Source organism: Glycine max, chromosome 10 (assembly GCF_000004515.6).
Source record: "Glycine max cultivar Williams 82 chromosome 10, Glycine_max_v4.0, whole genome shotgun sequence".
Lineage (NCBI taxonomy): Eukaryota > Viridiplantae > Streptophyta > Magnoliopsida > Fabales > Fabaceae > Glycine > Glycine max.
The window spans coordinates 5945165-6008928 of NC_038246.2; the positions used below are offsets into that span (position 1 = coordinate 5945165).

Genomic DNA, 63764 nt, shown 5'->3' on the forward strand with positions numbered 1-63764 from the left:
AAACATTTAATGTATTAATTTTTTTGAAGTTAGTAATTTTAGTTCTCATTCAAATTTTAAAATTGACAGTCAACCTTTAATATTTGAATGAAAGAGTAAAATACTAACTTCAAAAAAGTAAAGGAATAGATATCTTAATTTTAAAACTAAAAAATTTAAATTATAAATTATAAAAAATTAAGGAACTAAAATTATATTTTAATAAAAAAATATTTCTACTTTAATTTGTTTAACAGTGTCTTGAGATACTAGTTATTATTTAATTGGCCTTTTTATAGTGCCAGTTTGGAACAAATTTACTTTCCTAATCACATCAAAAGCAGATATTTTTTAGGTTCGTGTGGGGATTAAAGAAATGTTACAAAAATATTTTTTTATAACTTTGTATAAATAATTGGCATAGTTAAAATTTAAGTATGATATTATTTAACTATCCACGTTTTGTGTATTTGTCTGCTAGTAAACTATTCTTTCGAGGTTGTGATGTAAAAATTATTAAATAATTATTTTAAAAGTGTGATATATAAGATTCATAGATTTATGGAAAGGGGAGAAGAGGACAAATTGGTGTATTATTACAACTTTACTAGTGGCCTTTGAAAGAAAAGGTCCTTTGGGCTTTGGCATTCGGCATGGCCTATTTGCATGGTCTTTATTTTGACGTCGTAAACATAATACACTATCGTCATCCCATAATTTCATGCTAGTTGGGGTGCATATAGAACAGAACTCTCCTCCTGGTATATAGTTTAATTCAGATTAAGTAAAATAAATTAAGTTGATAAAAATTAACTTTTTATTTAATTAAAATTTAGATTTAAGTTTGTCGATATCCGAACTCTTTAAGTCGGCATTGCTTTCTTCAAGCAATACCAATTTGAAGGCAATTGTCCTAGAGATAACCTCAACCTCTAAGATCTTAAGCTGACATTACTAGTAATTCATTTAAAAGTTGAATGTGTGAGAAACTGAATCACGAGGACGGATTAAAAAAAAAAAGGAATCATTAGGGCCAACCCACGTATTCCCTCTTCAAATGGTAGATTCAGCCTTACTTGCATGAATGGTAAATAAGAAAGAAAGGAGAATTAATGGGGCAAAACAAAAAGTAGAGTATAATAATATGCGACTAAAAGAATAAAGCAAAAGATGCACACCAAAAAGTTTCGATCGAGTCAATTGAGGGAGAAAAAGACTTAAATTAGGGACTAGCTCATAGACAAATATAAAGACCAAGAACAATTAATAGCATGCATTTTCCCCTTGAAAAGTATATCAATATAGAAGAGAAGTATCGTTGATTATGTGAAAGGAATGCTAATTATGCGGTAAAGATATGAAGCCAATTAAGCTTGGAATCCAAATAAAGAGTTAACAAAGAAAAGTAGCTTCTATATCATATTAAGTAGTAACAATCCAATTCAATGGCCTTGCTGACAAGACATGCTTTACTTGCTATTCTTACTTTCATGTTTACCCTTCCTTACCCCTTTAGAGAGCAAAACAAAAGGTTACCTTGAATGCAGTTAAGTATCGCACATTTTGCATTCATAGTGTGGCAAATCTGTTATAACTGGATTGGAGTACAACAAGTGCAACATTGTGAACTGTTCCAACACTATTTTATGCATAATTGTTTTTGGCTAGGGAAAAGGAAAACTATTCTATGGAGGGCAGTGTGGTGTTCTACAACTTGGTCACTTTGGTGCCATAGAAATAGGATAATTTTTTATGGTGAAAAGCTGGACTTCTATAGTAGGGTGGAGCAGATTCGATTCAAAGCGTGGTCTTGGTTGTCTGCAAAGGTTAAGAATTTTAATCACTCTTTTTACGATTGGTATGTAAGCCCCATGTTTTTGTATTAAGGCTCTTGAGTAATAAGCTAATCTTGCTATATTAGGATATCGCTTACCTCAAAAAACAGTAATATGAGGTTAAAAGCTTGGCTTAGAATTGATTATAGCATGTGCAGAGATTTATTAAGGGGGTACTGGATTTATATGTAATATGGAACTTTATGTATGTTTTAAAGGTACCACTGGTACCATTTGTTAATGAAGCGTAAATCTTTTGGTGGATAAAAAAAAAAAGTATCGCACATTTTGCGTTAATGGAGAAGCGGAGGAAAAAAGGAACATAAATGATTCACTAAAGGGCAATAGAAAGAGAGAACGTCATAATTTATTTCTCGATAAATTATAGTATATTTTCTCACAAAAATTATCCTTCGAAAACAAACTTTCGGACACATTATCGCATATTTACTCGAAAGGTTTTATTATAAATATGTTATAATGTGTTACAAGTATTTTTATTAGAGAGATTTAAAAGAGATAAAATATGCTATAATGTGTTACAAGTATTTACTTGTGAAGGGACTTAAAAGACAGATTTTTAAAAAATTTAGAGAATAAATGCAATGAATTTTTTTAGAGGTTGATCAATATTTGGAGCACCAAAATCATAAAGCCAAAGATTTATTTTTTTTCCTTCTGAAAATTACTCAAGCCTCGAGTCTTAATGACTAACTTTATTGAAATTTTCACTTTATGCGTTATGTGTTTATATATACATGTGAATGATGTGATCTTTATAATATTATTATTTTTCTAATACTTAGTAAAATTAACCATTGAATGACACTTTCAATGCACCAATTTCAGCTCTTGACTTTTAATAGAATCGAACATAATGTCCTTAGTTATGTATGTAATTTGTTAGTGTAAATTAACCTTCAACGAGAAAGTAGTCACTTAGTGAGTAAAAAACAACAAAAATACATATATGAAGTACATTTACTATGGATTTGAAATCAATGGTTAATATGTTTGAAAGTGTGTTTTTTTCCTTTCAATTTTGTAATTACTTTCTGTTCGATGTCAAATATAAGAAAATAATACTTTTTTTCTTGATTTAAAATATATTTTTTTTAACTAATTTTACTTAATTTAATGTTATTATTATCTCTAATGAACTCTTCATTTGATTGAATTTTAATGATTCTTTTTTATTCTTGTTATCAAGTTCTAATAAAGAGTAAGTTGAAACAAATATTTTTTAATTAAGATTAATACAATTAAATATGATTAGCTAATTTTCTTAATTAGCATAAATTAATTATTTTTTAAACTTATATTTGAGATCCAAGAAGTAATTTTTTGCTAGAAGGATGTTAATCTATAATGAATAGGGTACTTAATGATCAAGTTTTTTTTATTACTTAATGATCAAGTTAATTTAAACTTATTACTTATTGGGTCATTATGTACTAATGTCTTCAACTCTTTATCCTTTCACTTATTTTTTAAGATGTCAATTTTGTCATGATAGCTATTTTTTCCGACTTGTCTCTTACAACATGAAGGTAGAGTTAGCATTGTCAAGAAAGACGTTTTATTTTATTTTGCATTTCTCTTTTTTTGTTTCTTTTTCCTTAGAAATAATGGTGAATTGGTGATTTTGGGTCATATTCATAACTTGTAGGCATCTCTGAGTTAAAAATGAGTAAGTCTCAAATACAAAAATCCTTATTTTTAAGAACTTTAATTTACACTACCAAAAATTGAGTCTTTTACGTTGGTTATTTTGAACATACGACGTCAGTTACGAAACGTCGTTGTAGCGAATGTTGTAAAAAGTTTTGGGATCTACGACGACAGTTTCATAGGATGACATTCTAATACAGTTCCAAGATTAAGACTGTCTTTGAATGTACTACATTCTAAGACGGTTCTCGATAGAATCGTCTTAGAATGTGTGGGTTTTTTTTAAAAAAAATCTTATTTGTTTTGATTGCCCCTATATACAATAATGATTCAGGTAAATACGTTTTAATTAAATTTGCACCTATAAAGCTCAATAATGATGCATCATGCAATAGATCCACATCATATGATTACATTTTAATTAAATTTGCACCTATAAAGGTCAATACGTTTTAATTAAATTTGCATGTTCTGAGTAGTCATAGGAAGTTTCAAATAATTACTGAGATGATCCTTTGTTGCATTCCAATACTCCATACTCTCTCGAGACCAAAGTTCAACGTGGTTTGAAGCCTGCAAGTTAATGGCAAATGGCATCAGTTAAAAATGTTAAAAAGCATAAACTTTTTTTAACTCGCTAATTAAATGTAGTTTTCAATGAGAACATGTAGGGTGTAAATTTTCATTTATAGGATTGATGCCAAAATAAAAAGAGGAAAACAAATGAACACATTAATCAAAATGAGAAATATTAAAAGAGAAATATAAAGCCTAGAATATTTTTCTTCTTCTTAAAACACAAGTGTAAAAAATAAGTACTATAGTACTTTAGTTAAATCTTACTATATGCTATTTTTAATAAACATGTTAGAGCAAAATTTAACATGTACATTTCACTATAATAATTAGTTTAAAATAAATTTAACAATTGATAAGTTAGATGGGCTTATATAATCTAGCTTATTTTATGATTTTATTCAACATGCACACCTTGCCCCCTAACTGTTTCCATCTACCATAGGCCTATCATACTTAGGCACTAAAAGGTAGGTTCCAAATTTGAAACTAAAAACACAAAATAGAACAAAAAAAAGGACTTGCTTAATTTAGATTTTTAGGATCAACAGAGGAAGCATTGTGATATAGTTACTCATATTCATTGGCAACCTCAAGAAGGAAGAGGAAAAATAGATGTAGAGAGTAGAGATCGAAAAACCTTCACGAGGCAAAGAAAGGCTTGGAGTTGTGAGGGAAGAGCCGAGGAGAGATTGAGACATGTAACAATTGAAAAATCAAAGAGAGGATAGAAAATAGAAAACCTTAATCATTTGAATTGATGGAAAGGGATAGATTGAAGCAGAAGAAAATGGAATTTTAACAAGCTTCATTGTTTGGATGATCATTTGAATTGCAATAGAATGAATTGGGTGATGATGGAATGAATTCCAATCTATTCCATCCAAACTCTTTATTTTTCTTCCCCCAATTATGGGTACAGTATGTTTTCCATTGTTATAAATTATCAAATTGCTTTTTCCATTGTTATAAATTATCAAATTGCTTTTTTATTCTTTTTTAAACCTATCCCTCACATTAATGCAGTTGCAAGTGTTTTCTTCCTTTTGTAGCTCAGTGCACCTTCCTCTGTGACCCATTTGAAGGTCGGGATAGGTACCTTATAAAATCTAGTAGTCAAACACCCATGTTTCTCAAGGCAATACCGATGCGAATAATAACATTTTAAGAGCTAAGGAAAAACAAAGATAAAGAATTTAAAAAAGCAAGAATGTCCACTCTCAGATGAATTCTAACTTACAAATAATTTCACCTTTTAGATGATAGTCTCTCAATCATGTGGATCATTACATAAAATATGTACATACTTATTGCAAATCTTTCAAACATTATGTCAAACAACTTGTTGGTTTCTTCAACCACATTGTTCTTAAGATACCCAACAAGATTTCTTTGGACCAATGTATGAAGCAACAATTCTTAAGCATCACTTATTTTGCCCTATCATTAATCACATATATCATGGAATTGTTTGTGACGATTTTTAATTTTTTTGGATTATGTCAGAGAAAACTATAGTGTTCTCTTCAACTTTATTTTTCCTAAATGAAAAATATTTACATTTTGGTTGAACAAGACATGTTTTTTCTTGTTCACAAACTAGTCTACAATTATGCTTCCTCCATAAATTGTGCACAGAAAATTATTTCTAAAGGAAAAAAATTTATATAATTTTATAGCTAAATAATAACATCCTATAATATTCAGTATAATATTATATGCTGAAAGAAGTGCAATTAGAAGCAAGAAAACAAAAATTAAACTTAAAGATAAGAAATTTTCAAACACGAGTGTTCTCGCCTAATTGCCCAGAAACTTGTGCCTCGTGTTTGTAGTAAAAGAAGTAAACCACTGAGTAGAGAGAGAAAAAGTAGAACCAACTCGTCCTATATTGCAAAGCATATTATACTGAATAAATAAATTAACATACATCAATTAAAAGGGTTTGCTCATTAGGGTGACAAACATGGTAAAACATAAAGACTGTATATATGAATAGGAAGCTAGCATGATACATTTTAATCACAAACCCCAACACTCCTCCACCATGGCCTAGACCACAACCCCAAACCCCAATGCTCCTTCCGTCACACCTCAAACCCAATGTCATCAACACCCACACTCACTTTGACCCCAACAGAATTCAACAAAGAAGAGATCAAAATGCAAGAGAAGGGTTCATACCTTCTAATGATGAGAGTAATGTGGTGGAGGAGTTCAGACTTTGACGTCGATGGGGGCACGATGGTCTTGAGAAGACGACGACGATGGAAGCTTCAATACGACGAGGTTTAAAGGTAAGGCACGAGAGAGTATTTCGGAGACTTAATTAGGTGAGAACTAGCACTAACCATACAAAGACGGTTTTTCGGGACTAGACCATCTTTGTATTATAATAAAAAATTTACAAGTTTGCCATCGAATGCAGTTCAAAGACGGATTTGCGGAAACGTCGTCATTGTGTTCCTGTTAATTATGAAAATGTCACCACTGCACTTTCTAAGACGGTCCTTTACAACCGTCTGAGAATCACCGATGTAAAAAACTCAAATTTTGGTAGTGTTAAGTTAATTTTACTATTCCTTTAAGTTTATCATTCAAAACAATTGGCATCCATACTAAAGTTTTAAATTACCTTCATCTTGAGAAAAACATAATATATGAGTGAGTATTATAAATCTCTTAATATTATTTTCAATTCTAGAACAAAGAATAAAATCTTAAGAAAAAAAATAGTATATGTCAAACATGATATCATTATGAGTTCTTACTTTTTTTTTTTTGTTTGTTTGAGGGAGAGAGATTCTAAGTTTTTTTAGGGAGCTATAATGGACAACGTAGATGGAGATAGGATCTCATCTAGATCCAGTGCTCTCGATTTTTAGGTTTGGTTCATATGCAATTAGGTTTTTAAGTTGAGTTTTTCATTTTTTTTTTCTTTCCAAGTTTTCATATGTTTCTAATTTTCCAGTTTCTGATTCTTCAATTCTGATCTTCCTCTTTCTGGTTTGTTTCTTTTATTTTCTCTTTTGACTAATTTGTTGATTGTAGATAACATTTGAGTCAGAAAATTATTTGATATGTTAAAGAATCATTCCCTGTACAAGGGCAGTCGTTATATCTGGCTACACCACAAGTACTTCCTCCAATGATAAAATTTCATATATAGAAGTCAATTCTTTTTTTGATCATATAGAAGGCAATTCTTAACTTTAAAAACTTATGTTAATTTCACTATAAAAAAAACTTATGTTAATTAAACAACTCCAATTAGAAAAGCTAATCAACAAATAAAGTATTTACTAATTCATTTTAAAAATAAAAAATGACCAATGAATGATAATCTAGCAATAATAGATTCTAAATTGTTGTTTTCCTAGTAAACTATCTAAACCATTCATCATTATTTCGTTATGCATGAATGACTTAGTTTTATACCAAATTATTTACTAAATCATGAAAAGAAATCAGGAACCTTTAAGTATATAGCGAGCAAGCTAGCTGGCATGGCAGGTTGGCAACCCTTATGCTGTTGGTTCTGATCATGATCTGCATGTAATTTCCTTATTATTCAAGATTTGATTAGCTTAATTAATAGTGATTTAAATTATATATGGATAGATACATGCAATTGCAGGCGCATCATTTGCTGCCACAAATCACACTTTTGAAGCCTAAGATCAAGAACACCCTGGCATATTAATTATCATTAACATATTTATTAATTAGCGGCAAAGAAACCGATGACCAAAACTCATTGTCGTTGCCTTAAAATAGCATCTTTCGTAATCGCTCGATACGCTGCTAGAGTAGCAATGGCAATGTTTGGCTATTTAACATAGGCAAATATACTAACCAATGTTTAGGAATTTAAATAGCACCGAAAAGCACGAACTCTATAATGGATTGCTATCATTTTTTAAGTAATTATTAATTAGCAATTAAAAAATCTATAATTTTTTTTTTTTAATAAAATACAAGTTCGTGTAGTTTGCACGAGAACTGTCATCGTGTAAATTAGCATTTTCAGAAAAATTATGTTTTCCATGATACTTTTTTCACTCTCTCATGATTTATACAATAAATATTTTTTTATTTTACTTTCTTAAACAATACCTTAAAATGATTATTTTATTTTTATCTTAATAGCTACTACTATTTCAAATAATATGAATTTTGACATACGAGTAGCGTAAGAAAACTATCCAAGATCGAATAAGCCCCCCCTCCCAATTTATATACTAAACAACTATTTTAAATATTTTGTCAACATTTTATGCAGAAATGGAGATTTGAGCTTAGTTTTGAAGACTCTAGAAGTGCCTCGAGCTGAACAAGAATTTACTTAAGATCCTGTTTGACTAAGTTTCTCTGCAAATACTCTCAGCGAAGACAATAAGAAAAAAATTATGAGATAAACTTTTCATGAGCTAAAATAAGTTCTTCATTAATTAATTATTAGTTAATTTGTAAATATTATTTCATCTTTTAGATAAATTATGAGATAACTCATTTTAGCTTATGAAAAAGTTTATTTTATTATTTTTTTTCTTATCCATTTCTGTTAGAAGTAATTCTAAAAAAAATTATCCAAACAGACACTATGACAATAGAAGGCTATATAACCATTTGGTGAAAAGCAAGGACTATGGAAGTTTTGGCTAGGTAGGGGCAGGAGTCTATAAAAAAAAAAAACAAATAAAACAAAAACTAGAAAAATAAATTAAAATTGTATTTGGAAGCTCGATTTCTTCATATGTTGAAATTGTTTTTTAAAAGATGATTTATTCAATTCCATATTTTTTTAAATCTACCCATTTTGATAATTTATTGAAAAAATTACACCATTTTATAATAGCACTTGACCAAGAGTCATTTGTCAGTTGTCACGAATAGGGCAAGAAACTAAGGACAGGGAAATGTGCGAAAATCTCAAAAACTTTGGATTGCTTAGCATCTGGTCTTTTTTTTCTTTTTTTCTTTTTGAACGGCAGGAAATAATATTATATTGCTTAGCATCTGGTCTTTTATTACTCCATGAAGCTTTCAATTGACGCAGTTGTCCAAATCCGTTAAACATGAGATTAAGGGTAAGGGAGTTCTATTGGATTGAGATTTTAAAAAAATATTTTAATATAAAAAATTAATGAGTTTTAAAAGATTATATAAGAATTTTATTACTTAGTAACAAAATTTTTTTAGAAGACTTTTATGGCCTATTTAGATTTTCGTAGTTTGAATTTCAATGAATTTATATGATAAAAATTTAAAAGATTTTTAAAATATATATAAATTTGAAAGAATTTTATTATCCTTTTAAAAATATTTAAAATTATAAGAGTTAATAAAACTAAATAGTAAAAATATGATAATTTAGATAAAGGAAAATAAAATCAACACAATTTGTTCAATATTCAAATAGTTGAACAATTTTAGCTCCATGTTCTCTTATTGTAGCCCTCTATGTAATACCATCTTCTGATTCTTGTTCTTAGGTTTAAATAATATATTTAAAATTATGATCTCCATTATATGGTAAAAGATGAAGACAAATCTATTGGTTTACTTGAAAATTCATTATAAAGACAATCTTTACAAAGAAAGTCATAAAGTGTTACACATGATATGATTGTTTAGATTACTTTCAATCAAAAGAGAATAAATGATGTGTGATGAGAGGAAAAAAATATGACAAAATCTAAGAGTTTAATTGATATTGTTTAAAGAATGTAGTATTTATATGTCACTAAAAAGTCATATGAAACTTATTAAAATTTCTTAGAAAATAACATATCAAAATTTGTATTTTTTTTTAATATTAGAAAGTTTTTATTTTTATTTTTGAAAAGAGAATATTTTTTTATAAATTATTGCATCGGTCAATCTCTGCATAAGATATAGTTGATTTTTTTTAATTTAAAAATAATAATAAAATTCAAATGATATGTCATATGTAACTTAACTGACACAATAGATAATAAGGATTTTAGATCATATAATAACTTCTTCTGGTTAAAGTCGTACATCGATCATTTTCCAAATGAGTAAAAGAATGAGAATTTTTTATAACAGTAAATAATCACTGAAAGTGTGTAACATTCATAAATTTATTCTTAAAAAATGAAAAAAAAAATAGTTTTGGAAAGTATAAAAAATAACTCAATGCAACGAATACATTTTTATAGAGAAAAGGATTTTCACCCAAATTTTAAAAAATATTTTAGTATAAGAGAAGAACTTTCTCCAAAAAAGAGATTTCTTTGTCCCGCGTCAGTGAAAAAGAGAAAACGCGACGCGTAGCGGAAGCGTTAGTTACTGCTTAATTATTTCTTAGGATCACAAGAAAACAGAGACGAGAATATTTCAGAATTCCCAACCAAACACATTGCAAAACCTCGTTAGTTCTTAAGTTTTCAAACGGAACCATGTCCACTAAATTTCGGTAACCTTCTTAATTTGTTTTCAGATATGATTCCTTCTTTCCATCGTTTATTTGATTGATTCATGTCATGTTTTATGCAGTATTCATTCCCATGCCACATGTTCTCTTCCTTTTAAAAGTTTAGAGAAAAAAATAATGTGAATTGAAAATTACAAAAGCTTATAATTATAGGTTTGTTTACGTACAGGGGATCACAAGAACATCAACATGGTTCTTCTTCTTCCAGCAGCAACACTTCACACGTCCCCCCTGCCCAAGCTGCTGGACTTGTTGCTATTTTGAAGGATAAAAGGTCTTCAACGCCATCATATGGTTTCTTCTGTTTTTTGAAATTTTATTTTTTGGTTATGTAACAGTGCATTGACTTTATATTGCAATCTCACTATGATGTTATGAATTATTTTATCTTTTCAAACAAGAGTTTAATAAGGATTCACTTTAGTATAAAAGTTTTTACACTGATCAAAAAAATTATCATTAGTAAGATTTTCAAGTAATTATTATAAGGAGGAAGTCACATGGACATCCAAAAGTCCTATTCAACACCTAGTGAGAGAAAAAAAACTATAGATATAATATAATTTAAGATGTGATAAGAAGAGAGATAAAAAAAATAAGAGATGTTGACGGAGTATTAAAAATAATGGTATGTTTGTGCATTAGTTTTATTATAAAAGTCAATAAACTTATCATACAAACTACTTTCTTTGCTTGCACTGTTTATTCTTTAAATAATAGTAGTGATATCTTTTTCCTCTTTTTTGAACTTGGCAGTGTTGATGAGTTGCGGAAGCTTTTATCTAACAAAGATGTGTATCAGCAGTTTTTAAGTTCACATGATGAGGTCAAGATTCAGAATAATGTAAGATGTTAAGGAGTTATGGCGTTGCCATTCTAGAGAAAGTTCTATTAGATGGCTTCATTTTTTGTCTGTTTTTTTTCCCTTAGGATTATTGAGCTCAACATCCCATTCCCAACACATGGTGCTTATCATGGATCAGCCACTTGGTGTTCAATGTGGCTCCAAGAAATAATAAGCACAAAATTTTCACTGTTAGCATAAGGTTTTTGTGTAGTGGCAGGTGATTGATCCTACAAAGGCTTATGAAAGCAAGGTTGAGTTTATATCCCTCTTGTTACAGTGGGGGAGATTGTTTGTTTGCCTGATTAGGCTAACCTCATTTTTAAGATTGTTGGGTTTAATGTCCCAACTCGTAGTGTTTATATTGGGTGCAACAACTAGACACTTGATTCAACTAAGGAATCAAAATGAGGAAAAAACTGCATCCTTAATAGCTACTTAAGCTAGCATAGAAAGGTTCCTCTGCTAGCTGTCATCTACTAGTATTTTAATTTGCTAGTTGCAGTAGTGGAAGTTTTAATGTCTGCATTCTGCATTGATTCTGCAATCCATGTATTCATATTTCATACAACTGGCATGGTTCTTAAGTTTCATATAGTCATACCTATGCAAAGCTGCACAAGTAGTTCCATCAGCAAGTTGGTGTGACCTGAAATTCAGATATGTAAAGATTTTTTAAGTGTGTTTGGTTTCATGTTGCATAATTGATTTCAAGTTCAGAATTGATTTTAAATAGTTTTTCACATGTTTGGTTTCATATTTGAGAAAAGTTTAGAATTGATTCTAAGCTGAAGCAACTTTAAGTAGTTTTTGTGTTGGATCAAAAAATTTATATTGAATTTTACTTCCAAATCAATTCTATCCAAAACCATCCAAACAGAAATTCCATCACTTCAAAACCAAAATCAATTTTAATTAGAATCAATTCTATCAGCGTCCATCCAAACACACACCAAATGTTATTGTCGTCTTGTTTACATAGACATTATACTCTCAATCCGCCCCCCCTCCCCCTCCAAAGTAAATACCGAAAACTCTGTTGCGCTATTTGTTTGTATTTTAACAATTTTTATACCTAAGGATGTGATCAGGTGAATGATGATCTTTGCAAGGAGAATCTGCAGCTTGCCGGTAAGTTATGGAATTCTTTTTATTGTCACGCTGCCATTAGATGGTTAGCAGCCACCTGAATATTTCAGATCTTCTCTAACAATTTATTTCAAATTCAGATGAAAATCTACGAAAGGAACCTCGTGTTGTGGAACTCAGGAACCAGGTGTGATCATAATCCTATGATTTGGGTGGTTCTTTTTTATATTTTGTACATAAGTATGGATTTTCTCCATCCTCCTATGGAAACAGTATAAAATAATTTGTACAACTGAGTTGGCTGTGGCTCAAGAGAAACTGAATGAGCTTGAGAAGCAGAAAGAGGAAATGTTGAAGTTGAATTCCCCACTATACCTTCTCCAATGGATTCAAGGTATGGCTTCACATGATGATTTACAGTCATAGACACTTAATTATTATAATCACAAAATTTTTTCATTGTTATGACTTGCTTGTTTTCGTAATGTCTTATGAAATGATTTTGCAGAGGCTATGAATAATACAGAAGAGGAATCTGAAAATCTGCATCAGCAAGTCCTTGACAGAGAGATTGACCTTGGAGCTTTTCTGCAGAAATACAAAAAGCTACGTACTGCTTACCACAGGAAAAGTCTCATACATCTTGCAGCTAGAACATCAAATATATAGCTACATAAAGAATAGGAAAATTAAGAATGTTACTCTTTGTTTGTGGAGCATGTAACTGATTTTTTTTCTTCATTCTTGTCAATATAGTAGTCATCAGTCAATACATATGTTTTCATTTTTAAGTAGTTTCAGACCATCTGGGAAAGAGTTACTGACAAACGCATCATTATTCAGCTTCTGCGTTACTTTTATCAATAAGATATTTCTGAGTCTACGAGCTGTAATTTGTAATAATACTACTATCATCGCTATTATAGGATTCCACTCTTGTGTTGGGACACGTGAAAAGTGCATTGACTTCTCGTATTTCCCTCCCCTTTTCTTTGATCGAAGTTGATCAAAGTATACCTTTACAGGGGACAGTATAAAAGAAAAACAACCCATCAGCAAAATAGGTTATTTCCCTATTAAATAATGCGCTATATTATCATCAAAATAGGGTACATTTCGTCTGTTTGAAAAACTGGTCCAGATAATATCCTCAAATTTCAATTTTTTTTTTTACTTTAACCGCAGTAATCTGATGTAGGTGTCTATAATGTTAACAATCATCTCCCTCTAAAAGACAAAGGATTTGGAAAACGTTTAGTTTTATGATCAAGGCCGGGAGATAAATGGCAAATGCAGTGCAGACTATCGCACTGCAGTTGAAAAAACCCTCACTCATATCATTCCAGTCATCTAGTACATGTTTAAAAATCCGGTGCAAAATGACTTTTGAGGCAAAAGTCATTCTGCCAAAGGATCAAGACCCTTGTTTTTGCTTTCATTTTGCTTTTATATGTTGGATTTGCATTCAAACCAAACATGCACCTAGTAGTTACAACATAATCCTGTTTACTGAAAGAGAAAACTGAAGTCTACAATTTGTCTCAAAGCAAAAACTGATAATACAATCGTCAGGACAACTAATATTGTTGAGTCACATACATTTTCACTATCTTTACTTGTATTGTATCCTTGGGATGTACATGATCGGAGGTTATGAACCATATAAATATAGCCATACTAATAAGCCTGAAAGAGGAATCATAACCAGTAACATAATGCTAAGAAATTAAAAGTAATCAACAATAGTTGAACTGAATAACTTAAGCTAGTTCCTAGTTGATTAGTCGCCTGGCATGACTTTTCTCAGGAAAATAACAAATTTTAATCTTCTACTATAGTGAACCAACTGGCTCAAATTTAACAACAATGATTCTCATTTTTCTTCTAAGTAACCTAGCTCTTTCTCCCACTTAAGGCCAAACATTTGCCGACCAAAAGGCACAATAAGGTTATAACGGAAAACCTGCCAAAAAATATAGATTCATTACATGTGCATTACAATCATGAAAAGTAATTAAAGATTTAAAAGGACCAGGAAACATTAACACAGCTAATGACCTAGCTCACCTTATCATTGATTTCTCGTAACTGAGATTTCAAAGCCTCTGAACTTTCAACCCACTCAGAGTGATCTCCACTGCACTTAGTAGCCCAAGCTTTCTTCAAGGACTTCCTCCATTCAGATATTTTAGATCTAATCTCTTTGTTAAGTTCAACCCACTCCGGTGCATATCCGTTTTTTGACAGGATACGGTACAGGGTGTCTTCAGCTGGATCTGCATGAGGATTTGTGTCGAGCTTAAGCGGCTTGCCTTTGCCTGGCAAATTCTCAAACTTCCCTTCTTCCATGGTATGCCATATTCTTTGCTCAACAACGTTGATAATGTCAGTTTCTGACCTGTCCAACACAGCCAATTTGCGTTAAACGCCATATGAGGAGAAAGCCAACACAAAGTCACCAAATGTATTGGATTCAAAGTCAATTCCACTAGCACAGCAGTGCCTTGCCCTGAAGGCAACCTAGCTAGCCATTGGGAGATGTTAAAACAATGATACATATTTGTCTGTGTGAAATGTTAGTAACACTCTCTGACACTCTTTCCAATACTCTTTTTTTATTGGTTGAAATTCACGTGTGTTCTACAAGTTTTGGAGATGTGACTCGTATGTTTAGTGAGACATACATGAATTGCACTCGATAGGAGAAAATGTGTTGGAAAAAAATTGTTAGAAAGTGGTGCTAGAGTTCACCTGGTTTCAAATCCATTTGTTACACATGAAAAATATGAAACTTTTGCATCTTATTTTTTTATTTCTTGTCTATCATTTCAGATTTAGCTCATCTAAAATAAGAAATTCACCTTGATAGAGGTAAGTGAAGAATTAGAGCCCCTTTGATTTCCTCCTCAATTTCTGGTTTTAAAAACTGTTTTGGAAAATAATTTTACACTACTCACCAATCAATTTCTCATCAAAAATCTATTAAGTTTAAACAACTCAACAATTTATTATAGTGCACGCATTTTTATCGTAATTTTAACCATATAAAAGAGCCTAATCTATTAAATTTCATATTCACTGTCATTTTAAACCTACGTAAGCGCAGAGAGAGAGAGAGAGATATCCGATAAAGATAAACACCTATGTAATTGAAAAAAAAAATCTCTCTAACAAATGCACACGCATACACGCGCACAATTGTGACGAATTTCGAAGACTTGATAGAAATTTGATTCCACTAACAGAGGAAAGTTTATTTGTGCCTTTGTGTGTGTTATTATTACCTGACATTGCTGCGCTGGCCACGTAGCTCAGGAGGTAGTTTGCGATCATTGACGGCGTCGATAACGGTGGAAAGACGATCCATCAGCTTCTTCCCCGTCTTGGACTTACCGGAAGATGACGACGAGGACGACGACGAAGATGATGAAGAAAAGGAGAATCTAGCGGTGGAAACGAAGAGAGAGAGCGAATCAATAGTCGTAAATCTCCCAAGGCGAAGACACGTCGCCATGCTTGTCTCTCACACCACCCCCGATTTCTGCTTCCTTCCCAAACCTTTCTGTTCCTGTTTCTTCTCCAATTCCTCCTATCGGTGTTGTTAAAAACTGAAAATTTTTAGTCTCAATTTTTGTTTGATTATAATTTTTGGGATGTTTTTATTTATTAAAAATTCATCAAATACATAATTAAATTCATTATAATATAAGCCACAGGGTTGGAATTGTGTGTGTTAGGTTTCTTTCAGCATGTGACAATATAAAGGTTAGAGAAAATTGTTATTTTCAATTCCTGAGAAAAAAATCCATTACAATATGATGTGTTGTTAGTCTTAATACGTATTTTTAATTTCCATTGGTTGTGGACTTGCCACATAATCAATACGAATTATGTGACAAACTTTTGCGTACAACACATGTCTTTCCTTGTGTGTAAATAATCCCATTATTCACCCAAAAAAAAAAGTAATCCCCCTATAATTCCTAGTTTATATTTTTGAAAGCTTAATCAACATTTTTGACTCTACATATATATACTTTTTTCACTTTCAATTCTTATAAAAAAAAATTGTTCAAATTAGTTTATGTAATATTAGAAGGATTTCATTCACAATAACAATATGCTAGAAGTACAAAAATCAGAGAACTTTCAAAGTTGATAGGACAAAGGTTATGATATATTTATATCAACAAGAGATGTATGTTAAGTAACCCAAAGTCTTCCAACAAGACAACATAAACTTGATCATGGAGCTGCACAAACTAATCTGTAAACAAAGGATTTGGTTTCTCTATTATCCTTTATCATGTTAAAAGGAGACAAATTAATGAGATACGATTACAATAACATGTTAGCAATAATACATACACAATTAATTTTCATTTGTGTAAATTTCATTAATTTATCAATGAATCACGCACATACCAATATTCTCATTCTCTATCCCTCATGGCCTCATTATTTAAGCTTTTCATATACAACGCCAAAGCTTTATAGGTATATTGGAAATTTTTTTTTTTTTTTTAATCTCGTTCTTGTTTAAGTTGTGGATCGATCGGTCAGATAATTGGTTTATTTACTTTTGTGGATCTTAAGTCATATATTAGATTTCCTTTTTAAAAAAAGGTCATATATTACTATATTAGATGTCCTTTAAAAAAGTCATATTAGATATAACAATATCAGAATTTGACAACCTAGAAATGATTTTTTTTTCATTTATTGATTTTGAGAGTTATTAAATAATGATATTGCAGTAAAAAAATAATGATAAATATTTTAATAATTAATTGTAACATCGTATTCTATTCCTTTCATTTCAAGTTAATAAGTTATTGGGTAACTGTACAGCTAGTGGCCAGTCTTGCATGTGGGACAGTGTCACAATGGGACATTTTTTTTATGTAATTTTTTAGTACATTTTTTAAAACGATGCTTGACATAAAATAACCTTGCATGAAAATTGAAATAAAAGGTTGCTGTTATTATAGTTTAACAAAATTAATAGAATATGAGCCCCTTTTTTCATGCGTGCTTGCTAATCTTATCTATGATTGGAAATAAAATAACACATGTGAATTGAAATTACTCAAATTAGTGTCTCTGAATTTCTTCTTGTCCCTTCAACTCCATATTATTGAAGCAAGCCATTGTATCTGTTCCCACATGTCTCTTTTCCATCTTTTTCGATCTTATATGCTCACTAGACACGTTGTTGCAATTTTCAATCTGAGTTCGTCTAAGGTCCCATAATCTCTTCGCAAAAAATATACTGTGTGTTTGATTTGTATTTTTATTTTCTGAAAATTATTTTTATTTTTAAAATATTAGAATTCTGAAAATATGTTTAGTTTGATTTTTTATTTTTGGTTTTCAAGATATAAAAATAATGAAAATGTGTTTTTAAAAAAATAATATTTTTAAATTTACTTAAAATTACAATCCTTGTCACTGTGTTTTCATTCTATCCAAAGTGAAGTTCTGGTTTCAACTGACTGAGATTTTATTATTTCTAATTTTTGGTTTGTTTAAAAAAATATTTTTACTAGAAATATTTTCAAAATCTAATCAAACGTATTTTTATCACTATTTTCTTTTTTCCAGTAAAATTAAAAATAGAAAATTCTCAAACTAAACATTCCTAATTAATCCGATAAGTACACTGTTATATTTTCCCTGTGATCCACCATATGATAAGATATTTGATCCATATCAATTTTTTGGTACATATAAGAAACTACACTATAATAATAAAATACAACCTAGCGATAAAGGGTCTGTTTTCATACAGATGTGGGGATCTCAGCAATATCTTTCTACCTTTTTTTTTATTCACTCCCATCATTTTCTAAATCTATAACGAAGTTTCACGAAAAAATAAAAGACAATGAGGTTCTATATTATGAGAAATGATCAATGTAACCCTATTTTTAGGTTCTATGAGTAGAACCTATGTAATGAGAAATGAAAAAATAGAAAAAAACAGAGAATTGTAAAAAGAAAAAAGATAGATATATGTAATGAGAAATGAAAAAATAGAAAAAAAACATGAGTGTACAATAATACTTAACTCTTGCATTATTTTTTCCTCTATTAACAGCCCCTGCCCTCTAGATCCACTGCAGGCAAAAGGGGGCTGTAAATGAGTAGAATAAATTAATTGTACTTGATTTAAATGCTACTTAGAAACAAAAAAAAAAAACTTCAATAATTATAAGGAATCTTCATTCACTTTCATTTGAAAAAGTTTGAGAGGCTAAAGCATCGTGTCAGTGTACTTACTACCTCGCCACTAATTCAAATTCAGCTTTATTCCACTCTTAGTCGTCCTATTATTATTGGTAATTTGCCATTTTGGTTCAATATTTTTTCATGGATTATTGTTTTAATCATACAACTTTAGTTTAACTTTGATATTTAATAATATTTAATAAAAATATTAAGGTGCCATTTTATTATATTGTTTTATCAACAATACATACATATGTTCATGTAATATTTTGAGTATGTTTGATAAAATATTTTAATTAATTTTTATGTTTTTTATTAACTAAAAAATTTATTTAATTGTATGAAAAATTAGTTTTTTTAATAATTTTTAATATTTTTGAAAACGTTACATGAAATAATGTTTTTCAAAATGTTAATTTCTAAAAAATTTATATTTAGTTTTTTGTTGTTAAATATTTGTTATTATTTTTATCTTTTATGTAATTTTAATTTTTCAACTAATTGAAAATATAATTTTACCAGACAATTATAAGATTCAATAAAATTATTTCAGAGTTTTCAACTAACTTTCTTTTTGCTACTGGTTAGTTTGTGAGTTAATTTTATCCAACATAGTAAAAAAATAAAAACAGAAATTATAAACAAAATCAATTTGGATGGTGTGTTATATGTGTATATAAGCATTAGCAGCAGCACCTCACAAAGTGTTGTTTCCTTATGAGTCATGATTAACACTAGTATCTGACATGAATCCTGGTCATTAAACATTTCCATAATCAGTAACCATCGTGTCCTAAAGAAACTGTCACAGTCTCTTCTCTCTCTCTCTCTCTCTCTTCTATGTTTCAACTTTCAATGCTCCGAGTCACTCGCTATTCCCACTAGTAGCACCCAAACAAAACCCAATACCACACGCAATAACAGAAAAACATGCGGTGTTGCATTCCGACGTTGTTGGCCGTAATCACCGTACTGTTGTCGGCGGTGCACGGCGTTTTCCTTCCTCTGGAGCGGAGCATTCCTCCGACGAGCCACCGCGTGGAGGTGGCGGCGCTGAGGGCCCGCGATAGAGCCCGCCATGCCCGCATGTTGCGCGGCGTCGTCGACTTCTCCGTCCAAGGCACCTCCGATCCAAACTCCGTTGGGTATGTACGGGTAATTCATTAAATTTTTTTTGTTTTCTAAAATGCATTACTTGTATGTGTGAAACAAAACTACATTTTTATACTTTAGTGCTAAGTTTTACTATTGAATTTAGTTTTTGATTGACAAAGTGAGAGTGTTGTTTTAATATTTACAGAATATGTTATTAATATGGTGTTGATGATGTTGGTTTTCAATTTTTCATGTTCAGGTTGTATTATACGAAAGTGAAGATGGGAACTCCTCCTAAAGAGTTTAACGTTCAGATTGATACGGGGAGTGATATATTGTGGGTGAATTGCAATACTTGCAGTAATTGTCCTCAGTCTAGTCAACTAGGGGTGAGGTTTTTTCAATTTAAATTTGATTTTGGTGCTTACTGTGTTGAGCTTCTTGTTATCATGCATACTTGTGGTGCCACAATGGGGAGTGAGCATTTTTTTATTCGAATTTGATTTTGGTGCTTAATGTGTTCAGCTTCTTGTTATCGTGCATACTTGTGGTGCCTTAATGGGGAGTGGGTTTTTTGATTTGGAGATTGATGTGTTGAGTTTTTTGTTGGATGTGTTTCGTGATGTTCAGATTGAGCTTAATTTCTTTGACACGGTTGGCTCATCCACGGCAGCGTTGATTCCCTGCTCGGACCTGATATGCACTTCTGGAGTCCAGGGTGCTGCTGCTGAGTGCTCCCCGAGGGTTAATCAGTGCAGCTACACCTTTCAGTATGGAGATGGGAGTGGGACATCGGGTTATTATGTTTCGGATGCAATGTATTTTAACTTGATCATGGGACAGCCTCCGGCAGTTAACTCTACGGCTACCATTGTTTTTGGGTGAGTTCTTATGCTTATTTGTTATTGTCAATAAAGGTGTGTGCAATCAATGTAAGGTTGGGAACACATGAAGAGTAGAGGGAAATGTGGGATATGCTTGGTAGGAGTGAAAATTAGAGGGAATAGGAGGGGGGAGGTGTTAAATTGACAATGCAAGATTTGTCAATACTCAATAGGTTGATGAATGATTTGTTAATAAAAAAAAGGTTAATAGACAGGGATTGCTTATTTTGATGTTGTTTACTCTTTTGTGCATGCTCTCTCATCTGGTAGTTTTCTGCATATACCCTCATGTTTATGTTAATAGTTAGTATGAATTTTTCCATTTTGGTTTTAAATGAGACTGTTTTGGATGACTGTATTGGAAACAGGTGTAGCATTAGTCAGTCTGGAGATTTGACTAAGACAGATAAGGCAGTTGATGGAATTTTTGGGTTTGGCCCTGGACCTCTATCTGTTGTATCACAATTGTCATCTCAAGGAATAACACCCAAAGTTTTCTCTCATTGCTTAAAGGGAGACGGCAATGGAGGAGGCATTCTAGTTCTTGGTGAGATTTTGGAGCCAAGTATTGTTTATAGTCCACTTGTCCCATCACAGTATGTTCTCTTCTTCACTTCTTTTCTCATTTTCTTTCCCCAGTTAGTTGATAATTTCCCCCTAATATTTTTTAACATTGTTGTAAAAGGAATGTACAAGGCATTTCTGAAAGAAATTGATTTAGGTATTTGCATTATTGTCAATTGCCAAAATTTATTACTCGTGTAGTAATTATGAAAATTTACTAGTATGGATGAGAGGAAATGAAAAATCTCTTAGCTTACACAAATCTTATGATCTTTGTTTGGTGCAATTGCCAATGTTTGGTGGATTGAAATTATGTCATTTTTTAACCTCAATTGGTAATTTCTGCTGGGTGAGTGTTATTTTGTTGTATTTAGCCTACATCTTGATTTAGGTAAGTATTCTTATTCTTATGATAAAAGTAGTGATCCTGGAAGATCTTAACGTTTCTCAAGATGATATTGTCTTGAAGGGATCTATCACACCCTCTCATCAAAACCCCTTTGGCTTCTATTGCATTTTGGCATACACAAACCCAAAATTATGTCACATGCCACACTCTTGATGAGTATTTTTGAATCAACCTACTGGTGGAAACCATTTCAAAATTTCTTTTCAAGAGGCATTAAAATGAATATAATTGAAAATATAAAATGCATTGTTTAATTTAATAGAACTAGTTTTAATATAATTTAAGGGCATTTTTTTCAAATGGAAAGGAAAAATAGGCAAGAAAAAGTCATGCAAATAGGTCGGAAAATAGGTGAGAGAATGAGCGGTGAGATGAATTGTCAATTGTAATGTATATAGATATAGATAATAATACAATATTTCTTATTATTTTTTTCAAAATTCTTATTTCATAGATTGTAAATAATATATTGTTTATTTTTTTGTTATAATATATATATATATATATATATATATATATATATATATATATATATATATATATATATTTATGATTACACACACACATATATATAGTATGATTTGGTAGTTTGGGGAGGGAAATTAAGGTGAGAAAGTGGGTGGAGGGAGAATCCTAATATATAATATTAATATAAGTTTTTGAGTTAGGTAATATTGCTCTCAAAGAATCATGTTTTTAAAATGCTATGCTTGTTATGCTGTTTTTTTTCCTGTCAAATAATTTGCAATTCTATGAGATATTCAGTGTATTTGACTGGTTGATCAAATCTCAGGCCTCATTACAACTTGAATCTTCAGAGTATTGCTGTCAATGGGCAACCTCTCCCAATTAATCCAGCTGTATTTTCAATATCTAACAACCGAGGAGGGACTATAGTTGACTGTGGTACAACATTGGCATATCTTATTCAAGAAGCTTATGATCCTCTTGTCACTGCTGTAAGTTCTCTTGTACCTCACCCAAAATCTTGAAACATTGTACTTTGTTGAGCACATTATTCTTCTTTTTCCTTTTCCATGATGAGAATTTGTAAATAGCGAGTAAATAATGAGGATATTTTTCATACTTTGTTGCTTGCATGTCTTTTGTTTTATCCGTGTAGTAATTATGAAAATTTACTAGTATGGATGAGAGGAAATGAAAAATCTCTTAGCTTACACAAATCTTATGATCTTTGTTTGGTGCAATTGCCAATGTTTGGTGGATTGAAATTATGTCATTTTTTAACCTCAATTGGTAATTTCTGCTGGGTGAGTGTTATTTTGTTGTATTTAGCCTACATCTTGATTTAGGTAAGTATTCTTATTCTTATGATAAAAGTAGTGATCCTGGAAGATCTTAACGTTTCTCAAGATGATATTGTCTTGAAGGGATCTATCACACCCTCTCATCAAAACCCCTTTGGCTTCTATTGCATTTTGGCATACACAAACCCAAAATTATGTCACATGCCACACTCTTGATGAGTATTTTTGAATCAACCTACTGGTGGAAACCATTTCAAAATTTCTTTCAAGAGGCATTAAAATGAATATAATTGAAAATATAAAATGCATTGTTTAATTTAATAGAACTAGTTTTAATATAATTTAAGGGCATTTTTTTCAAATGGAAAGGAAAAATAGGCAAGAAAAAGTCATGCAAATAGGTCGGAAAAATAGGTGAGAGAATGAGCGGTGAGATGAATTGTCAATTGTAATGTATATAGATATAGATAATAATACAATATTTCTTATTATTTTTTCAAAATTCTTATTTCATAGATTGTAAATAATATATTGTTTATTTTTTTGTTATAATATATATATATATATATATATATATATATATATATATATATATATATATATATATTTATGATTACACACACACATATATATAGTATGATTTGGTAGTTTGGGGAGGGAAATTAAGGTGAGAAAGTGGGTGGAGGGAGAATCCTAATATATAATATTAATATAAGTTTTTGAGTTAGGTAATATTGCTCTCAAAGAATCATGTTTTTAAAATGCTTGTTATGCTGTTTTTTTTCCTGTCAAATAATTTGCAATTCTATGAGATATTCAGTGTATTTGACTGGTTGATCAAATCTCAGGCCTCATTACAACTTGAATCTTCAGAGTATTGCTGTCAATGGGCAACCTCTCCCAATTAATCCAGCTGTATTTTCAATATCTAACACCGAGGAGGGACTATAGTTGACTGTGGTACAACATTGGCATATCTTATTCAAGAAGCTTATGATCCTCTTGTCACTGCTGTAAGTTCTCTTGTACCTCACCCAAAATCTTGAAACATTGTACTTTGTTGAGCACATTATTCTTCTTTTTCCTTTTCCATGATGAGAATTTGTAAATAGCGAGTAAATAATGAGGATATTTTTCATACTTTGTTGCTTGCATGTCTTTTGTTTTATCTGTTTCATGAAATCAGTGATTGCATGTTTGTCCATTGAGTTAATTTGGATTCTACCTTTGTTTTATTTTGCTGCTATCAAGTTTTATTGTGTCAGTTATAGATTTATTTTGAACAATTCATTGATCTAATTGATAATTGCTTTGTATTGAAAATCTAGAAGTGATTTAATGGGAGGCTTGCATGCTTTAAGATACTCCAGCCATTGGACACCTTATTGAGGTTTACATCCTTTTTTATATTGTTGGTATCATTATTATTAAGAGGGGGTTGGGAAAGGAGGCAAATAAATTCTTCCTCTTGTGTTTTAAGAAATGGTTTTGGCTTTAGCTATAGCATATACTGATGTTGAAATTTTAAATGAGTGTGTAGATAAATACTGCCGTGTCACAATCTGCTAGGCAAACAAATTCCAAAGGAAACCAGTGTTATCTGGTCTCAACCAGGTTATTACATATACAATAATTGTTGAGAAGATTTTTGAATGGCTTTTCCTCATAAAGTTTTCCTGTTAGGATTTCTCGATAACTCATCAGACTTTATGTTTTACAGTATAGGTGACATTTTTCCTTTGGTAAGTTTAAACTTTGAGGGTGGAGCATCAATGGTTTTAAAACCAGAGCAGTACCTTATGCATAATGGTTACCTTGTAAGTATTTTTATTATGTCATATTCTTGCATAAGGAAGTTATTGTTTGAAATTATATGTTGCTGATATGCTGAGGTGCCATTTGCTTAAACAGGATGGTGCAGAAATGTGGTGCGTTGGTTTCCAGAAATTGCAGGAGGGAGCCTCAATTTTAGGAGGTTAGATGCTGGACATTTTTTAACATACCAAAATCTGCAGACTGCAAGGAATTGAAAGAAATTATAACACTCTTGTGATTATGAAATGGGGCACTTCAATCAAGAGTAAAAAAAAATGTCTTAATTATGTCTTCTGTATCTGTGGTAAACAGATAATGTGCCATCATTCCATTGAGAATTTATGGTTTGTTGCTTCTACACAATTTCACATAACCCATTGTTGTTACATGGTAGAACTGCAAATGGAAATACAACACCTGGTTGAGTGTTACAAAAAAATCTTGAAAATAGTAGTTGATAGTTGATTTTCAGATTTCAGCAAACATTCTGATGGAACTCTAAAATATGATCCTAAAAAGGGTAGATTGTCTCATTTTCATCATTCAAATAGTAAATGAAGCTGTGTTATGGTAAAAATTTGATGTGATTTTTTACTTGAAAAGATCATGAATAAGTATGCTAATCATAAGTTGTCCTATCCGTGCTTGTTTTCTGTAAATTGTGCATCAAATATATCACATCAACTAGTGATCTACTATGATGTTTTGAGATTAATGAAAATTGATTTAACTTGCAGATCTTGTCCTAAAGGATAAGATAGTTGTGTATGACATAGCTCAACAACGAATTGGATGGGCTAACTATGACTGTAAGTTCACCAGAGACTTTTCATTCCTGCAAAGAATATATGACTTTACTGTGTCTTAAATTTTCAATTGCTGCTAGGTTCTTTGTCTGTAAATGTTTCGGTGACTATGAGCAAGGACGAGTACATCAATGCAGGGCAGCTTCATGTTAGCAGCTCCAAAATACACATTCTTTCTAAGTTACTACCTGTAAGCTTTGTGGCTCTCTCTATGTACATAATGTTGGTATGAAAATTTTTATGTGAAGTGTTGGGAATCAAAATCATCACTCAAGATAATGTAAAAATAAGCTTTCAACATTAACCATGGGAAGAAAGATCAAGTGAGAAGACAAAGATTTATGATTCAAGTAGCTTGGAAGAAATGCAGATTTGGATAGAAGCTAGACAATTGGAGATTTCGATGAAAGGTTGAGAAGGGAAAATTTTGACAAAAGTTTGATAAGTGGAGATTTCCATGGAAGTTCAAAGAATGATTGGTTGAAATATCATGATTGAAAGTACCCAATTTTGACCGGGTAAAAGGGGTGGGGTGTGGTAAACAAAAGTTGATTAAAAAAAAACTAATTATTATTAAAATTTCTGAAGTTTGAATAATTTGTTTATAACCTTTATTCTTGTTTGATAACTTAAATTGAAATTGAACCTGAAGTGTATTTCTTCGGACTTGGTTCAATTTGTCTTCTTCTATTTTTATCTCTAATATATTAAATAAAACTTCTAAAATATATATTTTTAGTGTTTTCTTTTCCGTTTCTACTTGTCTCATTTCTTGCTCTTCAACATGCCACATGTACATGGCTTCTTGTTCTTGTCAGCCTCGCCAATTTTGTGCAACAAGTTTGTGTATCATTAAAAGAAAAGAAAAAAAAAAATCAAAGCAACAGTATTTTCCCTTTGTTCCCCTCAAAGGCTCACTGTTGTAAAACACAAACAAGATACTTGGTATGTATGTGTCTTTGATTCCTAAATATTAAAAAAAATGATAAAGATGAAAAAAAAGAGTATAATAATAAAGGCTATGTGTATATTGCTTAAGTTTTTTATTTAATTTAAAATAAAGTAAATAGAGCCTCCATGAAAACTCTACCACCTTAAGAAACATATCTCCATGAAGGAAATTCCATTAGAAGGAAATTTTTTTAATCCTATTGCCATTCCAAAATTTTTGAAGGAGGATGATATGCAGTTCAGGATCAAATTAACAACGTCAAAAGGCATGGATAGCTCTTGTAAGTAGTATTTCTGATAAAACTCCAGTAAAGGTAGTCATAAACTATGTAGAGGTTTATTTTAATACCCTTTGTTTAAGCTTTTTTACTCATCATAGGCACTATGATTATATTAACATAAATGTTTATCCCAGAGGAAAACTAGCTCGGTAAAGGAAAATGCACTCTGAATAAAGGATCAATGCAATTAGTAATGACCATAATGGTACACTTTAAAATAACATTGCATAGGGAGATTAGGCAAAATTTGGAGATGAACTTCGGATGATTTAGCTTCGAGAAGAAAATAATCGGTTTCATAAGCTTGCCATTAAGGGTGAGTCTTGCTGATCTAAAATAAATTAAGGATGAGTCTTTGTACAATGGTAAAGTTGTTGCTTGGTGATTGATTATACACCTTCGCATAGCGAGAAGCCTCCAGAGACTAAGGTACGTTAGTTTTATAAGCTCGCTATTTCTCTAAGCATGTTAGATGAATCTACATTAGCTATCTCTAGTACGGTTCCAACTATTTTGGAAGAAAAAAAGCAAAGGTAACCCATAGTGGGTTTTTTTTTTATGATTATTTAATCTATTTCATTGTGACAGATCTATCCAAGGCTCATCTTCCATTGCAATTCACATAAGGGTAACTAGCATTAGTGTTCAAATGGTCTGAGGAGTACTTCTTCATTTGTAAAATGGTTTTGATAAGAGCTCATGGCATGAGAATTCTATTTTACTTTCCGCCAGTCCTCTGCCACAACCAAACCAAAGAAATTATTCATACAAAGGAGATCAAAAGCAGAAGATTTCATCACAAAGTAAGATTGCATCAAATTCCTTTCTTAGCTTAGCCACAAGATCATCAAACAGGTTATTGGCATATGAGGGAGAAAATTCTATGCCTTATGCCTTGCAATCTGGGCAAGACGAGACTCTCTTCTGTTGGAAGTGTTGCCTAGATAAACTTATCACAATTTTTATAACACAAAATCGAACTGTAATATTTTGTGAAATTTAGTCCGTACAACGATGCATTTATCTAAACTTCACATTATGTTTGATCAGAGATAAAGATGAAGAAAGAGAGAGAAAATTGGTTAAAAGATAAAAAGAAAAAGAAAAATTAACGTTAACAAATACTTTTTTTTTCATTTTAAATTTGATTTTTTTATCTTATTGAAATATACATAAGCTTAAGCTTGGCAAAATTAGCTGAAAGACTAGATAATAACTAAAGGCTAAAAAATTAACTTATTAAATTGAAAGTGTTTAATAAAATTAATCATTAAAACAATTAAAAAATATAAAATAAAAAAAATAATAAATAATAATTTATTTAGAAATTAATGTTTTAAAAAACACTACTTAAAATGACATTTGGCTACAAATTATTAAAAAAACTGACTTATCAAACAAACTTTTTAACCCGTAAAAAGTTATAAATAAGCTATAAAACGTGTTCCCCAACATAGCTTCAATTTATTAATAGCTAGAATAGCGTCGTTGATAGGGGAAAATAGAGATGGGACCAACATGATTTGACACAAAAGCACAATTGCCAAATATTCATGTTTCTAACACACCTTAGAAATTTTATCTTCAAGTCCATGTATATAAATGAATATTATTAATTAAGAGTTAGGAAAAATCAATTCTTTAAATTAGTATTTTGAGATATTACCAACCCACCAATTTGCCACCCACTTTCATTCTTTTTCGAAGTCAATTTGCTATATGTTTTTCAACTAGTTTTCCTTGGCAAAATGGATTGACTTGTCACTCCTAATCAAACGATGGATGTCATGCTTCCCAAATTTATTTATTTATTTTAACTCATTTTAATCTTTTAAATGTATAAATATCATTATTTTAATCATTAGAAATTTATCATCAACTTAATATTTTATAAAATTAAAATCAATTTTTATGAAAATTATAATATTTGAGAATAAATTTTTTTATAGTTAAAGAATTAAATTAATATGTATGTTATACAATTAATAAATTAACAATATATACTATTTTTCTATGAATAACCAATTTCATAAAAATGTAAAGCTGATTCAAGTTATGTTGTATTTACATAAATTAATAATAATTTTTGTTCATATAAAAGAATTAAATAAAAATGTATTTATCATTTTATTAATATAAAAATATTATTTTCATTTAATAATTAAAAATTTATTCATAAACATCATAAAAAAATTTATATTTATTTATCAGTTTTGTTAAGGGCATATTTTAATTAAGTAAAAAAAAGTCGATAATAAAAATATTTATTATGATTTTATATTTTTATGTAATAAATGTATTTTATTTTAATAGAAACTATTTTTATTATTTAAAATTAATGCTAAAATTTAAATATTAATATAGCCGTTTGTTTATCTATTTATTTTATATCCTATAATTAAATTCTCTCTTGTCCATATATGTATTTAACTCTAAAAAAAAATAACGCATAGACGTTTCTATTGACAAAATTATTTATCTTTAAATATTAATATCACCGTTTATTTATCTATTGATTTTATATCGTATCATTAAATGCTTACTTACCCATACATGTATCTAATAATCTAATTATAAAAGTTAACGCATAAATGTTTTTTATTGACAAAATTGTTTATCAACATAAATTTCAGTATTTAATAATTACTGGTATTTAAAAATAACTAAATTCAAGTCTCTCAAAAGTAAATGTAAAAAATGAGAGAAAAGTTTATTACTTAGTAAGAGAAGTCACAGTAGCACTCTCTAACCCACTATCCAGAGTACTACTATAAGTTAAAAAAAAATCTATAAAATTATAAGTAAAATTCATCAAATAAAAAATAAAACCTACACAATTTTGTAATTCAACAAATAATATATTAAAAAAGTGTGTTAAAAAATATTTAAACATTTCTCTTCATATAATTTCTTTACAATATTTTTATAAAAACATTTATTTTAAATTAGTTTTTTCATATAATTATCATATTCCATACTTTATATTTTTCTTCAATTATGAAATTTATTAAAATACAATGTTATTGTCAATATTGTTAACATTTTACAATATTTTATAAAATTATATTTATCTTTTCCTATAATGATCTTATTTTATACTTTTAAATTTTTCTTCAGTTATGAAATTAATTAAAATACATTGGTAGTGCAAATATTTTTACATTATTATTATTATTATATCATAAATTATCATAGAATTGAACATTATCTACTTTCATAATGATTATTACTCTAAAAAATCATATTTAAGATAATTTCTAATTGGTTAGTAGTATAAAAATATTTACACTAGCAATGCATCACAATTACATTTTTTATTACATAAATAATCAAAAAAATTTAAAAATGTAATTTCTCAAAATAAAAAACCACATTAATTTCTCAAAACATGTTATGTGTGTTTACTCTTTAACACATCCATTTATTTAACAGCACTTGTGCTTCTCATAAAGTTCAACTTGTATATGTGCTTTGTTGTCTTATAGTTGAGATCATTTTGTAAAACCAACAAATTTCCAATTAGAAAAGAAAACTCTTCTTCCAACAATATTTTTAACCTTGGGATGAGACTACATTTGATGGAAACATGTATCTTGATAGACTTCTATTTAAAAACTAGAAAAAAAAATCAATGTTGATAACATGGAACCAAATTTTCTAGCACTTTGAAAATATAAGTTTGATTATCTAATCATTTAGGCATATCATTTAAACACAATTAGTTTTCATAGCATCCTTGAAGTCAAGAACATTCCAAAATAGACTACTCTAACTCTTATCCTCCACTCAATACTTCCATCAATAATGTCATCCACCAATGTAGTTTTTGGTGTCACCATACAAATTAAAAAAAAAAACTTTATGTGTGATCATTACCTAACATGTACTACACAATTGAAGAATAAATAAATGATGATATAATTTTTTTTACCTTTAATACTTAGGACTTAGGAGATAAGTTGAGCTTTTTAAATGGAGACGGATAGATCCATTATTAAAAAGAACAAATAAAAAGTGTGTGTGTGTGTTTTTAAATGGAGACGGATAGATCCACTATTAAAAAGAACAAGTAAAAAGTGTGTGTGTGTGTGAACCTTAAAAATAGTATAGTAGATGAATTATATGACATTAGAAATATTTATTAGTTTTATATAAAAAAAAATTGTAGTATAATATGTTAGTTGAATAGTAATTGTTTCTTGTGTAAAATTCAAGAAATCATGATCATTGAATACAAAAGTTTAAACTAATTGAAAGTAAATAGATTATTGAATATTGTACTACTTAGGATTCGAAAGTACTTGTGGTCGATCAAGTAGTCTATTCAGATTCCAAATATTTAGCAGAATTATAGGTAAGAAAGAAACTTTATCTTCTAGCCCAAAGATAAAGATAACATCCCAAAACAAGAAAGTATCAATTATTATGGGAAAGATAAGCAATTACATTATCTTGAAGAGGAAAATTAAGATTAGATAGCTCTATCTGCTTTCTAGAAAGGGATTACCAGGATTCAATTAGATCATTTTGATTCCAAGTCATATATTAATGCTTGCATACTTTTGTGCCTCTAACTTGAGCATTGTAGTGTCTTTGCAAGTTGATTGATAATTTATAGTTTAGTATTTTTCTATTCTTTTTAGCTTATTTGACCTCTCTTGGTCTCTTATTTTTTTCACCTTAACTCAATTTTGGTCTTAGGCAAATGATTGAGCTCAATTGATAATTGTGGCTTATTTTCATATTTTTGTGCTTAATCGATATATCTACCTTGTGCAGGACCTATGGGACACTACAGAACTCTAAATGGAATGTTAAGTAGTCCCTAGAAATTTAAGAAAAATATCCTCAATTTTGTCACAAGTAAGCCTGCGCCAATTTTACCATTTCGATGGTCAAAATCGACTTGGAAGTCAGAACCTCTGTACTTAAATAATTGGGCTAGGAATTTGGGCTTTGTTTTATGTAATTAGTTTAATTAGGTAGATTAGATGGACCTAATCAAGGCCCATCCATTCCTTCTGGGTAGTAACTATATATATTAGTGGAATTTAGTTAGTTAGTTAGTTCATTTTGTACAAAAACATATTTAGTTGCTTGTTGTGCAAGCTTTAGGATCAAAATCTTTTCTCTCTTTTTCTCTCAACTATTCTTCATTCTTCTTCCTCTTTTCACTTTTTTTCTTTTTTTTTTCTTGCACAAATTTCATGGTTTTTCCACTGGTGATGATCATGAAAGGCTAAACACTTAATCAATCCAAGGATCTACTCCAAGCAAGGTTGAATTTGAGTTCTAGTTAATATTTCTAATTCTATGTGAATGTTTAGGGTGTGTTTGGTTTGCATTTTCATTTTCTGTTTTCATTTCCTATTTTTATTTTCTGAAAATTGTTTTCATTTTTAAAAGATTTGAATTCTGAAAACATGCTTGATTTGACTTCTTGTTTTCTATTTTCATGAAATAAAAATATTGAAAATTTATGATATATTGACTTCTTGTCTTTTTGTATTTTTAGATTTGCTTAAAATTACATTCATTGTCACCGCAATTTCATTTTAATCGAAATGAAGTTTCTGTTCTCAACTGAAAACACTGAAAACGAAAATTTTTATTATTTTCATTTTCTGGTTGTTTCCTGTTTTCATTTTCACTGAAAATGTTTTCAGAAATCCAACCAAATACATTTTCATCACCGTTTTCTGTTTTCAGTGAAAATGAAAACAGAAAACAACCAAACCAAACACCCCCTTATTTTTTTTCAATCCTATTTTCAATTTTCATGATTATGAATATGCTTAGGATTGAAAACAAATTAGGTTAGGGATTTCTTTCCTAATTTTGAACTTAATAACAGATTGTTTGGATGATATTCCAACCTAATTTATGATCTCAATAAATTTAGGGATTAATTCGATTGAACTAACTCTAATAACATTGATTGAACCTTCACAACTTGATCATTCTCTGCAGAACTGTAATAATCCATTTACATTGGTTTGGTGATTTGGATTGAAGACTTCGAATCTTTCTTACAACTTATTTGTGTAATTCTATTTGTGTTATGCAACTAAACTCTGATTCAGTTTAGATTTCTTGTTTTTGTTTTGTGTTATCGCATTTCTTTCCGGTGCCTACCAACTATTCTTTGAAATTCCCCTTGTTTATAAGTGAATTAAAGTAGAAACCATATTGAATCATATCTCTGAGTTAACCTAAGTTAATCATGTACGACAAAATTTCCTAATTTTATTTGAAGCGATTCGACGGCCATCATCACAAGTACTCTTATCACTATTCGTGGAGAGACTCACAAAGGAGAACCATCATGGGTAGAACTTGTCAAATCCAGTAAGAACAAATACCAAAAACATAACTTTTATAACCAAATTTTATGTTCCTGCTTATTAAAGTACCTAATATGCTTGAACCGTCATGCACATAATATAATCATTCCTTGAAATTCTTCACATTCTTCTAACTAGTCTGTGCTAGGTTGTCACACTTTCATTGGAATTTGTGACACCAATGAAGAAAAGTCTCCCTTTCTTTGAACCTTGATATTTTTCTCATAAGTAAAATAAAAAATATAAGAGATGCCCTTAAAAGACAAAATGAAGTGAGATTATAAAAAAGATTATCTATTATAGATATGCTATCATGAGAGTGACTTTTTATTGTGTAACTTTGAATTAAGTCTTGAGTTAATCAACCAATTAATATAGCACAATTATCCATTTTTGTAGAGAAGCTAAGAGTTTGAAGCAAAATGCCTACTTTGAGTTAATTACATTTCATTATCGAGTCCCCCACTTCATTAATATTTCTTAAATTACAAAAACAAATAAATTTTTTATTTCTAAAACACTTGATTTAGGCAAGAATATTGTTTTCCCATATTTCCTTAGTTATATATGCTAATTTCTTAAAGAGACAACACCACCTATTATCCAAATGTGTCTATTGTAAGGTAGATGACAACACATAACAATAGCGTTGAATTGTTGTTGTCATGTCATATGGCTTGACAAGCTCAAACCTAAGTGGATGCATTGCAAGTAAATCTATCAACACAAATTTTCTAGACATACCTTTATAAATGAGTAAAGTTGTTACTCATTAATGCAAGCTAAGTACTATAAAAATGAAATGTGAACATTGTGACAACAACACAAACAATAGTGAATATATCAAAGAAAGAGTTTTTGATATTTTAATTCAGGAAACAATCTAAGAGCTTGTGTTTTTCCTTGTACTAGAGTAACAATAGCCAACCTACAACAAATATTATTGAAAAAAAAAGATAGTAATATATAATTATATTTAAGGAGTCTACCAATTTCAATACACTAAAAAGAAAATTATATTTTAGTCATGAGTCAATGCTTTTGAACTTCCTCAATTTGACAAGAAATATATAAAAATATATATAGTTTACTGTTACTACTAGCATATATACGCCAATACAATATCAATAGAAGCAGAATGAAAAGCAAGGTAAAAAATAAATATAAACTCCTAACACCAATGAATTCAAAAACATTATTGTGAAAATTTTAAATGCATTTCACCTTCTCTTTTTTTTCAAGAGAGCAAATCCCTATTGTTCAATTGCATAAAATCAAATAATACACTAATGTTGAAGAAAATAAAGTGATACTAACTACTAAGCACAACTTTTCTTAAGTGATACAAAGTAGAAATTAAAGGAAGTGCCCGATAAAAGGTGTCTAAGTAGAACTTTAGATAAGAATACAAATAAAAAAATATAGATTTTTTTTAAAATAAAAAAGCTGAAGTTTTGTTAACTATCCTTTTTATTGGAGCCAAAAAACAAAAGACAAAAAAATGAATGGAGTTTACCTCTAAGGTCATCCATAGCGAAAGGCATAAAGATAATTATAACTTAGAAGGAACACACTAAAACTTTTCACTTTCGTTCAACTTGTCCATGCTGAGTTTCCTTGATATTGGAATTTATGACACCAAAGATGAAGAAGGCCTGCCTTTTTTCTTTGAGACTTGATATTTTTCCATAAAAATTAAAGAAATGACAATTATGAGTACTACCCACAAAAAGACTAGATGAAGTGAAGTTATATAAAGGATTAGCAAGTTGCACAAATGTTGACTTAATAGTGACTTTTCATTGTACAACATTAAAAACATGTATTCACTTAATCATCGAATTAATATGGTACAACTATCCATTCTTGTAGAGAAACAAATTTAAAGCAAAATGTATGCATTAGTAATAGTTTTATAACATTAATACTTCATACTTACAACATAAATAATCTCTTGTTTAGACAAGAAAGTTGTTACCCTAGATTTTCTCACTTTTGTAAGGTCAAGATAAAGTAAACCACCAACTAATTCCTTAAATGTGGCAAGTGTTACCACTTTAGTCCCGAAATTTAACTAAATGAAAAAAATAACCCCCTCATTGTGTAAATTGCATTTCATGTTAATCTTGTAGTTGCCCCTATTAAATTTAGCTATTGTGACACATGGAACGTTATGTGTCAATGTGACATTAATCATAGCCCAAAAAGTAATACATGTGGAGAGGGACTAAAGGGACATAAACCGAGGCCAAATTGAAGTGTAAAAATGCATATTGGTTTACCCAAAATGATGATGCCATCCTCACCATATTTTCCCATTAGTTCTCTATTCAATCCATTTTGTCCATATCCTCCCACTTAATCAAAATCTACAACTTTGATCCAATTTTGTACAATAGGAGAATTCTCCCTCCACCACAATGGTCTAACTCCTTCTATTTCACTATGTTTTCCTCTCTCACAACCTTATCCTCTTATGCACCACATACACATCTTTCCCTTTCATACCCTTTGGTCTTCACCCCTCACTTAAACTTGGTCCTTTCGCTCCACCTTTTCCATAGGCACCTCCAATCGTTAGTCTATGTTGGTAACAATGATCGTGCCATCCACATAATAAATGATTCTTCTTTCACCACCAAACATAAAAACTCCAATAACAAATTTCTCTAACCACACAACCCAGCATTCTCTCTCTCTCTCTCTCTCTCTCTCTCACACACACACACACACACACCTATCATCTCTTCCACGACCACATTGCCCAACGATGCAAGTAGGGATCATATAAATATTGGAGGAACAAATATAGGGGCATATCCATGTTTTAATTGCTAGGGTATGAGAAATAGATAATAAGCAAATATTCTTACAACCTTTGCTTCATTTTAAGGTATTTTGCTAGAGTTATCTTTTCTTGGTAATTGAAGCTTGTTGAAACTAAGGACCTATGATTGGTGACAAACTATGGAAGGGGAGAGAAGGGATATGACTCATTATTCTTCTCCTTCAAAAAAATAGGAAAGTCGAGAAAATGGAAAAAAAGAAGTGAGCTAAGTACATTGTTTTACACTTTCAATTTGGTCATTGGTTATTTTACTCTGGTTGCTATCCACATGTACACATATGCTAGTCCAACTAAGGTCAATGACATGTTGTTACATAACTTGCCACATGGGCACACCATTAAGTTTAACAAATACTCCATTTGGAATTAAATATAAAACAACTAATTCATACACATTAAGAAAATTAGTTAGTATCATTTAATTTTGATAGTCTCAATAAAAAGTAACTCGTATTCTAAAGTACCCATTACATTTAATTGCATAAGAAAAAAATTGTTGAAAATAAAACTCTAATTAAATGATGGGTATTTTGGTGATGATATCATTAAAAATAAATTACACAAACCTCTGAGGTATGAAAAAATTACACATGCACCCCCCCTCCATTTTTAATCTCTACAAAACGCCCAAAATGTTCAACAATTGTTACACAAGGCTCCCCTCATTGATTAACACCGTTTAAATTTTTAACCGAAAGCAATCACGTGAAACTCATGCAACATTTAATGATTTCTTTTTCCTAAAATGCCTTTTCCTTGAACCTTAAAACATTAACCCTTTGAAAAAAAAAATTATAGTTTGCACAATTGCAGGCCAAATTCTTTTCCAGCTTTAAGAAAGACGATGCATTCTCATGAGTGACCTTAAAATCCCTGATTAGCCTCTTCCTAACAATTACAAGGAAGTCTTAGCACAATATGACTGAGGACCCCATCTATGTCAATTTATAAACTTCTATTAAGTATGCGTGTCAGACTATCAATAAAATAGATGCTTCATATCTTTTACTTTTTTATAAAACAATTCCAATTCCACTGCCATAGAATCCATCATCATTCATTCAATAAGTATGTATAATTAAATTAACAAATGACCCGATTTACAAAATCAAATAGAATAAGCATTAAGAGACCTAAACAACACGGAGGAAACAAGGATTTTTATAGAAAAATCGCAAGCTAAAATGTCTCATGAATCTTAGAATTCACCAGGAAAATCCGCACCCCCAAATTGCATGAAACTCGCAAATTGCAACAACATAAAATCTTTTGAAGAAACAACAATCAAAGAAACATAGAGCTTCAATGCAACTGCTCATTCCATATCTTTGATTAATGCGGTTCAAAACACCTGACATAAAGATACTACCTCCTTAGATGGTGCCTCTTAGTCAATCTCCCCAACCCCTTTTCCATTTGCAATTTTGATCTGACAAGTAGTTGTTCCTCAACACCGCTAGCATTGATAGGGGCCCCACTTAGTCGTTACTGGGCACTGAGGAGAGGTATTGTCTGTTAGAGATGAGAGTTTCTCAGGCAAAAGAAAATGGTGTTTTAGTCTTTTAAACTAAGAGTTTTGTGAGTTATTGAAGCAGAGAGGTCAAAGTAATGTATTAAAATGGAGGAGAAACTTGTATAATTTTTTCAAACCTCAGAGAAAATTTGTGTAATTTACTCTATCACTAAATAGGAAGAAATTAATTAAAATTTGTTTATATTTTAGTCCATCATATATTTTTTTGCTTAGATTTCAATTCGGAGGTAATACCACTTAACAGAGGGATTAACATAAAAGAAGATTTAAACATTTAATAATTTTTTTTGTTTAATTAAATTCAGATATCAGAATGATAAACATCTCACATTTAAGAATTTAATAGTTTACTTATAGTTATCGTCTTTACAATAGTATATTGTTAGATTTTACAAATGTAAATAATTAACACAAATATTTTTTTGTTTTCACAAGATGTAAAAAAGGACGACTAGATACGAGGAAACATTACACTTATCTCATGCTAAAAGTAAAAGAACTATGCTCATATATATAACATCATTAATTAAGCAAAACAAAGATATGATGATCGAAGACATTGCCCCCAACTTGGCAAGAAAATCAGTGCAGTACCCTTATCTCCAAATTAAAAGTGCAACAACCTGCAATCCAATCTCTTTGCAATTAAATAATCTTTTATCACCCAAATTTCATTTCTTTAGTGATGATAAATATATATAGATCTCATCCTCAACCAGCTCGATTGTGTGATTTGACTCAGAGTAGCATACTACTTGATTAGAACCATTATCTCATCATACAAACTATAAAGCAAGGATTCTAGCCAACAAAATATTGGAAACTCCTCCCACATGTCCATAAAAACCTTTTATGAAAAAATTTCATAATGATCAACCAAAACTTGCACCATGCACATTTAAAATCTCATAATTATGTAAAGTTACTTGTTGGTATAAGTTTCATTAATTATTTCTACTAATAAAATTACTTGTTGGTACAAGTTTCATAATGACGTGTATGTAACGCTCTAGCGGAGCGCGTGATCATAATTCCACGTTCACCTCTATATACTGAATGGTCAATCCTCCTTCGTCTGCGTGCATGCAAAATCCTCCTCACTCACTTACTCACTCATTTCCCTTTCTTCTACTTCCCCTCTCTTTGTATAACTCCCTCTCACCAAGATTTTCGTATAAAACGCCGTCGTTGAAGCTAGGGTTTTAGTAGCCACCTTTTTTCGATCTTTCTTTCTTTCTTTCGTTCGGTTCTTTACCACCGCTCCGTCGTTTTCCAATTCACCAATGGCGGTTCCCGCGACGGTCGCCGCCGTTCCGGCATCGCTTTACGTCGGAGACCTCCACTCTGAAGTCGTAGACCACCACCTCTTCGAGGCTTTCGCGGAGTTCAAGACCATGGATTCCGTTCGCGTCTGCAGAGACCGCGTCACAATGAAATCGCTCTGTTACGGTTACGTCAACTTCAAGTCTCAGCAAGATGGTATCTCTCTCTCTCTCTCTCTCTTTCTCTCTCTGAGACACGTATATATAATAATTAATAACATTAACGATTAACGGTTTCTGAGATAAATTGCATTGCAGTGTTTTCTTTATCGTTTCTTTGATTATTCTTTTGCGTTTATAGAGAGACAGAGAACTTTCATTTTTATTTACCGTTTCTTCGATTTATGAGATAAATTGCATTGCGTCTCTTTCTTTATCGTTTCTTCGATTATTCTTTTGTGTTTAGAGAGACAGAATTTTCGTTTTTTTATTTATCGATTATTGCAATAATGTGGCAACAGAATAATGTACGAAACTAGCCAGCTAGCTGGTTTTTCGTTGCTTGGTACATAGTTTGATGTTTGAGATTTTGGTGGCTTCATTGATAATGGAGGGTTTGTTGATACTGATAGTCTGATACTATCGTTGTTTTTGTAAAGAAACACTAATCTTGGAAGACTCTTGTGAGTTTAGCGTGTGGAAATGGGGGTAAAAACTAAAATTGTATAAAATGGTGTTTGAAATGTTGACATGCTTAATGGTGTAGGAAAAGGGTGGGGATAAAGGGAATTGACATTATGGGGTTTATCAGTGTGGATTTTGATTTGGTTGGCTGCATGTTGTTTAGTTATGTGTCGTAAAGGATCCAGACCAAGTTGTGTCACTGTCATAGTGTGTGGCTTGAAATTTGTAATTGTAATTTTTTATTAACTGCAAGATTTTTTCTCTTAAAAAATTAGAGCATATTGATTGTGAGATCTTAGAGAATCTTCAAAACAAGATGCTTACCTCAATTTCATTTTTTTAGTTTTATTTGTACTTGTGCTTTCTGGGGTTATTGTTGCCTTAGTGTGTTTATACTGTTGATGTAGTGTGATTCCACTAACCTTGATTTATTTATTGAGTAGCAATTCGTGCAATGAAGTTGAAAAACAATTCTTATCTGAATGGAAAAGTGATAAGGGTCATGTGGTCACATCCTGATCCTAGTGCAAGGAAAAGTGGCAGAGGGAATGTGTTTGTTAAGGTATATCTGCAGCTTTGGTATGAAATAGTTAAATCATTGTCTGGTTCGTTATCACTTGAAGTGAATTCTAATGGAAAGTTTCTGGTGTTCAATACCGTGGCAGAACTTAGCTGGATCCATAGATAATGCGGGGTTGCATGATTTATTTCAAAAATATGGGAATATTTTGTCCAGCAAAGTTGTCATGTCTGGGGATGGGAAGAGCAAAGGGTATGGCTTTGTTCAATTTGAGTCAGAGGAATCTGCAAATAATGCCATTGAGAAGCTGAATGGCTCTACTGTGGGAGACAAGCAGATGTATGTGAAACTCTCCATTATTTCAGGGCAAATGCCAGTAATGGAATTAAAAGTAGAAAGTTTTTATCAAAAAATATTATTAATGCAACCCACTATGATTTTCAGTGTATTTCCAATGTAATTTTCAATAAAACTTTTTATTGTTAATTCCTTAACCAGTGTCCTAAGCCAAACCCTTATGTTAAAGTTTTTCATCATCCATATATTCTTATGATTTGAAGTCTTTTGCATTTTTTGCCTTAAATTAATTACTGTATTCACATTATTGCCTAGATTAAGTTTAATCTGATTCTGGTTCTTCTACTAGATATGTTGGGAAGTTTGTCAGAAAAGGTGACCGCATTTTGCCTGGCTATGATGCCAAATATACAAATTTGTACATTAAAAACTTGGACTCAGATATTACAGAAGCACTTCTTCAGGAAAAGTTCTCCTCTTTTGGAAAAATTATTAGCTTGGTTATATCAAAGGATGACAATGGGCTATCAAAGGGTTTTGCATTTGTGAACTATGAGAATCCAGATGATGCTAGAAAGGCGATGGAAGCAATGAATGGATTAAAATTTGGTAGTTTATTTACCCTTTTACTGTGCAGGTTGTTTATACACAAAATTGCCTTTTCTTGGCATTCTCCACATATTGTTGCCTTTTGATTTGTCCTAAGTAGGTTCAAAGAATCTGTATGTAGCTAGGGCACAAAAGAAGGCTGAACGTGAGCAAATCTTGCATCGTCAATTTGAGGAGAAACGTAAGGAACAAATATTGAAATATCAGGTAATCCCATGCCATTTGTTCTACATTTAACTGGTCAATTTCAGTTTTCTTAGCATGTCTTCATTTAACTTCCAGGCATCTAACTTGTATGTGAAGAACATTGATGACGATGTTACCGATAAAGAACTGCGAGATCTGTTTAGTTCATGTGGCACTATAACTTCTGTAAAAGTTATGCGAGATGACAAAGGGATAAGCAAGGGGTTTGGTTTTGTCTGCTTCTCCAACCCAGAGGAAGCTAATAAAGCTGTGAGGTCTTTTAATGGTGAGTTTTGCAGGTGTAATCCTGTAAGGTAATAGGATTTGAATGTGACATGTTCTGTTTTTTTAGCTAGATTTGTGTTAGTACTATGAAACTGGATATAAATGCTTGATATAACATTTCAATAATAGAACACAAGACCTGTATGTTCTATTTATTGAATCACAAACTATTTTTTCTTGAAGTTTGGTTGATTGAAAGATCAGATATAATTTTTATGTTGTTTTCTTTGTAGTGATTTATTATTAATGTTCTGATCTTGAGAATTTACCCTTTAAAGATTTTTTTAATGATTTTAGAACTCTACATATAAGTCAGAATTCCGTTTAGGATCATAAAGTCTGCATTGCTTTTATTACGCTGTTTATGTTTTTAAGTTGATGCTATATGCCACAGGATGCATGTTCCACCGTAAACCATTGTATATTGCTATTGCTCAGAGGAAAATGGACAGGAAAACACAGTTGAATCTCCATTATGCACCGCAACAAACAGGATTGGATGGATCTTCAACTCCAGTTATCCCTGGTGGATTTCCACCTTACTTCTATCATAGTGTTGCTTCACAGATGTTTCAATCTGGGCTGTTGTATCAACCTCTGGGATTGAGGTCAGGATGGAGGGCTAATGACTCTGTGCCTCCCACTAGATCATTTCAACAATCACAGGTTCCTATTATGAGTGACAAATTTGCATGATAACTCGAAAAATAAATGTCTTCATTACTTCTTTTTATGATTCTTTTATATTTATTTATGGGTAAAGTAGACACTTCTTTGGAAAATATTTACCATTAAAGAATAAGTAGCCGCATCTTTATACAATATCTAACTTTTATTCCTTCATGCAAAGTATTTAGTTGTACAAAATCTTCACTGAGGAAATGAAATTATTTTATTAGGAAAAACTAATCCTGATTTGATGATACCTTTAATGAGCCTTATATATGATTTTTTTTCTCTCTTCCACAGGTTCCTAACTTTACTAGGCATCATAGGCAAAACAGGAGCAGGATGAATGGGAATGTGAATTCACTGGGAAAAGCTCACTCTGGTGTATATATCCCGCAATACTATCAGGCAGTCGAGTACTTGGCAGGTTTGCTTCTTTTTCTTCCCCCTTTTATGTACTGAACATAAATCCAAAGATGTCACATTCTGTTTATAGTACTAGAGTTCTGTATGGCACATTCTCTACACAAGATGATGCTACTGCCACTTGTTTCATATAAGTTTATAACTTACTAGGAAGTACGCTCATTTTTGTCATATTGGTTTTATAAACCAAAAAAAACAAAATCTTTGGTGAAAATGAGGATGAAAAATGGAAGGCAGGAGATGATTATATGAAAAACATGTGAAACTTATAAAAACTGCTCCAAAAATATTCAGAAATAAACTTAAGATGAAAATTATCATGGGTTCGAATCCGGAAACAGCCTCTTTGCATATGCAAAGGTAAGGCTGCGTACAATATCCCTCCCCCATACCTTCGCATAGCGAAGAGTCTCTGGGCAATGGGGTACGAAGTTTTAAATTTAAGATGAAAATTATCAAATTTTGTTTTTCAAGTAGTAGTATTTGTTTCGTAAGTTTAAAATTGTGAAGACAGTTTATTCCTTTGAATTCTTGATTGCAACGATATATTTATTATGTTACTTGTACAGTCTAGTGTAGCAGCAAAGATTCTTGAAGAGACTTTCTGCATAAGTGGAACAAGCCGTGCAAGTGAGATGTTACCAGTTTGGAGCTTAGATCATGCGTGGTTGAAGCTTTTCCAAGAACTGAGATATCTGATAAATGATTTTTTACATCTCCTGAACCTTTACGGTATATGTTCTATAGTCTATTTTCTTGTTAAAAAAAACCCGGAAAATAGTGAATATTGATGATGTTAACGGGGATAAATTTTGCTTTGAATTTCGATTACATGGATAAACTTGATTCTTGTATGATTTTTCATCCTACATTTTTTTGTTAAAATGAAAAGAAAAGTTCGTCTTTTTGTCAATTTTTCCAATTGCCATTTGGGCAAGCTTGGGAAGGTGTACTCCATTATAAAATGGTTAAAGAACCTAATACATGTGATACAGTTCTGAATCCTATATATCTTATTCGGGTTGCAAGTGGAGAGAGAGATAAATCAATTTATTATCACATTCTTAATCGTAGATAAATTAACATTTTAAAGTTTTAAAGTATTTATTATCAATATTAAATCATTGCATTAACCTTCAACTATCTTTACTGGAGTCCTGCAGAACCAAAAATCATCGAAATTAAAACTACAGAATTACTATAAGATATAGGAATAAAGAAAATTGCTGACATCGTTACTTACCCGAATGGACTTTGTTTGATAGAAAGCAATTCAATGTCCAACTGCAGTCCGAAAATAGCAAACGGTAAATTGTATTTTGAAAAGAAAATCCACTTTAACAAGAGAACAATAGAATAAAATACTGCAGCAATAGACAGAGAGCTTTGAAGATAATAAATGTAGGAAAACTTCACCATTCCTTATGAACAAGTTTTCTATTTGGGTTAACAGTTATTTTATACTTTTGATTACAGAACCTGATATCTAGTGTAGGAAGGGATAGGTTAAAGTGGAGGGGGTAAGGGTTTGGTTGGGTGAAAGTGGTTACTTTTTACTTCAAACGTGCTTTTTAACTAAAGCAATTTATTGAATGCCAGTGAAACACAGGTTTTCAGCAGGCTTCGGGGTTCATGAAAACTTGTGTTTTACTTAGAAAGAGCACCTTAACAACCAAGCTGATTAAATTTTGATTAAACTGTTTTATTATCAGAAGGTTGCAGTCAAATCAGAGAAGAAACCAAAAGAGCACTTTAGACTTGAACAGTAAAAGGTTGGAATCAGTCTTGCAGTAGGAGAACAAGGATACGCAGTATTAATTGAAGCATCAACTTACTGGAACAAAATCTAAACAAAAAGATCAGAATAATTCACCTCTATTGTTGAATTGGGAGGGATTTCTTGGACTCCTTTGCTTCCATAGGCAAGTTCAGGAGGAACAATTAACAGTCGCTGCAGAAAACTAACTGAATTAATGCTTGATGAAATATACGAGCCAACCTAAAATCTAAACAATTTCCACCCCTTCCAAGCAAAATTATTTACACATGCTGAAAATAGTTTCTGAGCTTAAAATATTTAGTGAGATGTCAAGAACTCACCCAACTTGTAAATCTATAATCTTAAGGTCTAGCCGTCAAGGGGCACAATAAAACTCTGTAGTTTAAATATTTTAATATATAACAATAAAATATACAAAGATAAAGCAAAACAAAACATAAACTATAGTAGTATAAATTCCAATTCATTGTAGTTGTTCAGCAGTGCGGTGCCCTTAGACTTAGAAGAGGCCAAATGGACTATGAAGCTTCCCATCAAATTGGATAAAAGGATTTGTAGGTTTCACACATTATTTTAATGATTGCCAATATTTTCAATGACATTCTTAACAAAACAGAGACTTGCTTCTTGAATATGTTCTCACCTGGCCTCCTACCCGCATGCCTTGTACTCCTAAATCCAACCCTTTAAGGACTGTTCCCCTCTCAGATTGGCCTACATCAAATCCATAGGGCTGCAATAATTTAAGCATGTCCTCATCAAACCACAAGCAAATTTTCCAACAAAAATGTATCATACATTTATACGTTATGATCATCCAGAATTTTCTGTAATTGTTATCAATTATCATTATGCAACAAGGAAAAGACATAGAATCAAAACTCTTATTGTCAGGAAACAGGTGGACACACTTGCATGCAATAAACATGTAGATATTTCGGTGTGACTGAGTTAATGTGCAGCAATAATATGCAAAAATAAAATACATTACAACATGCCTACAATTGCTCATTGCGTAATTGTGATCAAACATATGCCTATTAGTATTATATCTAATTTTGAATCTAAATATTCATAGGTGATCCAAGCCAAGGTTGAGCTTTTTTCACAGATCAAGACCACTACCAGTTAGTCCACTAGGCAATATAGTTTACTTAACGTAAATGTGGACATAATTTTTGTCCCAAGAGGTGTACAAGAGGAACTGCCTTGTTTATACAAGGAATAACCTGTTCACTCACAACAGAGGATAAATAGTTTTTTGAAACTGTGAATATCTTACAGAAATAATGGAAATGATAGGGTTCATTTGCTCATGTCTATTTGATGTTTCCAAACTGCTATACTAATTGACCTTAATAAGGTAACATACAAAGAGTTTACAATTTGGCAGGGTTATTAGGAAAATACCGTTCCTCCTCCAACGCCCATTCCTTGTCTACTAGTCATAAAGGTGATACTCTTCCATTTGGCAACATAGTGAATCTACAATATGATAATCTCATTATATCTGAATTTTGATTAATAATAGTTAATGACTAATAAATTGCACTTGCAAATGAAAAATTGAGAATGGGGGCTGGGGCCGGGGGGGTGGAACTGGTAACATCAGTTGATATGAATGCATATGCCAGCCTATCAGAATTAAAGACAGAAAATTGCATAGTAATCTTCTGCCAAAATGAATCAGGTGCAATCCCTTTATTTTTACAATTCAATGAATTTGTATGATAAACAACTCGATAAAATATTACTTGAGACATCTCAGACTTTGATCTAGTAGTCATCAGACCATGTAATTCTGGACTGGAGGGCATCAAAGTTGACAATAACCAATGGCCAACAAATTTAAGTTTCTGATTGTTAAATCTTTTGGTTCTTTTAACCTCTCAGATCAAGGCTTGTTGCCTATTGGTCCAAAACCTCAGTAGATGTAGCATTGACAATCCATGTTATGTAAATTTCAATCCTCAGAATACATAATATCTGCTTAATTCTTAAGTACCAGAATATGCATTCATCAGTTTCACTGGTGAAAACATTGACAAGCTTTGAGTACTGTGACAGTTTCCTCTTCAGAAAAGTTCTTGAGGTGGTACTAAAAAAACCAAACTATATGGTAATCCCACACATTTAGTTAATAACATGATGAGTCAACTCTATATAACATGCAAAACACTGATGAGTGAAACATATTTAACTGAGTCACAACCGTACTGCAACACGGGATCCCTTTTTAGCCTCAGCTCCATTCCCAACCTTCAAATCATAGTACCTGAAGATATCACACTTTCATCACACAGCAGCCTCCAACTAGCAATACACATCTTAAAAGTGAAATCAACAAAAAAAAAAATAGTGTGAATTGTGAAAGTTTAAATGGAAGATAAACCAAACTTAAGACTAGTCTACAAAATGCTGCAAACCAAAAAAAAGTGACAGATTCTGTTTGTCAAAGTTAAAGAAAACTTAAATTAATGTACTAAATGGAGGAATTCATCCATGATGATGTCTATTTGAAGGGCTTTAACACACTTTAGTCGCCAGAATATGATACTAAAACAAAAGTTAGAAAGATTAACAAGTTAACATAAACTCACTTCAAACCATTGGGCAAGGTTGTATAATCACTTTCAGGAATTTTGGCTCCCCTTAGCTGCAGAAAACAAAAGAGTGGAAAATTCCAATTAATACTCGCTTTTCAGAACAATCATTTTCTCTTACTTTTTCTCATTAATAAAAGGAGAATAATGAGGACACATACAGCTCTTCTACTTGTGCTAACAGCTCCAGCCACATCACATGCATAGACTCCAACAACTAACATTAGATAAACACACTTAAGGAAGCCACAACAACATGGAATGGAACATTGAACATAGAAAGAGAATCTTGGAAGATAGTTAACTAATAACTTATAACTAACCAGTTGTGAGGAGACAACTGAGTAATGCTCTCCTTCCTTCAATACTTAAAGACACCGTAACTGGTTCAGCAGCAATTTTATTTGTGGAAGAATGTGAGCAGTGGCATGGTAACCACCTATATGAACCTTTGTTGTTAAGTCTTTTGTGTGTTCCTGTGGAGTTAAGGAATTGCCTCAGCTTAGTATGGATAGAAAAAAGTACATGGAGAAGCAGAGAAGAGAGAAGTTACTTGTCAAGGTAAGGGGGCAATTGAGAATCATAGGATGGTGCTGATGGTGGAAAACAGAGAGTTTCATGGTGTTGGATTGTTGGTTTGGTTGATACTTTACTGCGATATCAGAATTATGTTTAGTTAGCTCCTTTTTTTATTTTTTGATTTGGTTACAGAGGAGAGAGAGAGAGAGAGAGAGAAATATTGAGAGGATAACGTGGTTGATTCCATCCACAATTTTGAAGCATTCAGAAAATCACAGGTTTTGACTTGCTTTACATCATAGAGTATTGGGTTATTCATATGATTGATATTTTGATTTTTTTTATTAGTATGTTATTGGTATACGAGAGTATAGGTGTTTGCTTTTAATGGATTCTTTTCCTTTTTCAATTTTTTTTTTCAAAAACTTAAATTTAAAATCTTATTTAAAAAAATCAAATTTAATATCACTTAAATCAACTATTTATTGATATATAATTAATATTGATATGTCACCAACAAACCATTGGAGTAAAATTTGAGTGCCAATATGCTCAAAATCTTAATGGATTCGGTAGTTTATAATTCATATAATGGGAAATTTCTAATATATGGTATATTCTGGAAATTTAAAACAAAGACAATACCAATACGCGATTTTCTTATTTTCGGAAATCTAAACAGATTTTTGTCTAGGACGAGGAAGATTTTACAAAGATCCCACATAACAACAAAAAACAAATCCAACATCAAAAATAGAAAATGAATTCACTATATCTTTTGATTTATTCAATAGTTTTCTTTTGCATATGAAATTAATTAGCTCAACTTTTTACCATCTTTATTTTCTTTATCAAGAAGTGTGAAAAAAAAAACTACATAAAAGTTGAATTTTTAATATTTTACTGGGTATTCCATCAATATAACTGTGAGATTAATCCTAAGTTAGGAGTGATCATCGTTATTAAACTCTCGAGTTAACTCACTAACTCTTACGATACGAGTCCATTTATCCTCTGTGAGTTGACTCGTGTGTAAAACTCTATTTTTAGTAGACTGGATAGACTTTATAAACTCTAAGTAAACTCGATAGACTTTCGAGTTTATCATCAAGTTAATGAGTCAATAAGTTAAAAAATTAGACCAAAATATAAGTCATATATTATGGGTTGTTTTCTGTCTGTTTAATGTTCAACATACCTTCATTTAATGTGTTGTTCCTAAATATAAAAAAAATCACCTTTAATAACATCAAACTCTTGTTCTCTAATAACATTTGCAAGTTATTATCTAGTAATGATGCATTACTAGACTTGATTATTTAAGTAGTATGAAATTTATGATTTACTATTTTACTTTATTATATTGTTGAAATATTTATTTGGTATGTTATTTATAGATATTTTGTAATTATTTTTATATGAAGTGGACTCTTACGTGTCTTCGAGTCGAGTCTATAAAATTCTTACGACTTTACGTAAACTCTTAAGTTTGATAACCTTGGGAGTGGTGATTACTGATTAGGAAGAAGTAAATTCTCGTAAGAACGACTATTCCAATAAATATTGATTTGCAAATCATAACACTTGTACAAACACCGATCTGGCTTCCCTGCTGTTTCTTTCTAAGTTGTCCCTGTGCTGCCCATTCAAAACGACTTCGTATAACAATTGTGTTAATATTTAATCGTGAACTCACTCCATAAAAATCATGAAAACGGTATCATTTCAAAGGGACAACACAGGGACAATTTGAAAAGAGACAGCAGAAAAGCCAAGTCGATTTCTAACCATATGAATCGAGTCCCGGTAACATAAATGGTTGACATGGACATAAATTTAAGATTATATTGACATTGGCATTGACATAATCACCTTATACTTAAGATTATTTATTCTTTCAATTAAGCTGACCCTAAAATGTAATCTTTGAACATGCCAAATCTACCAAGTAATTTGTCTAGTTTGTGCATATTTGGTCTTGCTGCAAAGTATCACGTCTCTCAATATAAGCGTATATGTTTCATTCTTGCTTTAGAATTAATTCTAGGTTAGCATTCATTCATTCTGAAATTTAGAGCAGATTGATACATAGTTAATGAAAACGACTCATTTGTTTAATAAAGTCCGAATGCCTTGCAGAAGTGTACAAATTATTATGAAATGGCGTCACCATTTATTTTGCAACAAACTCAGTGTCACTGCTTCTAAACCAACATCCAAGTTTCTTTATTTGTCTAGTATCAATTGCTATATTGTGATGGTCAAAACTTAGAGCCAGTTCTTAAGGTGTTTCTTTTGTGCTGTTTTTCAATCAAAGTCTTATTTTCGAAACACCAATTCTGATTGAAAAACAACATAAAAATACTTAAAAGAAACTGTATCTAAGTTTTGTTCTACTATGATCATGACATGGTCTAATTACCTTTTGACTTTTTTTTAAAGGGAAGAGTTGCTATGGTATTTTGATTCAAGCACTAGAGCAGAACCTTACACTTGGAGGAACTTGTGGTTTCTTTGATCCATAGGAACCAGAATGCATATCAAGGCACTTTATTTCAGGCTTCACTCTTACCTTTTCACTTCCTTCAACCCACCTCTTGAGCCTCTTAAGCAACTTTCTCCTTTTGGAAGCAGCATGATCACCATGAGCAGAAGAACCATTTTGATGCTCCAAAAGGGAATGATGCAATTCATGCTCTGACTCATATTTCACAACTCCTAAGCCTCCTTCAAATTCCACTTCTTCATGATCTCTATCTTGCTCATGTTGTTCTTCATAGTGCCTCATCAACTCTTCCCTTAAGCAAGCATTGACCCTCCTCAGATGAATCAGCTCTTCAATTTCAGTTGCGCGATCCTTCTTGATTTCCTCCAATTCACTGAGAACCTTGGTGTAGTCCTCCTTACTCACATCTCTTGATTCAACCTCCAAATAGTATTTCAAAGGTTTTCTATGCATCTTTTCCTTGTCTAACTTAGATGCATACGCTTCTGCGGTTTCAAGCTTCTTCACAACCTCGTCCTTCTCATCCTCCAATTGTTCCAAAATCCTTTGTAGCTCCATGATTTCACCCTCTAACTTGTTAATAACACATACCCTTGTTTGCAAGGCATCATGGTTTCTCAATATCTCTTCTTCTTTCTCTTTGATCTTCAAAGCCTGACACTTTATCAAACGAGATTTGGCCTTTGAGTCCCTAAGTAGCCTTTGAACCCTCTTTTGAAGCACCCTATTCTGTGATTTCCAATATTGATGCTCTTCAACAACACTCATGTATTGGACTACAAAACTCTCCAACCTCTTAGTCTCGGTCTCTATCGACGAAATCTCTTTACTCAAGAACTCAGCGCGATCATTCTCCAAAGACAACATGTTTTTGACATCTAGAAGCAAAGATTCTTGTTCCTTCATTTCACAATACAGCTCAAACTGCAAACGCAAGGCCAATTCCCTCATTTGAAGTCCTTCAATTTGGCTTCTTAGGCTAGTGATCTCTTGTTCCAAACAACAGTTGTTGTGATCATGGATCACCAAGCTCCCAGAAAGAACACTGCTATTCATGGGAGAAAATGATGATTCTTCATATTTAATAGAAGAAAGATTGTGAAGAAAGCTTTCTTCATGTTTTGTTCCTTGATGACAAGTGATTTTTGGAGAAACACACTCTTTTTCTGGTGAAGAAAAAACTTTGGTAGATAAGTTTTTCTTTGCAACAATCCATGCATAGATCAAACCAGCCAAAGATACAGCCAAGGGAACACCAGCTTTGAGGAGGATTACTGGCTTCAGATTCTCTGCCTTCAGTGCTGTGAGTCCCATTCAGAATAAAGAGAGAGAAATTTCAATTGAAAACTATGTCAACAAAATGTGAATTTTGATCCTTCTTATGGTGCCAATGGTTTGAAGAAAGTTGCATAATTTTGTTTACTTTACTTGGTTGTCCATTGTTTATAGGAATAGTGATGTGTGTGTAGCTTTTTGAGCACTCCAAGAGGCCTTCTAAGGCACCATCAACCCCTCCTCGTGCTCTAAGGAATCTGATTCCTTTCCGTGTCAATCAATTGCACTCTGAAATTGATATTTGCCATGTCGGGCTTGTTTTCTTCCATGATCTCTATGTGTGATTTAGATTATTATTATAGTTAATAGTATTATATTCTCCATATGTTCAAACACATATGAGGTAACTTTTAGAAAAGAGTAGTCTAATGTGAACACTTAATCATCTCAAACACTTCACACTTATTATTTCTCTTTTAACTTTCTGAATTATCATATTATATTACTTATTATTATACTCATCAAGATTTTGGTATTAAGTATTATCACATTAACATTATTTTCCTTTGGGAAGAGTATTACCATTGGGAGCACTCTAGAACATCCAGGGACTTACGGTGCTAAAATCTCCGGACCTTAAAAAGAAAGTTCTTTGAGCATTCCAGAGGGTTTATTTAACTTTGTACAAGTGATTTATGAATTTTTTTATATAATTTATTTTAATAAATCTCAAAATCAAGTTTATAAATAAGATCTTATTTGACAAAAGCTTATTGCATGGATTTAATTAAACTGTTGATTTAAATACACCCTAGATTATTCTACTTTGGCCTTACAACACAAATTTATGCCCTGAAGCCGTGAATTCACATTATACGCTAACAGCTCGTTACAGATTTTATATATATATATATATATATATATATATATATATATATATATAGAATTAGTATATTGGTCTACGAATTATTTGAGTAAATGTTTATGTTTTAGTTAATGTGAGTTGACAAAAATGACTAAGGGTATCTCTTCCATTGGTAGTACTTCTAGTAGTACGAGCTTCCATTGGTACACTATTTAATAGTGTTTAGGGTATCTCTTCTTTCTACCACTTTAAAATGTTTATTTTTTATGCAATTAAAATTAATAAGAAATAAATATTTTTCAATATATAAATTATATTATAATTAAAATTCATAATAAATAAATGTATTTAAATATATAAATTATATTTTAGATTTATAATAAATTATAGTATAAGGTTGTTTTCAAATAATGATAATTCTTTTAAATTATTAAAATTTAATTTAGAGATAGAGATAAAAGAAGATAAATTGAAGAAGATAAACATCTAAGATGATTAAATATATAAATAAAGATAAAAGGAGAATAATTTGACATGAACAAAATATTTATGATTAACTAGTATAGAAATGATACATGAAATATACATTCAAAGAAGAGAAAAAATATCGTTATTCTAAAATTGAAATTTATGGACCAATTTATTAACGTACTTAAGTATATTTTTTAAGTTAAAAATAAATAAAATATTTTAATTTTATGTGTGTCATTTTGATATATTTTTCAGTTTTGCCAAGGAGAGTATCAATATTAGTTTTTTTTTCTAAAAAAAAAAGTGTATGTGGACTAGCCTAGCTTATATATTATGGGCCTAAATGACATAAGATCACTAAGAATGTGGGTTGGGAGTTGCTAGGTGCACCCAGCAATATTGCTGGTGCACCCAGCAATTTATTGAAAGTACCATTTTGTCCTTTAAAATAAAATTATAAAAAACGCAAATGTAATTTCCGGAAGACTTTTTTTCGAACAGATTCTTCTTCTCTCCCGGAACACAGATTCTTCTTCTCTTCCGGAACACAGCTTCTTCTTCTCTCCCGGAACAGCTTCTTCTTCTCCCGGAACCTGCTTCTTCTTCTCTTCTCCGTGAAGCTTCTTCTCCGCGAGGCGCGCCAAGGCTTTCTTCTTCTTCTCCGCGAACAGGTTAGTTCCCCTTCCCCTTACCGTTAGCTTGTAATGTGCATCACTGTTAGCATAGCAATGGAACCTTAGCATAACAATGGAACCTTAGCATAGCAATGGAACCTTAGGGTAGAAGACGAGAGGGGAGAAGACGAGAGTACGCCGAAAAAAATGGCGGAAAAGGCTGACGACGGCGTCTTCCGGAAGACCCGTTAGGGGTTCTTCCGGAAGTTCCGGAAGAACCTTTTCCGGAAAGTTTCCGGAAGAAGTGTTCTTCCGGAAGTAACCAAACGTCTTCCGGAAGAACACTTCTTCCGGAAGACTTCCGGAAAACCTCTTCCGGGAACTTTCCGGAAGAAGTGGTTCATCCGGAAGAATCCGGAAGACGCGCACTTCCGGAAGAACTTTCAAAGTTCCGGAAGACCTTTCCGGAAGAACCCCTTCTTCCGGAATGTTTCCGGAAGAACCACTTCTTCCGGAAGTGGTTTTTTTGTTTTTTTTTTTGTGTTTTTTTTTTAAAATTTTTTTTAAACAGAAATTGTTTTGTTTTTTTTTAAATGAATTATTTTATTTATTTTGGTTATTTTGTTTTTTAGATTTTATGAAAAATGAAGTTTGGGTTTTTGATGTCATATTTTTTTTATAATTTAAATTGTGTATTTTTACTAAATATTAATTTGTAAATTAATTTTTTTTTATAAAAGTAGTTGTGTTTGTTTTTGTTTATTGTTTTTTTTTTAAATTAGTGTTTTTTCTTTAAAAATGAAGTTGTCTATTTTTATAATTAAAGTTGTGTGTTTTGGAAGTTTTATAAAAATACTAATTTTTTATAATTAATTAGTTTATTTTATTATAAATGAAGTATTTTATTTACTAAAAAAATTGTGGATGTTTACTAAATAATTTTTTTTTACATTAGTTGTTTAATTTTTTTTAAAAATTAAGTTGTGGATGTTTAGTAATGAATTATTTTTATATTAGTTGTGTTTTGTTTTTATAAATGAAGTTGTTTATTTTTTTTTTAAAAAAAATTAACTTGTTGATGTTTACTAAGTAATTTAGTTGTGTTTTTTTTTAGAAATGAAGTTTCTTATTTTTTTTTAAATTAAGAGTTGGATGTTTACTAATTAATTTTTTTTACATTAGTTGTGTTTTTTTTTATAAATGAAGTTGTTTAATTTTTTTAAAAAATTAAGTTGTGGATGTTTAGTAATGAATTATTTTTATATTAGTTGTGTTTTTTTTTTATAAATGAAGTTGTTTAATTTTTTAAAAAAAAATTAAGTTGTGCATGTTTATTAATAATTTTATTTTACATTAGTTGTTTTTTTTTATATAAATGAAGTTGTTTAATTTTTTTTTTAAAATTAGGTCGTGTATGTATGAAAATAATTTGATTTAAGTTAGTCTTATTTGTTTATAAATAAAGTTGATTTTTTATAAAGAAAATTGTGTATATTTTGACCGAAAAAAATACGTGTTCGACATGATTTACAGATCATGGCCAGAACACGAGGTTTAGGTCGTGCCATAGGTAGAGTTGTAGGCAGAGATAGAGCTGCTGACGAGGATGCTGGCGATGTTCCCGAGAGGCGTAGGCCTACTGCCTCAGCCCGTAGGCTACGCGTTCATCAGATGACTACGGAGGGACGTGATATGGCTGAGGACGTCGCTGACATGACTGATGATGTCCCTGAGCAGCCTACGGAGGCACCTGAGATGCGTGCGGACGCACAGGGTGCTGATAGTGGTGAGGGGTCAGATGGTGATGATGCTGCAGAGGGATTCCCTGGTGGTCCACGTGACCCGTCAGTGCTCACATCATTTGCCGAGCATGTTGCACATGCCGTGTGGAGTGGACAGGTATTTTAATTTGTTAATTATTTGTCATTGTTTATTTATTTGTTTATGATTAATTTTTTTTAATAATTGTATAATTTGTACTTCAAATCAGGAACGTCCTGATTTGAAGTTAGTGTCACATGGGAGGAAGCTGACACTGATTGGGAGGCCAGTGCCTGAGATTGAAGGCCTGGTGGCTGCCACAGGATTAAGTCCACTGATAGATTGTTCAGTTATTACTGGCGATCCTGGACTTATATCCGCATTTGTGGAGAGGTGGCACAGTGAGACTAGCACCTTCCACCTTCCAGTAGGAGAGCTGACGATCACATTGGATGATGTGTCGTCCATTCTACATTTGCCCATCACTGGCGCCTTGCACAGTTTCCACGCTCTTTCTACGGAGGAGGCCAGATTCTTGCTCACGGAGTTACTGGAAGTGTCTGCGGAGGAGGCCAGAGCCGAGACAGCACTCACACGTGGAGCATATGTACGATTAGGATGGGTTCGTGACATTTATGAGACCAGATGTCAGGCCCGGCGGTGGATTGTCGCAGCTCGCGCTTATTTGCTGCACCTTGTCGGTTGCACTCTTTTTGCTAATAAGAGTGCAACATACGTGCATGTGGTCCACCTTGACGCTTTCCGGGACCTCGCTCATAGTGGTGGTTACGCTTGGGGGGTTGCCGCGCTGGTTCATATGTACGACCAGTTAGATGAGGCTTGTAGGACCACCACCCGACAGGTTGCGGGGTACTTGACGCTATTTCAGGTAAATTTTGTGTTTATTAATATGTTAGGTTCGATTATGATTTAAACATGTTTTTATGTTATGTTAACCTCAATTATTGTGTAGTGCTGGATCTATGAGCACTTCCCTAGTGTGCATCAGTGCGTGACTGACGATACATACCAGGAGACGTCCCCACGTGCTTCCCGGTGGTTGACGTCGAAGGCGCACATGAAGGGCATCACAGGAGCACCCTACAGGGCACGTTGTGATGGTTTGACCGTCACAGATGTGTCCTGGTTGCCGTACACGGAGCATCGGGGTGTTAGGGCGTTTCAGGAGATTTCATCGTTCCAGGGTCAGCTCAGATGGGGTCCTATGATCGTCGCAGTTCGACCGGAGAGGGTGGTACGCCAGTTCGGTTACATCCAGAGCATCCCTCCGCCGCCTGTTAGTGCACGATTGTCACAGGATCAGATAGATGACAGGTGGATGGAGTTTGCGGATCACTTACTACCTGCGGGTCAGCCTTGTTTAGTGCCTGGGCAGGTATCTGCGGATTACATTGAGTGGTTTTTCCGCATATCTCACCCTTTCATGACACCGACCCAGGCAGCTGACCAGCAGAGGGATGCACCAGCTGCAGACCCTGAGGACTACATACAGCCGCCCAGCCCCCAGGTTCCAGTGGCATTTGACCCCCCTCCATATGTGGTAAGATTATTTGCGCGTTTAATGTTTTATGAGTTGTTGTTTATTTTGAATTTCATAATAAATGTTTTTACTGACTTTGACAGGATGATTATGAGGGATATGAGGCGATTGCACAGAGGTTGGAGCGTGTGCTCAACCTCAGGATAGTCACTGCAGGCACAGAGTTATATGACATTATGCAGGACTGCCTGACGATTGCGAGAGGGGGACTCAGTGCTGATGGGACGGTCAGGGCTCGTCAGAGACGCCGCACGGACCATTGATCATTGTATTTATTTTGTTGTGTTGTAATTGACATGAATTTTTATAATTATTACAATTTTTGTTTAATATAGTTGACGTGTTTTGCACAGTTTATTATTTTATAATATAGTTTGTTATTCCGATTGTTTGTGGTCCTTAAGCGAAGTTTACGGTTGTTTTAAATTTATTTTTTAAAAAAAGGAACCTAGAATCATGAGTTTTGTTTGTCAGAATTACATAAAAAATAAAAGTTTTTAAAATGATTAATAATTCATAAGTGAACCTTTTTTCCATGTTCAAGTACCCATGTTTGTAAGAATTACATAAATGAACCCTTTTTCCATGTTTGTAAGAATTACATAAAAAACATAAGTTTTTAGAATCATGAGTTTTGTTTGTAAGAATTACATAAATGAATATTTTTTCCATGTTCAAGTACCCATGTTTAGGATTTTTTTGCGTGGGTGTGCCAGTGCCCTAAGACAACGGAGGGCGGCCATTTCTCATGTTTGGACGTCAAAGAATCCAAAAAAAATAGTCTCGTTCCATGGTTCCGTCAACTAACACGTCAAAACAAAGCCTCAAGATCCAAAAAAATACAAAATGAACCCTTTTTCCATGTTCAAGTACCCATGTTTGGGATTTTTTTGCGTGGGTGTGCCAGTGCCCTGAGACAACGGAGGGCGGCCATTTCTCATGTTTGGACGTCAAAGAATCCAAAAAAAATAGTTCCGTTCCATGGTTCCGTCAACTAACACGTCAAAACAAAGCCTCAAGATCCAAAAAAATACAAAATGAACCCTTTTAACAATTAATTTTTTGGACCACTGAAACAACGCATTCAACTTTATTATGGGAATTAAACACGCCGTAAACATATAAAGGTTACATCAACGAAAAAACAAAAAATTAAACATGACATTCAGTTCTTTAGCGACGTCCCATTGACCTCGTCTTCAACATATTTAGTAAAGACAGCTAAAATTTCTATTGGTTCATATTTTTTCCAGTAGTTAGATTGTACTAACACCTTCAGCAGTTCTTCGTTGGTGATCAGCTCATTTATTTCATATTTTATAACCGTATCTGAATACTCAAACCGAGCTGGTTGGCGGAAAAACAATCGTTTTACCGTTTGTGATTCGTGAATTCCAAGAGGGGGAATCCCTTTAGGTGCAACTTGCTTGATTAAATTCTTCAGTTCATCGATGGTACATGTTGAAGGAATTTGAAATTTCTTAGGATTTTTTCCTGTGAACGCGCAACCAACAAATTTGTTCTGCGGTGGCATGTTCCATTTGCCGTTGTAATACAGGATCGCGTCATGAATACGAGGCATAGTGCGTTCAAGTAAGTTTATTATTCCATCTGGTGTTCTTCCAACGGTGCATAATAACTCAATCGGACCAACACAAGAAAATTGATCATTACACATTAACATTGTGTTGACATCGTCATCATTTATCAATTTGATACACTCAAAGCGAATTTGGTTACCTGTATCGGTGAATGGCTTCCGGTAGTGAATTTCATCCAAAAATTGTTTGTCGGATAGCTGAAGGGTATTGTGTATTCTGGTTTTTAGGCTTGCAAAATCACACCTATTTGGTACTCAAATGGGCACCGGAGTTGAAGTTTGGAAGTAAACCCCAGTATCATTGTAAATAATCGATCCATTTGGATAAATGAAAGCCAACCTTGAGTTGACAATCGTCTGACTGCTAGTTTCTCCTAGAAATGCCATAGTTTGTGTATCAGTTGGGAGATTATTTGAAAGCAAGATAATGTGTGATTTAGTAGCCTAGTCTGCCATATATATAGATGGTTGTGACCGAGCCTTTGTTTAACTTTGTTTACAAAAAAATAGACACGCGTAAATGTGTAGTCAAGTCAGCCAATGTGTTGTCGCTAATGTGTAGTCAAGTCAACCAATGTGTTGTCGAGCGACTGCTAGTTTCAAAATGTGTACTGAAGTCAACCAATGTGTTGTCACGCTCAAACTGTAATACGCATGCATGTCATTATGTGTTGTCAATTATGACAATGATGTATGTTGCACGCGTAAATGATTTTTGTTGGACCAACAATTTCCTTGCTTAACCAAACGAGTAGTTGATAATATTAATTGGTTAGTGACGGGTTACAACGAATTATATCGCATAATGAATACAAATAAATAAACAATGAATGTTTAGTCTTCATTTAGGTCTACATAGTGTGTTTTGAATGACATCAAGCTTGTGTATTCCTGCATTCTACTAATATATGGAATTGCCCATTGCTTTGCCTGAGAATAACAATTGGTTGACTACAACAGCGCTGGGGGCGGCAACGGACAATGGTCTTTCAAATAAACCTGTTGTACATGAACAAACATTATATCATGCGCTGACCGTGCCAAACGAACCAGCGAAGTCATTGCATAATTGTTACACTAACTATGTTCAATGTACCTGAACAAAATGATTTCCAAACACGTGACCGACACATATGATGCGGTGGCCAGAAGAGTCAGGTGGTGGTTGACTTCTAAGAGGGAAAAATGTCATGCTTTGTTGTTGGGACAACGATACAAGGATTACGTTATACCGTGAAGCAATCACATATCCCATGTCTGTTATATCCATCCACTTGTCCACACTAACCTGAATGAACCAAACATACACATGTAAGTAATTTAAACATTGTTATTAAAAAAAATTAACCTAAAAACATACCTTTGAAAATCCATCAACAAGTAGGGACAACTTTAATTGTTCAAATCTCTCTGTGCCACCGAAGAGGTTCATGTACTCATGCGACCACCTGCCAAGTTCTTTAAGCAATTCATTACGCACTAACGGCCACGAATCTTCCCCCATACCTAATAAAGCGCCAATGGACCGATATCCACAGTTACCGTCCGCTTTCACATCCACAACGTCACGAATGAAACCTTGAAAGAATGACGCAAATTGATCCAACATCGGGATGATCCTTGTTGGCTGACGCGGTTGAGAACATGATGCACTTCGTTTCACTGGAGAGTTGCTGCTTTGAACAGAATGAAAAGCATCAACATACTCCCAGTAAGACGGATCACGCTTTGTGGATGTTTGACTTCTTTTCATCGGTTTCTTCGGTGCACCTTTAGTGTTCATCTTTGATGGAGGAGGGCACATAGAGTTATGATCAGGGTATGCGATTTCTCGAAGTTTACTCTTCAGATTTACTTTGCCAGCCACATCAAGTTCATCAAACCTTTTAGATATGACCTCTATTTCTTCCTTGATGGTGACTTCCGTCTCACATAACCCTTGGTCTGAAAAGCAAAGTCTCCTCCAAAAAAGATGGACTGACTCCAATGGGATGCTGGTAGCAGTATACCTAGAAAGCTCACATGCACAAGGAAGCCCGTGCGTGCTTCTCATCACACAACCACAAGAAGAGAGATTGTTGCCGAGATAACGTAGACGATCAATCTCAGAAGCAATCTGATTTAAAGCATCCCTCGAAACCATCCCAAGAAGCCTCTTGTATAAGGTTTTTTTATATACATGGCCAACCACATGCGTACTGGTTTCAAAGGATGCTTTAATTTCGACGTGTTGCAGCGTGATCATGTTGTTCATGGCATCCCAAACACTACATAGGTCTCCAACGCTATTTTGTAGTACTCTTTTGAGAGCCCAATGAGCTGATTCAACCCTACATTTAAAATACACAACAAACATGAAAATATACAACAATTAAATACCATTTAATATTAATCGTTACTAACAAATAAAATCAGTTGTTAATACCTGTTTGTTGTTGTGTTGCCTAGGTGCATGACCTTATTCGTCCATGCTGTAATAAATTTTTCCTTGTGGGAGATAATCCATGTGTCGTTAACATAGTCAACGAACATCGGCCAAGGCGAACAAGCAACTTGAAACTTCTGATATGACTCATGGAACTCGTATTCGGACGGATAATCAACCAAAGTACCCCAGTTATCCATTACATAGTCCCACGCATTTTTTTCCCCGATTAAAGATTTGCACTTCGCCTTCACATTCTTATCGATATGAAACCTGCACAACAAATTAGTAGACTCGGGAAACACAGTTTTCACTGCATTCATCAGTGCTAGGTCTCTGTCAGTGACAATAACAAGAGGGAGGCGATCGTGTCTTAAAAATAGGCCTCGAAATCGTTCCAAAGCCCATATAATATTATTAACACGCTCAGCCTCCAGATATGCAAACCCAGCAGAGAATGTCATCGCCGTTGGTGTCACTCCAACAAAGTCAAGTAGTGGGAGTCTGTACCTGTTTGTTTTGTAGATACTGTCTATAAAAAATACCAGATGACATGCATTGCATAACTTTACTGCATCTGGGTGACACCAAAACAGATCACGCACCACAACTTCATCCTTCAATCTATGCCAATGAATGTATTGATCACGTTCGAGAAGCTTCATCAGATGCTGCATTTCGGTATCAGCTCCTCTTATTGAAGAACGATATGCACTTCTTGCATTGTAAATTTGCTTTATCGTGGTGTAACTGTCGGCATTGTGTTCCTTCAACGTTAGCAAGATATTTTTCGGTTTCACCATCGACTTTGTCATATCAGCAATAATTTTCTTTTCTTCCTTAGTCAATCGCCCGGCGTATGGATGTCCAACTAAGGACTTCGCCAATTCATGATTATGAATCCCACAGATCAACTTCACCATCCAACCTTCCCCTCCACGCACTGGTTTCCCACGAAGCCTGAAGGGACAACCACATTTCCTACTCCCGGTGTCTTTTCTAACGAATTCTTTATTTCTACACTTGTACGTACCACTCCTTTCACACCCAATTAACATAAATGAACTTCTTCCTCTGCTACCGGTCTCTGTGTCAGATCTCATAATCACTGCAACAAATCCATTTTCATGGGCAACTGTTCGAGCTCATTGCAAAACATCATCTCGAGTAGCGAATACCTACAACGCAACCCTAACACATTAATTTTCGTACAAACCATCAATTCAACCAATGACTCAAATTATCTATGATTACCTAAGATGTATTAAAAGCATTTGAACAATCGACATGTCGTTCATTCACTCCACATTCTTCTTGATTATCATAATCATAATCCATATGAACTTCTTGTGACATCGCAAAGTCATACCTCCATTGATCTTCGTCCATCTTAAGGACATATGCATCATACACAAGTACATTCAAATTATCATATAACCACATCCAAAAATTTACTACACCTTAAATAACAAACATATTAATAGGACATATGCATCATACACGACTATATTAAAATTATCACTATATTCTAAATTTATAACTACACTATTTACTTAAACTAAACTTATCACTATAATAAACAACTAATAAAACATTTTTGTACCATTATACATTTAAGTTACCTAAATCATTTAATATTATACCATTATACCTAATTAAATCAATAATCCACAACATATATAAAACAGAAATAAAAAAAAATTATAAAACAGAAATATATATATATATATACCATTATAAAACAAAAAAATTATAATCCACAATATATATCATTATACCTAATTAAACCAATAATTCATTATTAACTAACAGAAATATATATAAAACAGAAATTAAAAAAATTATAAAACAGAAATTAAAAAAAATTACTAATAATTTAACATTCCGGAAGACCTTCTTCCGGAAGTGGTCATTCCGGACCTTCCTCCTTCTGTGCCTAAAATTTCTTCCGAATACACTTTTTACTGTTTTTCTTCTCTAAAAACTAACCGGAAAACGAAATAAACGCGTACCTCCGACAAAATAGGAACAACAGCCACTAATAAAACTTCAAATACGGAACACGGGACCACCAAATCTTCAAATACTTCACTTCACGGGACCACCAACAGACTGCTGAAGGGACCACCACCGAAACAACAGCAAACGGAAGAAACAAACAAAGCAAACGGAAGAAGAAACAAAGCAAACGGAAGAAGAAACAAAGAAAGCGCAGTAAAACACAGCCTGAAGACGTTAATTTAAAGAAATTTACACAAGGGCAAAATCGTCATTACATACGCATTAAATATTATTTTATTTTTACTTATTATTATAAAATAAAAATTCTTTTTTCTTCATTTTGTTATAAAACAATAATCACGTTTAGGAATTAATTAATTTTTATGGTTTAAATTAATATTTGACATGCGCGTAAAAAACAAATTATAAATATTAGTCATAATTACGTTCACTAATTATTTAATTATTTATGCATAATAATATTAATTATTTTATTATTTAATTATTTATGCAGTATTAATTATTTTATAAATTAGTTTATGCAATTAAAAGTAAATTATTACAAAATAAAAATGTGCTAAAAAAAAAACTAACTTCCGGAAGAAGCTTCTTCCGGAAGACAATGGAATTCTTCCGGAAGAAGCTTCTTCCGGAAACATTCCGGATGACGTTCTTCCGGAAGTTGTCTGTGCGTACTTCCGGAAGACACAAATTATTCTTCCGGAAGAAGATTCTTCCGGAAACTTTCCGGAAAAATTATTTCCGGAACTTTTCCGGAAGAACCTTCTTCCGGAAGAATAATTGCTGAAGGGCAGTTTCGCCACTTCACTGTTTGCTGGGTGCCCCAGCAATAATGCTGGGTGCACGTAGCAACTCCCATGTGGGTTTAACAGTGTTAGCCCATTTGTCCTCAAGCTACTAACTATCTATTACTCGAAGGTGTTTAAGCCATGGGATGGGAGGCAACAAGGATAAAGTCTTCATCAGTGAGCAAGGCACAACAAAGGTCAGGGGTAATAATTTACACTCATTCTCCATTCTTCCACGGCGACGACAAGGTCAACTTATGACTGTCGTCACCGTAGAAGAAGGAGTTCAAGACGAACAAAATAAGTACGATGGAACCTTTTATTTTCTAAGAATATGAACTAAATTAATTTATTGGAAATAAAATTTATTAAAAATTAAAAAATTAAGATAAAAAGTGTAATTAAATCTAATTTTTAATATATATATTATAATTTTGTAATATTAAAAATTAGATTTAATTACACTTTTTATCTTAATTTTTTAATTTTTGATAAATTTTATTTTAATTTTTTAATTTTTAGAAAATTTTATTTCCGATAAATTTATTCATT

At 32.2% G+C, this 63764-nt stretch overlaps 6 protein-coding genes across 10 annotated transcripts; 3 read left to right on the forward strand and 3 right to left on the reverse strand.

The window, feature by feature from the left end:
• Positions 1-10317: 10317 nt before the first annotated feature.
• On the forward strand, positions 10318-13357 carry LOC100797771 (vacuolar protein-sorting-associated protein 37 homolog 1). Of its 2 annotated transcripts, XM_003536978.5 has the most exons (7): positions 10318-10503; positions 10691-10795; positions 11278-11365; positions 12457-12496; positions 12595-12641; positions 12728-12848; positions 12963-13357. In XM_003536978.5, exons 1-7 carry the CDS (start codon positions 10487-10489, stop codon positions 13121-13123), a joined length of 579 nt encoding a protein of 192 aa, XP_003537026.1. In that variant the 5' UTR covers positions 10318-10486; the 3' UTR covers positions 13124-13357. The 2 variants fall into 2 exon arrangements, with proteins under 2 accessions (XP_003537026.1, XP_040861596.1); XM_041005662.1 differs by lacking the exons at positions 10318-10503; positions 10691-10795 and having other exon boundaries at positions 11132-11365.
• Positions 13358-13992: 635 nt separating this feature from the next.
• Positions 13993-16045, reverse strand: LOC100305523 (uncharacterized). Its single transcript, NM_001249625.2, has 3 exons — positions 15739-16045; positions 14522-14852; positions 13993-14417 (listed from the first exon to the last, which is right to left on the reverse strand). The coding sequence occupies exons 1-3, from the start codon at positions 15966-15968 to the stop codon at positions 14328-14330; spliced, it is 651 nt and encodes a 216-aa protein (NP_001236554.2). The 5' UTR covers positions 15969-16045; the 3' UTR covers positions 13993-14327.
• A 3344-nt stretch (positions 16046-19389) lies between these two features.
• LOC100798300 (aspartic proteinase 36) lies at positions 19390-27756 on the forward strand. Of its 3 annotated transcripts, none has more exons than XM_041005663.1 (12): positions 19390-19830; positions 20040-20169; positions 20411-20661; positions 21033-21260; positions 22431-22596; positions 24446-24519; positions 24626-24722; positions 24817-24880; positions 25458-25529; positions 25607-25716; positions 26701-26758; positions 27347-27756. In XM_041005663.1, the coding sequence occupies exons 1-12, from the start codon at positions 19616-19618 to the stop codon at positions 27382-27384; spliced, it is 1503 nt and encodes a 500-aa protein (XP_040861597.1). In that variant the 5' UTR covers positions 19390-19615; the 3' UTR covers positions 27385-27756. The 3 variants fall into 3 exon arrangements, 2 of the variants coding, with proteins under 2 accessions (XP_040861597.1, XP_040861598.1); XR_005886596.1 differs by having other exon boundaries at positions 19409-19830; positions 26701-27187; XM_041005664.1 differs by having other exon boundaries at positions 19409-19830; positions 26893-27756.
• Positions 27757-38561: 10805 nt separating this feature from the next.
• LOC100798828 (polyadenylate-binding protein 7) lies at positions 38562-43335 on the forward strand. Of its 2 annotated transcripts, none has more exons than XM_006588745.4 (9): positions 38562-38963; positions 39874-39992; positions 40096-40289; positions 40597-40856; positions 40957-41063; positions 41139-41328; positions 41722-41993; positions 42297-42423; positions 42992-43335. In XM_006588745.4, exons 1-9 carry the CDS (start codon positions 38768-38770, stop codon positions 42994-42996), a joined length of 1470 nt encoding a protein of 489 aa, XP_006588808.1. In that variant the 5' UTR covers positions 38562-38767; the 3' UTR covers positions 42997-43335. The 2 variants fall into 2 exon arrangements, with proteins under 2 accessions (XP_006588808.1, XP_006588809.1); XM_006588746.4 differs by having other exon boundaries at positions 38570-38963; positions 40978-41063.
• LOC100305843 (uncharacterized) lies at positions 43326-47588 on the reverse strand. Its single transcript, NM_001250586.2, has 10 exons — positions 47359-47588; positions 47129-47281; positions 46967-47022; positions 46803-46858; positions 46420-46477; positions 45613-45687; positions 44846-44935; positions 44296-44373; positions 43666-43706; positions 43326-43579 (listed from the first exon to the last, which is right to left on the reverse strand). Exons 1-10 carry the CDS (start codon positions 47423-47425, stop codon positions 43552-43554), a joined length of 702 nt encoding a protein of 233 aa, NP_001237515.2. The 5' UTR covers positions 47426-47588; the 3' UTR covers positions 43326-43551.
• A 1831-nt stretch (positions 47589-49419) lies between these two features.
• Positions 49420-51235, reverse strand: LOC100819954 (RecF/RecN/SMC N terminal domain-containing protein). The gene has a single exon (NM_001317705.2). It carries the CDS (start codon positions 51142-51144, stop codon positions 49792-49794), a length of 1353 nt encoding a protein of 450 aa, NP_001304634.2. The 5' UTR covers positions 51145-51235; the 3' UTR covers positions 49420-49791.
• Between the last annotated feature and the right edge of the window lie 12529 nt (positions 51236-63764).

What these genes read in the sequence shown, in the direction of transcription:
- LOC100797771 (XM_041005662.1), top strand. Translation starts at nt 11,147, where the DNA reads ATGGTATGTTTGTGCATTAGTTTTATTATAAAAGTCAATAAACTTATC. An exon ending in GGAGAATCTGCAGCTTGCCG is followed by an intron (nt 12,497 to 12,594) that starts GTAAGTTATGGA and finishes TTTCAAATTCAG; the next exon opens with ATGAAAATCTACGAAAGGAA. An exon ending in TTGTGGAACTCAGGAACCAG is followed by an intron (nt 12,642 to 12,727) that starts GTGTGATCATAA and finishes CTATGGAAACAG; the next exon opens with TATAAAATAATTTGTACAAC.
- LOC100305523 (NM_001249625.2), bottom strand. Translation starts at nt 15,968, where the DNA reads ATGGCGACGTGTCTTCGCCTTGGGAGATTTACGACTATTGATTCGCTC. An exon ending in GGCCAGCGCAGCAATGTCAG is followed by an intron (nt 14,853 to 15,738) that starts GTAATAATAACA and finishes TGTGTTGGACAG; the next exon opens with GTCAGAAACTGACATTATCA. An exon ending in TACGAGAAATCAATGATAAG is followed by an intron (nt 14,418 to 14,521) that starts GTGAGCTAGGTC and finishes ATTTTTTGGCAG; the next exon opens with GTTTTCCGTTATAACCTTAT.
- LOC100798300 (XM_041005663.1), top strand. Translation starts at nt 19,616, where the DNA reads ATGCGGTGTTGCATTCCGACGTTGTTGGCCGTAATCACCGTACTGTTG. An exon ending in ACGGCTACCATTGTTTTTGG is followed by an intron (nt 20,662 to 21,032) that starts GTGAGTTCTTAT and finishes TATTGGAAACAG; the next exon opens with GTGTAGCATTAGTCAGTCTG. An exon ending in TGGATGGGCTAACTATGACT is followed by an intron (nt 25,530 to 25,606) that starts GTAAGTTCACCA and finishes AATTGCTGCTAG; the next exon opens with GTTCTTTGTCTGTAAATGTT.
- LOC100798828 (XM_006588745.4), top strand. Translation starts at nt 38,768, where the DNA reads ATGGCGGTTCCCGCGACGGTCGCCGCCGTTCCGGCATCGCTTTACGTC. An exon ending in AACAAATATTGAAATATCAG is followed by an intron (nt 41,064 to 41,138) that starts GTAATCCCATGC and finishes TTTAACTTCCAG; the next exon opens with GCATCTAACTTGTATGTGAA. An exon ending in GATCATTTCAACAATCACAG is followed by an intron (nt 41,994 to 42,296) that starts GTTCCTATTATG and finishes TCTCTTCCACAG; the next exon opens with GTTCCTAACTTTACTAGGCA.
- LOC100305843 (NM_001250586.2), bottom strand. Translation starts at nt 47,425, where the DNA reads ATGAAACTCTCTGTTTTCCACCATCAGCACCATCCTATGATTCTCAAT. An exon ending in TGGGCGTTGGAGGAGGAACG is followed by an intron (nt 44,936 to 45,612) that starts GTATTTTCCTAA and finishes AAATTATTGCAG; the next exon opens with CCCTATGGATTTGATGTAGG. An exon ending in ATCAAACAAAGTCCATTCGG is followed by an intron (nt 43,580 to 43,665) that starts GTAAGTAACGAT and finishes TTGGTTCTGCAG; the next exon opens with GACTCCAGTAAAGATAGTTG.
- LOC100819954 (NM_001317705.2), bottom strand. Translation starts at nt 51,144, where the DNA reads ATGGGACTCACAGCACTGAAGGCAGAGAATCTGAAGCCAGTAATCCTC.